We start from the raw sequence: 71,620 nt of genomic DNA on the forward strand, positions 1-71,620 counted from the left end.
ATTAAGCTCCCATTGAGTCCAGCCAAAGGAGATGTTCATATCTGGTATAGTTCTTGAGCTACGACGATAAATGTACATTTTAGCGAGTCGGTAACGAAAACATTGAGTAATAAACTCATAAGAAGTACTAAATCGAAGCGACCAGCGATTTAAAAAAATTAATGCAAAAGGTTTGAGGGTTGATTCTAGGTGAAAACGTGGCGCTGTGTTCGAAAAAATAGTCTTAAAGGTTAAAATGCCCGCTATGACGGATATACTTGAAAACTATGTATGCAACATATTTATAGGTGGATTGTAGGTAAAAAGGGGCGCTGAGTTCGACAAAAATAGTCTTTCGAGTGTCAGGGTTGGGGTGGTCCGCCATAGGGCTTGTCGTTAATAAGTCCAGTTTATGACGTTTAGGGGAATATAATAACAGATCTTGTGATTGTAGTTTACATCTGCCCCAATACTAGTTTGGGTGACGTAGGGTTCGCGACGATTGTATTAATAGTTGTAGACTAGAATATTGATGCTCATATTGATTAAATACGGAACAGCTACAAAAGAGTGAGAAATGGCTCGTCTCAAGGTATGTTAGGTTAAGGTTAGGTTAGGGTTAGGTTAGGTTAGGTTAGGTTAGGTTAGCAATTTCTGGTTCTTTTGTAGCTGGTTCGTAATTAATTACCTTGTTTTCCATTGAAACCAGCCATCTTTGGCTCTTTGTAGCTTCTCCGAATGCACATTCACTGTTTTTCATTGAAATAAAAAAATTCTGTTTCTTTTGTAGTTATTTCGTATTTAATTACCCTGTTTTCTATTTAAACAAGCCATTTCTCGCTCTTTTGTAGCTGCTCCTTTTTTAAATACCCTGTTTTCTATTGAAACAAGCCTTAGTTTAGTCTACAACTATTAATACAATCGTCGCGTACCCTACGTCACCCAAAACTAGTATTGGGGCAGATGTAAACTACTTCCTATCTTGTCCTAGGGAAATAGATTAAACATTCGAATGCTACTGATTTATAGGTTGTTTCTAAGTGAAAGAGGTGCAGTGAGTTCGAAGTGTCTCGCCAGTGTCAGGGTGGGCAGTGTGCCACCAGAGGGCGATAAACGATGCCAATGAGTAATAAACACAGTTCAAAACGTGTAAAGTTTAATAACAATCGTACAAGCTTATTTATTAACATTTAAAAATGAATTAAAGAGCATAATGATGTCACGTTTTCAAGTAAACAATATCTAAACGTACACAATGTTGGCGAAAGAGCTAGGCAGTTCTCAATATTCCAAATAGGTGAAAGTTCACTTTCCAATTTTGTTTATAAATATTATTTCCGCTTTGTTACTTCACTTCTATTGTTATAAACAAAAAGGTGTAAAATCCACCCAAAAACCATTTGGTTAAAAATTGCAAGGTCCTTTAAACAAAAACGTCACGTCCTATATTACTCTAGGCCATAAAAGTAGTGAAATCAAATAACGGGCAAGATCTGTAATTATATTCCCATAAACGTCATAAACGGGACTTATTTATCGACAAGTGATGTGCTCTGAAGTAATATGCTAGACCTTGCGCGTCCTAAGTGTTTTACTGAGTTAAAATCCTTTGTACAACCATAAAACATTTCAAAGAGAATGGCACACTCTAACCCATTTAGGGCCCAGTTCTAGGGGCCACTAGAAAATTTCGATTTATTTTATATTTTTATATTTTGTTCTTTATAGAATTTCTAAATTATTATTCCCGATTTCATCCCCCGCCACGAGTCAGTGACCATCACGAAAATAGACACAAGGCCACCCGTGGGGGCCAAAGGACCTCCGCCAAAGTTATTTTTATTTCCAAATCTGATCATTAGTTTATTTGGTTTTATAATTGCTCCATATTATACTTAACAAATCGGCCAAGGCCGTAATATTAGTTCCACATCGATGAGGTGAAATTATTTTTCTCTAAGCCTTGGCGCGTGTCAAAAGGGTTAAGCATAGCGTCAGACGTAAGCTTCTTTATCTGTATTCTAAGTTTGTGTCCCGTATCTCAAATCCAATAGGAACTACGAAGAAAATTCGCATACGCTCACTAACCCTTGGCGCGGGTTAAAAGAGTTAAACATAGGGCCAGACTTCAGCTTCTTAACTATAAAAAGTTTGAGCCCCATATCTCAAATCCAATCCAAACAACGAAGAAAATTCGTGTTGGATCTATAAGCCTTGGCACCTGTTAATATGGTTAAGCATAGTGCCAAACGTCACCACCTCTACCTATAGTCAAAGTTTAAGTCCCGTATCACAAATTCAGTAGAAACTACGAAGAAAATTCACGTACGCTTAATAAGCGGTTAAGCATAGCGTTAGACTTCAGCTTCTTTATCTGTATTCTGAGTTTGGGTCCCCTATCTCAAATCCAATAGAAACTAATCTATTAATAACGCTTTACACGGGAGATTTTTGGGAACTTTCGTACTCTGCGTAAATCAACGCTCAAAATCGGAAAAGAGGGGCTGTTGCACCCCCTTTTTACTTCATAAAGCTGAAACGTGCACACAGTGTAGAGGTATAGCAGTAATATAGATTAAAAATTAAATGGAATTTAAAAGTCAATCGGATCCAAAATGATAAGACTGCGTAAACATGCTAGTCTGGTAAAATATCCGCAATACCCATCCTTATAACTACATCAAGTTTCAAAGTTATACCTCAAATCGCACGCGAATAGCGTTAAAATTAGGCCAAAACATACTAAGCCTTGGATAAATTAAAATTAAGGCTGATAAAATATCCGCAATACCCATCCTAATAACTACAAACTAAACATTCACACCCTGCACATAAACATTAAAATAACGTAATATCCAATCAAACTGCATCCACACTGTCGCGACGGTGAGCGTAAAACCATCAAAACCAAACCCAACCGCATTGTAATCCGTTAACGCTCACCGTCAAACGGTAGTTTTGCCATCCGTTAGACTTCGCTCCCTAATTCCTAGCAACTGCGAACGCAAAGAGCCCTAGCAACTGCGAACGCGGTGATTTCAACACAAAGCGTACGCACTTATTACACTTTGCCCCGAAAATGCGTACGCGTTCGCAGGACACACACCCACATACACGGTGATTGTATAACCCCTCCAAGGTACAAAGTACCCTCGGAGAGGTAAAAACGGCGTGGTTATGTCACCCCGTTAAAAAGATATGGAAGGTGTTGCAAATGTGGACGCCAGCAACAACAACGACGACGACACTTCACAACATTCTAACAAAAACATAAGTCCCAATAAAATGTCAAACAACATATAGAAACAATGGACTTTAGACTTTCAAAAGCAACAACAATTGTTGGCAGAAGAAGCCCCCACAGATTTGTGCCAATTTCGACTTACGAGATAATGATGTACCGGATATCTGAGGATGAATTTGGTTCTCGAGTTAAAGAATCTAATGTTGAAAATTTAATCTCATTTCAAAATTTATCTATTGGACAAAATGTTACTATGTACAATGTATGATAAAACATTGTACATTGCTTTAATACTTGAAACATTTAGAAAAGAAAATGACTTTGTAGTAAAATTTATGAAATGAAATGAAAATACAAACAATCTCTCATGGCCTCTCATTGATGATATATGCCACGTTCCTTTAAACTCTATTTTATGTTTAGTTTCTGATCCTATTGCCTCTGGTTCTAGAGCGAGAAAATTCAAACTTAAAGAAATTGATTGGGAATTAATTAAAACATTACTCTCAAAACTTGAATAAGTAACAGTTACATCTAGTGTTGTAATGGTTTTGTAAACCATTATTTTACGGTTTCATATTTAGTTTTAATACTAATTTTAATTTTCTAAAATTTCAACTTACTAAACAGTAATTTCTATATTGTTCGCAATAAATATTTAAAATAACTATTTCATTCAATACTTTTCAATTGGTAAGAAAATAATAACTTACTGTGTTTAAATAAATTACAAATTTACAAAATATAAAAAATCGGTATTTGTTTTAGAAAATCCAATAAGCGTATGTTTTTTGGTATCACTGGAAAGCTTCACTCGTAAGCTCTCTAAGTATTTCTTAAAATGACAACTTGTCACATTTCCACATCATCTTATAGTGTTTAGTACATTACCCCTGAAAACACAAATATTTTCTACTTTTTCGTCTCTAACTCATAAACTTTGCTATCTACAAAATATTTAACACAACTACTGCGTTTTGCGCCCCAATTTACCCAAGAAAATAACTTTTCATTAATTTATAATTATAACTTTTATTCAAGGGGCGAATTACGTAAACACGCCACACGAAAAACCGGGGCCTAGTGGTTGTAAGGGCGTATTTCAATAACTACTAGGACATTTTATCTAAAAACCTAGAATTAGTCGTTCCTAATACTGACGAAACTGTGTGCAAAATTAAAAACAAATCACTTGACCCATGGTAACATCATTGGGTGAATTCACGTGGAATGGCTCTTTTTGGTTAACAGTCTACTACCCCCTGGAAGTAGGCTGCCGTTAGCACGCACCCACGAAGCCGGAAAAAAACTATTTCAAGGGCGTGATATTTTAACTATATAAGCCCTGAAATAGTTTTTTCCTGCTTCGTGGGTGCGTGCTTACAGCAGCTTACTTCCAGGGGGTAGTAGGTCAAACTTTGAAGTCTTCTAGCGCTCTTAAAACTCGTCGCGGAGAAACGCGACAAAAACCTGCATACTTCGCAGCTCATCCCCTACAACCACCAGAAATTTATATACTGACTATTGAATCACCCTGTATATAAGTTGACAAAGTAACTTTGTTAGTTATAGTAGTAGTATAGTTTCAGATGGTTATTCATACCAGCGAAAACACAGGTTTCAAATTCGAAAATAACTAGCTAATGTTTAATGTTTATAATAGTTATTTTTATCTCCTGAAATAATAATGCTTAAATATTTTCACACAAAGTAAGCGATATTTACATTTTTTAAAGCATTTCAATTTTTAATGGGCCTTGGCTGTATCACTCGGCGATTTCCAAAGACTAAGAGGAACTCGCCGAGAGTTATTAGTCTTTAGTCACATAATAATTTATGTTGTCAATGGCGAAACAGACCATTATTAAAAAAATGCATTAAGTAAATAGGTAGTGTCATACTTATGTTTATTATTTTACTTATGGTTTAAGTAAATATATTAAAAATGGGTGGGGAAGAGGGGGCCCCAAATTGTAGTAACTTGGCAGCGCCACTGAGGAAGCTGCCAGATTCCAAATACTGGACGCCCAGAAAGCCACTGACTCAAACGTGGTCGCTTTGTCTGAAGAATTTTACGATCTTAGAAATCGCGTAGAGGTAAGAGCGACGCTTCTCTAAAAGCAGAATGTCTTGTGCGAATACGACATTTGTCAACTCCTCCTTCTTAAGGTAGATTTGCAGTGCTGTTTTAATCTGAGACTGGCGGAAAATGTCAATTCTATGGGACTGGAACTTTTGAAAGGGCTCATTTTTTTAGAACTATGAACACCCAATTTTGTCGAGTGAAATTGCTCAAATGTACTTTAGAATTGGAAAAGTAAAACGAGCGCTCGAATCAATGTTGAAATCATACTATATTTTGAAAGTGTTTTTTGACGAAGACCACCTTGCTGTTATTTTTGTTAAACGCCTTCAAACCAATTTCGCTCAATATCGAATACTGCTTTAAATTTATCAGATCTGAACCATTACACAGCAGCTATTTTACTTTTTTTACTGTTACAAAAGAACGTTTTCGTTTATTCATTTTCTTAACCTAATTGTACGGTCCACAGCGATTTTACCAAAAGGGTTAGGTTTCCTTAGCTGAACGGAAAATAGAGGCATAATAATATAGAAGATATGCCGAATAATGAACTTTATCCATGTAGAATTCCCAAGGATTGCCGTCTCGAATTGCTGATAAGTGGAGATACGAATCTCTTTCCATATCACCTCGAAGTAATCGTAGAAAACCGTCAACCGTATCCAAGTAAATCATCCAAATTGTTGAGAGGGCAACTCCATCGTTCCGCCAAATATCAAGGTAGTCGTTAAATTTTCGAATAATTATTTTGAAAGACTCATCAGAAGCTGCAGCCAAATACGTTTCGTGACAGGTGCTTTGATGAGCGTCTGCTAGAACGGTTAAACGTTTTAAAGCGTTTCAGTTGTTTGGTCGTGTTGATTTTGAATAAGAGTACAAAAGCCTTTCCAAGCTATTCTCATATGTGCTTCAAACATTAGTTTGTGCAAGCGAACTGCACGATTGTATTGTTTTCCTTCAAGTACTTTATTAATAGAGCCTACTGCTATAAATCCAGACTCAACTCCAAAATCATGAAGCCCGGCATCACTGAACATCTTCCAAATATAGAAAGTGACCCATCATTAAGTAAATGTCGCTACATGTTTCTTGATTATCCTATAGAATTTCGGTGACTTTGGCGTATAAAGCCTGGTCGAAGACCACAGCGATGCTTTTCAAATTAAGCGAAATTTTAATGTCCCGGCAATTGCGCAAAATTTCCTGGACAGTCGCCATCTCAGTGGCCGGAACGTTTATCTGCGGTTAGAATCCAATTGAATTGGGGGCAACAATTATACTATTATTCAACACGATATTGAATACGGCCCATGAGCTAATTCTTTATCCAGTGAATCAAAATTTCTGATTATAATCAATTTTAAGTCTTTAACACGAGCTTGAAAAATGAACACTCTTATGTGAGTTGTGATATCCTTGGTTTGGATTGGTAATGGGCCTATCCTTTTTCCAACAACGTACGAGTCAAGCGGTTTGTCAGTCAAATGAATAGTCCCCTTTTTATCTTTTCATATAAGCTGAGACAGAGACCTTGGTGGGAGGCAAGAATCAGACGCGCGTTGAATCCGTTTACACGATGCGAAGTGCAAGAACCGCTTGGGACCTCTTCTTGTCTATCGATATTATCAAACGCGAGAACTGTTGGGATGTTAGGGTTAATCCCGTTAGGAAGTGGTACACTGTCCGAATTTTCAAGCTTTTCTATACAAAGCGCAGTGTCAATTTGATTTGGAAATTTCGGAATTTATGAGCGAGTTGTACTTTTCTTCAGCTTCACGAAATTATCCAAAAGGTTTTCAAAAGAAAGACTATCTTGCCTAACAAATACCTTTCGATTAACGTTAAAAACATGTAAGGAATTTCCAAAATCCGTTTCAATGTTTCTTCGAAAATAGAATTTAGTCGAACCCATAACTTGTTAATTGTACTCCATTATTTTCCATTAATGATATCATTCTGGCCGTAAAATATTAATAATAATTGAGTGAGAGATATATTTACCGCTTTCTGGTAACCATCACCCTTGTTTAATTCCTCGGACTTCTCTGCGAATTTACTTTTCCTCGTGTATTGTTTATAGCAGGATTTATGATAATGCGCTTCCACAGCTACAATACCTCTGGATGTAATGGCTATAATTCATTCATCACATCTTTCTATGGCAATTTCGCGTACAGTTTTATCTGATCTCAGCTCTACAGATTGCACTAGTGGTTCCCGAGTGTTTTGCCTTTAAAATATTTGTTGGGTTTTTGACAAAATATAATTTTTTTCCCCAAAACTGTAGCCTTGATGAACGTCTTAGATTTGAATCCTCCGAAAATATTTTATCTAGAGAACACGAAGCTTTTGGTTTTTCTATTATTGTCAGATTGGTAGAATATGTTAGCGATTTGAGTAGTTGAGTCCTTTGACAAAGTAATAATTGGCTCAAACTCTCTAATTTGTGTAGCGCCGCAAAGGCTTTACCACGATATTTCATCTATTGGTGTAATTCAATTATCACTTAATTTGAGTTGCACTTTGTTAAAAAATTATGCACATCGGATGCACCGTATCACGTTTTTCGCAATGTATTGGCAAGCTTAAAATATTGTCTCGTAGAATAGAATAATTTGATTTTTACATTGTCGTCGAAAAGATTGGAAAACTGCTATTAAACCCCTTTGAATGAAAAATGAACTAATCCATAAACTAACAAACCCGTGATATTTAACAAAGGGGGAAAGTGGTGAAAAATGGCTTCAGTTAAGGTCTAGTAAATAACTCCAGATTCAAAACGCTAGATTATCGAAAAGAGATTTGATTTGGATTTACTAGATTAAGAAGGATCGAATGGCGGAAAACAACTGGATAAATTAATATTTCGGCTGAAAATCAGTCAATTACCCTCAAAGGTTAATTAAAAAATAAAACAGTTTGTTAAATCTTATGTCGTACAATTCGAAACCCACGACGTCACCAATGTAACTTGCCTATTAATAATGAACGGTAACTGTCATTGTGGCCACTGTTAACACTACAGTTGTGACGTTACAAGTTTTCAAAATCGTATCAGATGAAAGCAATCTATACTTTAGCTTACCTTAATTATAATCAGCTAGGCTAATACCCAAGGGACCACCTTAGGCTTAAGTCATCAAGCCACTCAACCCAGCAGAAGGTACAGCAATGGGAGGACCAATTCCCACTTCGCACACAGCAGTGGGATTAAATATGGATGTTGTAGCAACTCCAGCCGACACCCTAATACGGAGGTAAGGAGTCAAACCCTTTGGAGAAAGCTTCTAAAGGGGAACGACGGGCACACAGCAGCCCAAGTAACCCGGCACAGCTGTCACCGGCGATCCCGGTGTTACCCCAAAAGGCCGGGAAACAGGACCGCCGTGCCCTCATACGGAGGCTCGCCGCCCCACAGCAGGCTACCCAATCCGCCGAGGCGGCCAGTTGGCCTGGACCCTCTCCATTAGCCTGAGCTAAAGCTCAGTTTCCAGCCCCTACCTGACCGAAGTCGGAGGTGGAGATAGGACCATTTGATCGGAGCTAACATCTCCCAGTGCGCCACCACCCTTATGGGTTACAAGAGCCGGAACCCGACTCCCCGGTAAAGCCACCACCGACCCGTTAAGAGCCTAGCGGCGTAGCAAGGAATTTGGTTCGGGACGGGGTGCAGAATAGAAAAAAACAATTGTATATACAAACATACGTTTAGGGGAGGGGCCTTTGGTAACGCCACTGCTTACAAGTAGAAAAAAACCTTATCTTTAGATTGATAGCATAATGAAGGAATCTCAATTGACTAAGCAAGTTTTCCAAGCTATACACTCCTGGTAAGGGTGGCTCGGAGAAACCTGTATTCGCGACTAGTATGGTGAAAGAGAACGCCTTTGAAGGAAGACAGAAATCCGGTGCCGTGTCGCCCCCTAAGACTGACATTAAGTTTTAAAGACATTTAATAGTTTAAGGTTTGTGGTGTTATAAGAATAGTAGGGTGTTTGAGGATTTGTTATTTTGGGGTCTTCCTATTGTTACTCTTCGTTACGAAGGAGAGGTTTTATGTCGACAAGTTGAGATTTGCGTAACATAATTTGCGAACAGCACATATCTTTAGCTTTAAGAAACTATGTGAATAAAACGAATACATCTATGAATCTTTCCAACATGTAGTGCGTTGAATTCTATATCGTGAATACAGACTAGATAAAAAGCGAAGGTTTTCTTTCAGGAATTCCTTCTTGGCGCTGTTAAGCCATTAAGAGGTGCATATATACTACTCGATGACGCGCAAACGAAACTGTTTTTTAATTTTGTAAGAAGTCCTGTAAAGTTGTGTTATCTTCATCTTGCAACTCATCATTTGCTATCAAATTTAAAAAATGTGCAGAACAATAAAGTTTCTTTCCTTCACCCAAGAATTTCCGAACAGCAGCCATAATGTTGCTAGCGCCCTCGGTACAAGGGTGGGTTGGCATTTTTACCCACCTTTTAATATAGCCGTATTGGTACCTATAATCAATGGAAGATTATATGTTGAAATCTCTACACACTACGTGGTCCCTTTTCGCTTGTTCTCGGACTAAAAGTGTACTCATTTAACTCTAAAAAGTTGTATTCGCCTGTTCCGGGGATGAGATTTACTCCGCCCCATAAACTTATCGATTGTTGTTCCAGCGTATTAGGGCTACTCTTTATACTTCTTCTTAAAAGGAGGTGTAATAAAGTAAATTGGATTTGGTCGTCTGCTAGCCGGAATGTATCTGCTAAAAAGGCCACAGGCAGCCATTTTGGAATAACGTATTTTACTCCGACCGAAACTGCTCGCCGCCACAGAATCGGAGAAAAATTACGTAATAGTCTTATTACCCTACTCCGAAATCCTGGAACAAGCGAAAAGAAACCACCTTACAGCGCTTAAGTTAGGATAATAAAATTTTTAAGTAATCCTAGTTTCTTTAAAGGGCACGTTTGAGGCAATACTTTGCAACGATGCTATTAATATTAAAAAAATAAAAATGAAATACGAAAATCTAGCGTCAATGCAGTTGGGGTAGTTCAAAGAGTTGAACTGTTTTTATTGGAGGCTGTGGGCAGTAGATTATATAGATTGGCTCTTAAAGTTGAACGGTTTTTTATAGAAGACGTTGGGCAGTAGAGCATTAGGGTTTGTTCCCAAAATAATTATTTAATAATTGAGATAATTTTCAAGCAACACTAACTCTGAAACTGAAGCATTTATGTAAAGTTATAGGATTAGTAAGGGGCCGTTCATAAATTACGTAAGGAAATAAGGGAACGAGGGGTTTGTAAAATCGTAACTAAATATTTATTTATCATTTAAATATTTGGCACCTGATCCTGAATTATCATTTTATTTCACTACCACTAATTTTGAAAGATATTTAATAGTTTAAGGTATGTGGTGTTATAATAATAGAAGGGTGTTTGAGGATTTGTTATTTCGGGGTCTTCCTATTGTTACTCTTCGTTAAGAAGGAGAGGTTTTATGTCGACAAGTTGAGATTTGCGTAACATAATTTGCGAACAGCACATATCTTTAGCTTTAAGAAACTATGTGAATAAAACGAATACATCTATGAATCTTTCCAACATGTAGTGCGTTGAATTCTAAATCGTGAATACAGACTGGATAAAAAGCGAAGGTTTTCTTTCAGGAATTCCTTCTTGGCGCTGTTAAGCCATTAAGAGGTGCATATATACTACTCGATGACGCACAAATGAAACTGTCTTTTAATTTTGTAAGAAGTGATTTAAAGTTGTGTTATCTTCATCTTACAGCTCATCATTTGCTACCAAATTTAAAAAATGTGCAGAACAATAAAGGTTCTTTCCTTCACCCAAGAATTTCCGAACAGCAGCCAAAATGTTGCTAGCGCCCTCGGTACAAAACCAATCCTCAAAAATAGAAAAAGCTTCGATTATGGCTTGAATTGCTGATGAAATATTATCTACAGTGTGATTTGAAGTCATTTGTCACGCTCCTTATATAACTAACACGGCACACGATTCATCTAGATCTAAAACCACCAAAAACAAATTAGTGTTCTTCAACGGTTTTTTTAGATAATTCTTTAAACTAATAAAGTGAGCGGTCACTACTAAAAACCCTCGGTTCGTATTTGTTAGCAGTGAAAATTTAATTGTACTTCACAGTCACCATGTTAGTGAGGGGCTGATCACTGTCCGTAATCGGTGTACAAGCCTGTAGCTATGACTCTATTAAAATGATTACGTAATCGATTTAAGATTTAGCACTACCAAAGGCTGTAATCGGTGTACAGAATATTCGAGTCCTAGTCTCTCCAATTTAACACGTGCTCCGTTTTAATAAATTAATAATGGGCAAGGATCTTTTCAGCGTAATGCGAAAAAGGACACAATGGGTTTTTTTTCGCGAAATGCTTTATAATAAGGGTATGCTCCGTAGTTAAATATTTTAATTGGTACATTCAGAATACGTTTAATGGAGTTAATCACTCTCTATCGCCCTCAATTTCTCGAAATCTTTATTACACCGTTAACAAAAATGATATTGAATACGGAATATTTAATTAAAAATTAATTTTATTCGAAATCACGAAAGAGACGTCGTACGTAATTATTACAGGCTTTAAAAATTAACACCATTGACATCGGACATCAACTGTGACGGCGCTGACTGGCAACCAGTAAATCGCCTGAAACACGACTGAAAGGACCTCCCTCGTCCAAATGAGAAGGTTGTCACTAAAAACTTCAGCTTGTTGGGCACTACATCGCCGACAACCCTATTTGAACAAAATAAATGCTGCGAGAACGACGAGAAAGCTTCGAAAAGCAAGTTGGCGTACGAGTAATGGTTGGCACCGCTGTTATGCGAGTTCAACCAAGGAGTGTTCATGCTGCTTCCTTAAGATGAATCGCCGCTAACAGAGTTCAGTACTCCTCCCGGGACGAACTTGGCACCACCGAAACCAGGTTGGTAGGTCATCAGCTGCAACTGGTAAGCCCCTTATAATTGAAGAAAGATTATCTAAGCTTGACTCGAGGAAGGGAATCCTTGACAAGGATACTGGGGTTTTTTGAACCCCATTATTCCAGTTTTGTTGTCCAGCGCTGTTGTACCATCTAAAACTCGGTACTTCATCTCGATGTTGACTAAGAGTGACTTGAATAACACCCAAAAGGGTGACTGAAAAAAACTGAAAGAGCCCTCACCATATTATCAGATTTCCTAGAACTGTGCATTAAGGCATCTTTCCAGAGAAACTTTGCAGTTGTAATGGACCTTTTTACCTCTCCGAGGGGACTTTGTACCCTAGGAGGGGCTATACAACCACCGTGTCTGTCTGTGGGTGGGTCTGTCTGTCAGGCCTGCGAACACATTTTCGGGGCAAAGGGTAATCACTGCGAACCCAGTTTCTTAGAATCAGGGAAAAGGTTTTTCCAAAAGCGCCCTCTTTTTGTCATTGGGTGTAGTATAATTTTTTACTCGGCCGGGATTCGAACCCGAGCCCTTTGGCACGACAGGTGAGCGTTCTACCGCCGAACCACGGATAAAGTTACGCTTCACTGAAAATTAAAAACTATTCCGAGGAGAGGTATATTTTGGCTTGCCAACTTGTTATTTAGTTTCTCCTTTTAAAGTATAAATGTTTTTACGTCCTCTGTCATGACCTATACGTCTAAAAAATTCCAAGGTTTTTAATTTACATAAAATTCTAGATTAGCGGAAGTATGAAATGCAAGATAAATGTTTAAAAATATTGAACTTTAACCTTTTAACTTTAAATATAAAAGAACGATGTTAACAAATTCTGTCACCGTAACAATCGTAGGAGTTCAAGAGTCAACAACGGACTCTTTGCACCTATATTACGCAATGATTTGGACGTGTTTTATTGTGTTTGCGGTTGGAGAAGTGTGGGCTGCTGAGCGTTTTCCAGGTGAGATTTTCAGTGATTATGGAATTTAAACCATTTTTATCGATAATGTTAAAAAATAAATAATTTTAATTAAGAAATAATTGTAATTGTAAGTTTCAGTTGAGGTAAGTGAGTTTATGTACAACTTGCATCATGAGTCAAAAGCAAATCGGCCGAGTAACAACGAGAAGATCATTAAAGTAATTGAAACTTAATTATGCATCTGGGCTGTACTCAAATAATAAACCACGAATTTAAAAAATAATACACAGGTAGATCCTGCTCCTTGGTTGTCATCGAGAGTGTGCTGCTGGGATAGCACTTCTTGGCCAATGTTACCTTCTCCCAAGTTGCCAACATTTCCGCCATTCAAACCGATGCCCGCTTTCGCTAAACCTTTCGTTCCATCGGTCACTGTTCCCACCTGGGCTCCCTTGAAGACAGGATCGGACCAGTCTCCCACCTTAAATTTGCCGCAACTGACCTTGAGGTTCCCAACGTACCCGCCGTTCAAACCAATGCCTCCGATCAAATACCCAACCTGGACCCAAGGATTTCCGACACTGGCTCCTTGGAATACTGCGTCATTGAACTATTCTTGGCCGATTCCGACCTATCCCCCGTTTAAGCTCCTACCTCTGAGCCCCGTCTTTCAATTGCCTAAGCTCCAATATGCTGCAATACCAAATGACTTTCCAGTCAAGTGTCCTTGTAGAAACTCGCTTTCGTTAACGTACCTTCCTCGAAAACCAGAAGTTGGGACATTTCACGTAAATAACATCGTGCCTCAAAGTGACGCTGAGGAATACATTAATTGGGTACTTAATTATTTTAATAAACTCTGTTAACCAAAGATAACCATTTACTATATAATCTTTTTTTAGAGTCAAATGAAAGGAGTCAACGAAGATTTTCCGTATGTTAAAATTAACGTAACTTCCATTGATGTAAATGGCAGCGATCACAAATCCGTGAAAATGGAGGTCCCAAGTCAATCAATTTCGGGCACCCAACTCTTCGACGTCGGGAATACGGAAACGGTCAATAGCGTCACGATCGTGGTCCTCAATAACTGCGAGAAAGCCAAGTCTGATGTGAAATGCGCCGAAAAGAGCGCTTTTAATTACATTCCTTCTAAGAAGCAGGACAAACAAGAAAATAGTGTGGACGACGGCGAAATAACAGAGCTTCTGTCTGCGTTACTCCAGCAAGTTTCTTTACTTGACAACGAAAAGCTGTATATGTTAAGTAGGTTCAAACTGTTTGTTTTATGCTTAGGAAAGGTTTTGAAATTATATTTGTGATTTTAAAGGCAATGACCAACATAGCGTCTCAACTTTAAATAAAGACAGCCTGGCCACTGTCATAAATACCTTGAAGCCTGATGGCATATCCGGGGCTGCTAATAACTTTCCTGTTGATATCTTCCAAATGTTTGGAATGCCTGCGGTGAAGGAATCCCAATTGACTAAGCAAGCGCTTCAACCTACTCCTGGTAAGGGTGATTCGGAGAAACCTGTATTCGCGACTAATATGGTGAATGATATAGCCTTTGAAGCAAGACAGCAATCCGGTGCAGTGTCACCCCCTAAGACTGAAGATTCCGAAGATGGTTCTTCAACCCAGGCGCCCGACCCCGCCAGTAGTGGCAGTGATTCTGCCGCGAGTCAAGTCACTATTCCCGGAAGTGTCGGAGTTGAAGACTCCAGACCCAGTGCGTCGTCGACTGTGGAGCCTTCTTTGCCGGAGACGACCGCTAATTCAACTACGACAGTATAGTAACTTTATTTGGACTAAATTATTGAAATAGTTTTAATTTAAATATGACCATCCTGATTGGGTATTTTATTGTAAATATCATACAGAATTGTTTTGAAATAAACACGATTTATGTATAAGAATATTTCGCCGTCAAATTGCATTTTTATAAATATGTCAAATAATCCGAACTTGGGGAACTGACACCTTATCGTATTTCGGGTGACTACATTTTATGTGGTTTTAACAAGAGAAAATAGGGGAGAGTGTAGCCTTGTTTGAGGGGCAAAAATAATTGTCAAGAATAGCTGTCGCCCCCCCCCCCTCCAGCAGAAGCCTCTTCACATTTTCATGAGCATCTCGTCATTTTGATACCGTTCGCTCAAAAAAATAGTTAGTTTAATTTTAGTTAATAACCGAGTAAATGATGTTTTATATAATATATTTAATTTATATATTATATAATCAAAAGGCGTATTAAAAGTAAATTATTTTTAAATACGAAATTTAGATCAAAGGGATATTTCGTCACGTGTTAGCTAAGCTTTGTACAAGTCTGCCTGCCTGGAGTTTTACCGTTTTACGGCTTATGGCAACGCGCGGAATCTTAATAAACTTAGTCATTTTGATCAATAATTTTGAAGATGATATTTTTGAGTTGAACGAAAGTGAAATTTACAGGAGCATAATAGAAATACTACAAAACAGTGTTGCGTTAAACAAACCGTGTAACACTTAGCGAATTATTTAGAGACTTGGCCTGAGCAAAGGCCAGAGCGTCTTTGGAGAAAACGAGAGATTAACTTATCCCAGTCTACCTCGGTCAGCACTATAATCTTGCTTTTGGCCCATCCGTCATTGTGAGCGCGTGCAGGAAAACTCGTTGAGGCCAGCAATCATTAAGCGGCAACAATTTCTTGTTACAGGCTCTTCTTTTCTCGTTTGTGACGTCAATTCTCGTTCACTAGAATTATCTTGCTTGTTGGAACTAATGAAACATTCCTTGTTCTTAAGAATGACCAAAAGCGCAATATTTTAGACTCTGGCGTTCCTTAAGTTTTCGTACGTGTTGCGTATATGGTTAGTACGTTTTTGAGTTTTAAAAGTAGTCGAGGGTGGTGTTGGTTTGATACAGTTTCCAATATTTCAAAAAGCACGATTTAAACAATAAATTGCGTGTTGTGTGGGTTTGGTCTTCACAAAAAATGCAGTATTCAGCCCTTGATGGCGACGGTTTTACGGTCGTATAGAGCGCGGAGGTGGACGCGACGGATTGATTGGAGAAGCGCGGCCTGTCAGTGTTGACGTTTGATTTTGGCACGTGATTTTGATATTTTTCCCGGGAAAGGAGGGAGCAAGTTTTGCGTCTCTCTACCACTTAACGTAAGAATTCGACTAAAGCGGTCAAGTTCCAGTCTCCGTCCGCAAGCATTCTATCAACACTGGACAAATAAAATTACCACTTAGGGTGGCATCTACCTTTAACGTTTTTAAACAACGGTTACTGATTTAAATAGTGTCATACAATTTACACAAGCTCTTATATAACATCATAAGAATCAGATACTTGTTTAACTCTCATTAATTTTAACCTCTCCGAGGGGACAAAGTCCCCTAGGAGGGGTTATGCAACAACCGTGTCTGTCTCTGCCTGTGGGTGGGTGGGTCTGTCTATCTGTCAGGACCGCGAACGCGTTCGCATTTTCGGGGCAAAGGTTAATCATTGCGTACACAGGTTCTCGAAATTCCTGCGTTCGCAGTTTCTCGAAGGGTTGGCAAAACCACCGTGTGACGGTAAGCGTTAACGGATTGATTTGCGGTTGGGTTTGGTTGGTCTTTTTTTCGTCAACGCTCACCGTCGCGACACTTTTAATTCAGTTTGATTGGATATTTCGTTATTGAAATTATTGTGAATGTTGGATTCGTGTTGTGACGGTTGTTGGTGATGAGTTTGTGTTAGGACGGTTGTGGGTGTTGAGTTTGTTGTATTTGTGTTATGATGGTTGTGGATGTTGAGTCTGCTGTGTTTTCTCTCCTACTTCTTAATGACTTTGGGACGGACCGAGTGCTGAGTGTTATGCAACCTCTCAACGTTCAATGTCGGGGTTTCCACCAATTGTACACGATATTCGTCTTGGCATCCATTTGCGATTTTTTGGCGCCGGCCGGGAATCGAACCCGGATCTGCCTCGTGCAAGAGATTTACTCTAACCACTCAGCTACCAACGCTTTTCAAGTTGCGGTGTTTTTCTAAAAAACAGCTGTGGCGAATGTCCTTTACAAAGTTATAACGTTAGGTACTATAATTAATTCTACATCATTTTAAATATTTGTAAATTATATTAATCTTATATTTAATGAAATATTTATATATTATATTAATCTTATATTTAATTAAATATTTATAAATTATGTTAATATTATATTTAAATAAATATTTTAGTATTTTAATGTAAAATTTGATCGCGATCAGAATTGAACTCGGGTCGCATTGTAACAATGCGGATAGTTCACCGCCGAGCCATGGACTTCCTTAGGAAAAATATTAAAGTATAGGAACCATTATGATAAGGCGGGTTCTTTTACTAAACGGATTAATACAATATCTGTATATATTGTTTATTGAACTTTGTTTGTTTATTCTTTAGTACGGTTTTTTGTTTTGTTTTAAATTTTTGTTAAATTCCTAACAAAATTTCGTTGAAATACAAAAAGTAGTTCATTGTTACCTTTTAATAACGCTTAGAAAAAGGATAATTATTCAAAACTCCCACGGAAACTATATCAAAGTAATAATATAGCGCTACCGTGTGGAGAACTATCAATCCAACCGGGTAAAAAATATAATCTCTTCAATTTTTCGAACTTTAGTCAAATCTCGACGGGTCAAACAAAACACATAAGGCCGTTGCCGTCAATATAGAAGATATAGTATTTCTTAGTTCTTGGCTGTCAGACGAACTACTACAGGACGGGGTCCTGGTGTCGGTCAAAAGTTATTAGGTAACTTTGCGGTTTTAATTAGTATGTTCGGTGTTCGGTCAAGAAAAGAGTTAAATTGTGTTTCGCGTTTGGAACGTGAGTGAATGGACTTAAGTGTATGAACAGTGCGTGTTTAAGACTGAAAGTGTTAAAGTAATTGTGAACTAACTCAAGTCAGCTATCAAGAAAAACTGTAAGATAAAATTGATTGTTATTATTTTTTGAATTGGAATAACCTAATTATACCCTTGAATTAGTAATTAGTAGCGAACAGCTCTCAGCTGTTAATTAAGACAGAGTTTATAGTTAGGTAGTTTGAATTTAGTTAAAATTACTCAGTATAATTTATGATATTTACTGAAATGTAAGTGTGTTTTGGTTTATTTTTCAATCACGATGAACTAAGACAAATCTAGTCTTAGGCACTTGAGTACCAGTTCTGTACAATTACGTAGAAGGGATATATATTGTTGGGTTATTGATGAAAGTTAAATCTAGAACGTTCCATAGACTGTTCTGAATAAAAATAAACATTTATAATTTTGCATAATTCTGGTTGCCATTTTATTTTCTAATCACTCGCCCACAACATTACAGTTCTGGCAATCCCGAATCAATAAATTTTCGATATAACGGCGACGGGAAATTATTCTCATAAATTTATCGCGCGGCCTTAGGGAATATTCTTTTAACAAAATTTCGATAAACTATCGTTTAAGTAAAATCGGCCCGATTCCGTTAAAATTATAAACCAAAAAGCGAACGGTCGTTATAATACCCTCTGTAGATATTTCTTTCATTAAAATTTGATTCGTATTATATTCAACTGATAAACTTGTACTGTAAAAAGGGTTTAATTCAATTGTGCATTGTTATAGTACGTCTAACTCACTGTTGTAACTATTTAACTTGTGATATTCTGAATAAATTAAAATTGGTCGTTTCGTCTCAATTATTTTAAATATAATTGAAATTTTATACCGGGCTGGTTAGAACTGGGATAACATTTTTAACAAATAACTCTAAATTGCGGAGATATATCTTTAAGGGGTTATCTCGAGAAATTAATACCACTAGGGACAATTCTTCCGAGGAGAGATATATTTTGGCTTGCCAACTTGTTTACTATGAGCGTGAATAACCAAATCAGTTCTATCGTATTTATCCTTTAAAATATTTACCGCTTCATCGTAATTTTCGAGAGAAGCCTTTATGCCAGCTATTGATAGTCGCGCGCATAACAACGACGGAGACTGGAACTTTTTTTTTGAGAGTCCCACGATATGGTGTCGGCTAGAGCCTTAGACACCATACAACAAATAAACATCACAGACAACAGCGGCACCAACGTTAGAAGCGCTGAAAGGATCGCAAAAATGCCGAAAGCAGGCCGAAGTATCCCGGGCGGGAGCTACCTTCCTCGAGAGCGGAGAACGATAATAGAGAGGTTAGGGTGTTTCCAAAGGAAGGGGGTAAGCCAACCCCCCGAAAAGCGTTCTGAAACTCCAACTGAACCGGGTTAGAATAAAGCAAAATAAGTCAAATCTCCCTCTACCTGGCAGAGCGGACAAAGGGAGGAGGAGCGTACACCGAAACGACACAATACCGCGGGAACCGGAAAACGATCAACACGAGCCAACGACAGTAGGCGTTCCTGGGACCTGCCCAGATGACAGCCTCAGACCAACGAACGGGCCGGGAAATCCTGCAAGGAGAAGAGGAAACGGCTCGTTGGAGCATCAGCCCAAGCACTCCGCCACATCCGGAGAAGGGCAGACGAGCACCGGCGACGAATAGTAAGAGTATCCGGAGGCGGGACATAAGTAGGAGCCACAGCATCAGCGGAGGTGGCTTTAGCAAGGGCATCCACCTGCTCATTGGGACCGATACCCACATGGGAAGGCGTCCACAAGTGACGATAGCGGACAGAAGTGTGGGAGAGGAATTTCCCAAACAGAGTTTGGACCAACGGGTCCGCAGTCGATTTGTCCACTAAAGTATATATAGGGCGGAGAGAGAATCGGAACATAAGATCGCAGTGTAAATTGCATGGTCAAGAAGCCAAGACAGCGCCTCATAAAGGGCACACAACTCGATCCTAGAAATAGCCAATGAGACGGTCACCAAAAACTCCGGCTTACACCCAGACTAGGAATGACAAAGGCGAACCCTCCGGAAGCAGAGGACGGGACAAGGGAGCCATCGGTAAAAACAAGACACCACTCCGAGGGAAGGGAATCGAGATGACAGTAGAACGCCGATGCCAGGGAGTGAGCAGTTTAGTCCGATTTGGGCCCAGGCAACCACCGAACGTCCAGAACAAAAGGAGGCGGTGTGTCCACCGGCCACGAGGGGCAAAGCGGCTGTGAAACTACGCTATCAAACAGGTCGTTCAGATCCCACCTCTGCGCCAGATGAGTGACAGTACCCCGGAGCAAGATAAAAGGTAGATCTGGCCCACGAAGCCAGCCCTGAGCCAAGTGAGAAGGCGGGGCTCGAAGACAATACAAAGCGTAATGCAAACACTGAGAGGGATAATGGGAGAACATACGCATCGATTTCCATAGATGAGACTGCTGTCGAACGAGGGACTGCCAAGATCAGCCGCAACGCCACATTTTGAATCACATCTAAGCGCCGGAGGACGGAAGGCGCCGCAGTGCAGTAAACAACCGCTGCATAGTCAAGGAGGCTGCGAATCATAGCGGAATATAGTAGGCGCTTGGTGGCCTGGTCCGGGCCCCAGCGGGCCCCCACAATAGCACGACAGCGGGCGCGCAAGTCTTCAATATAGGGACGCCACGTGAAACGACTATCGAAAATGACGCCCAAGTAGCGGCACTGGGACCTGTAAGGGAGGACAGTACCAGAAATACTCAAGGGACCCGCCTCGGAGGTATCACGCTTCTTCGAGAAGCACATACAGACACATTTGTCAGCCGACAGAGAAAATCCTAAGGCGTATAAATATGAGGCAGCGCTCTGCAGAGCTTCCTGCGTGTGCCTACGCAACAGCGTCAGAGAAAAGCCAGACAGGAATAAAACTATATCGTCAGCATAAATGGCAATACCTGTACCATCCGGGAGTGCAGTTTGGAGGTCATCAAGAAGCAAACTAAAATGGAGAGGGCTAAGAACCGCCCCCTGAGGCACCCCTCGGGTGACGTCATAGGCGGGGGACAGGGAACCTCCGACACGGATGCGAGACGACCGATCAGTAAAATATGAAATGAAAAAACGAAGGTAATGCTCTGAGAGACCTAACATTGATAGTTTAAGCAAGAGATGAGAATGCCGAACATAACCAAACGCGTCCTGGATGTCTAAAAAGACTGCCAGGCAAGCACCCTTAAGGGAGACGGAGTGGCGAGCGGTGTGAAAAGGTACATCAAATTATCCGTTCCACGGCGACCACGTCTGAAGCCAGACTGAAACTGCGTACGCTTATCTATAGCCTCTAAGTACCAGTCCAGCCGAGCCTTAATGAGGTGTTCCAAAAATTTGCCAAGCACGGAGAGCAAGGTAATCGGACGATAGGATGACGGCAGACCAGGGTCCTTTCCAGGTTTAAGGAACGCCAGCACCACCCCCGATTTCCAACGAGAGGGCATATAGGCCGTACTCCAGCATAAGTTATAAAGAGAGAGCAGGGCGTCTTGCGCTTGCGAAGGGATATTCTGCAACAGCAACGTCATAATCATATCCTCACCTGGGGCAGTATTCTTCAGACGTCGAAGGGCAGCAGAAAACTCAGAGGGGCTAATCGACCGTTCAGGAGTGGCCCCGTCCGCGACCACCGGAGGCGGGCGAGGAAAATCCACCGAAGCGGTCTGAGCATAATGATTAGCTAAAGTGGCCGTAGCCGAAGCCGCTGAACTAACCCGGACACCATCCTGGCAAGGGGTGGGATAGAGGGCTGAGGACCAGACGCACCCTTAAACCAGCGAACCTTACGCCAAAGGACTGGAAAAGGGGAGGTACTGGACATGGTAGAACAAAACGAACGCCAGGAGCGGCGCCGAGCCTCACGGACGAGACACTTTACTTTGGCTGTTAGACGGCGAGCTAAAATGAGGTCAGCCTCTCTACGAGAACGGATGGCCCGACGACGAGCATCAGCAGCCGAGCGAAGAGCGCGCTTACACGCCGTCGACCACCAGGGAGGAGGGCGAGGACAGACAGACGGAGAAGTACCCCCGCAGCGAGGAACAGCTTGTTCCGCTACCCCAATCAAAGTACAAGTGAACCAATGTACCGCCTGTTCCGGCTCCAAAGTCAACAGCTGGGACCAATCAACGTCGTGGAGAAGCGAACGATACTTGACCGAGTCGGCCCAGAAAAATCCCAACGCAAAAGCGTGGAGATAGGAGGGGCGAGATCACTGCTGACAAACGTGAGATCAATAGCAGAGTCTCTTTGGCCATGGTGACCAAGACCATGGTAGGCAATTCCTCGAGGAGAAGATTAGCCAGTGCCCCGAAATGCGAACCAATACCCGCCACGTTCCATTGCAACAAATAAAGGGAAGACCGTGCCATAGATAAGAATAAAGACCGGCCACCGACCCACTCGGGGAGGAACCGATCGGAAACAGAACCGCATTGAGTTCATTCCATAGAAGCGTACCCCATGGAGAGGGGCGCAAATGCTTATCAGCAAAGGCAGCAATGTGCGAGGGATGCCACGAGTGATCACCCGTCGGCGCATTCACCTTGAGGACATAACCCAGAAATGAAATGAGAGTCGACTGAAAAGCCGGAGGAATAGAGGCTGCACCCGGAGGAGCCTCTGGAGACACGTGAAGAGACCGAAGAGACTGAAGGAGGCACGTGAGGTCCAGAGGCGGGCGGAAGAACAGGAAAATTAGCGTCATTAACCTGCGGAGCCGGCGGCCGCGACGAAACCACCGCGGCATACGACGCAAGGGCCCTAGCCTCAGGGAACGAAACCCGACGCTCAGATTGTATACGTTTAATGTCCATTTCCTTCATGAAAACGGGACATGAGCGGGAAGTGCCAGAGTGATTACCATCACAGTGGACGCAATAGAAAGTAGCCGTGCAACCAGCAGACTCATGTGAGCCCCCACATAGGGAGCAACGGCGTGATGATCGACAATTACGCACTGAATGACCATAGCGGAGACATTGACGGCATTGCAAAGGCCGTTCCTCGAAAGGGAGGACCGCAAAATGCTGGCTGAACCGATAGACAAAATCGGGAATGGCCGTAGCCGAGTAAAAGCCCAGAAGGACAAGCTTACTAGTAGCGCCAAGCCGGTGGATTTCAGAAGGGGAGCCGTGCTCTTCGATTTGCAATTCAGAGGGCAAATCGTCCTGAGAGTAGGACAATGGAACGCCAATAGTTTTACGCCGAAATAACCGAGGGGAAGCCTCGTAAGCCACGGCGAAAACCAGGTCCCCAATCGTAGAAGGAAGCGCGAGGATGGATTTTCGCTGGTCTTCATCAAAAGGAAGAACAGAAACACGGCCACCAGCAAGAACACGAATATCAGAAACCTTACCCACTTTGGCAGTGACAAATGCAGCACAAATCTCTTTCGGTGTAATTTCGGCAGAACTGGATAGGAGGAATCTCGTCAACCTCTATAGCCTCGTCAGAAAGCACTGTTGATAGAAGCCGGGAGTGATGCGGGAAAATAGTACATTTCTTCTTCGGCGGGGGCGATTGAGACGGCGATTTGCCCTTCCCCATGGCGCGATAAACCCACCCCCTTCGGGGCAAAGGAAAAAGAGAAGCCAAAAAACAAATAAAAATAGACAGGAACACAGATAGAACAAAAAAGAAATTAATAGAACGTACGAACTGTTATCTTCTCGCACCGGCCGTGACTCGGTGCAAAGGTCTAGTGAATAAGAACGGCCTAAGCCTAAAGAAAACACAAGCTGAGCTATAAGGGAACAAGGGAGAAAACACGCAACGAACTGACCACTAGCGCAGTCAAAAAGCGAATCCTCCACTTGACCGCTTTAGTCGAATTCTTACGTTAAGAGGTAGAGGGGCGCGGAACTTGGTCCCTCCTTGCCCGGGAAAAATATCAAAATCACGTGCCAAAATCAAAGGTCAAAACTGACAGGCCGCGCTTCTAAAATCAATCCATCGCGTCCACCTCCGCGCTCTCTACGACCGTAAAACCGTCGCCATCAAGGGCTGAGTATTGCATTTTTTGTGAAGACCAAACATACACTGGCTTTAACTGCTAAGAAAAGAAAAAACAATTTCTAATCGACTCAAACAGGTGTCGTAACTGTTTACGTCAAAACCACTCGGCTAAGGACTGTCTGTCGAAATTTAAATCGTGCAAAAGGTGCCACAAAAATCATAACTACGTAGTGTGCGAAGAAAATCCAGTAAACCGCACGCAATCGAGATCAAGAGAATCGAATCAAGATTTGTCAGCCACCGAAGTCAAGGTCATGGCAACACCAGTTGAATGCGGTAAAACCATACTCCTGAAAACGGCCAATATCCACGTGAACAACCCCGAAAAACCCAATAACAATCAGATGTCTAATGGACAGCGGGAGCCAGGCGCCCCGTCCCGAACCAAATTCCTTGCATAAGTGACCAAGGAATTTGGTTTGGGACGGGGCGCAGAATTGAAAAAATAATTGTACATACAACCATACGTTTAGGGGAGGGGGCACTGGTAACGCCACTGCTTAAAAGTAGAAAATACCTTATCACTTGATCGATAGCATAGTGCTGATTGGAACTAGGCACAGGTGTTTCAATTGAGCTGAAACTATGTTTTGATTCGAGATCTTATTCCGCATTGGTTCATTTCAGGAAAAAAATTAACCTAACGCTCAGTGACCTCTGGTGGCGTAACTGGCGACACACCACTTATGTTGGTAAAATTTTACTGAAATTTAAATTATCTTCATGGCCGAAATTTTGAAAAAAATCAATGTACGCTTAATTAAAACATCCCCAAAGAAATCACCAAGAAGTAATATTTCCGAGAGCCAGAACACGTAATTTATTGTTTAAATCGTGCTTTTTGAAATATTGGAAACTGTATCAAACCAACACCACCCTCGACTACTTTTAAAACTCAAAAACGTACTAACCATATACGCAACACGTACGAAAACTTAAGGAACGCCAGAGTCTAAAATATTGCGCTTTTGGTCATTCTTAAGAACAAGGAATGTTTCATTAGTTCCAACAAGCAAGATAATTCTAGTGAACGAGAATTGACGTCACAAACGAGAAAAGAAGAGCCTGTAACAAGAAATTGTTGCCGCTTAATGATTGCTGGCCTCAACGAGTTTTCCTGCACGCGCTCACAATGACGGATGGGCCAAAAGCAAGATTATAGTGCTGACCGAGGTAGACTGGGATACGTTAATCTCTCGTTTTCTCCAAAGACGCTCTGGCCTTTGCTCAGGCCAAGTCTCTAAATAATTCGCTAAGTGTTACACGGTTTGTTTAACGCAACACTGTTTTGTAGTATTTCTATTATGCTCCTGTAAATTTCACTTTCGTTCAACTCAAAAATATCATCTTCAAAATTATTGATCAAAATGACTAAGTTTATTAAGATTCCGCGCGTTGCCATAAGCCGTAAAACGGTAAAACTCCAGGCAGGCAGACTTGTACAAAGCTTAGCTAACACGTGACGAAATATCCCTTTGATCTAAATTTCGTATTTAAAAATAATTTACTTTTAATACGCCTTTTGATTATATAATATATAAATTAAATATATTATATAAAACATCATTTACTCGGTTATTAACTAAAATTAAACTAACTATTTTTTTGAGCGAACGGTATCAAAATGACGAGATGCTCATGAAAATGTGAAGAGGCTTCTGCTGGAGGGGGGGGGGGGCGACAGCTATTCTTGACAATTATTTTTGCTCCTCAAACAAGGCTACACTCTCCCCTATTTTCTCTTGTTAAAACCACATAAAATGTAGTCACCCGAAATACGATAAGGTGTCAGTTCCCCAAGTTCGGATTATTTGACATATTTATAAAAATGCAATTTGACGGCGAAATATTCTTATACATAAATCGTGTTTATTTCAAAACAATTCTGTATGATATTTACAATAAAATACCCAATCAGGATGGTCATATTTAAATTAAAACTATTTCAATAATTTAGTCCAAATAAAGTTACTATACTGTCGTAGTTGAATTAGCGGTCGTTTCCGGCAAAGAAGGCTCCACAGTCGACGACGCACTGGGTCTGGAGTCTTCAACTCCGACACTTCCGGGAATAGTGACTTGACTCGCGGCAGAATCACTGCCACTACTGACGGGGTCGGGCGCCTGGGTTGAAGAACCATCTTCGGAATCTTCAGTCTTAGGGGGTGACACTGCACCGGATTGCTGTCTTGCTTCAAAGGCTATATCATTCACCATATTAGTCGCGAATACAGGTTTCTCCGAATCACCCTTACCAGGAGTAGGTTGAAGCGCTTGCTTAGTCAATTGGGATTCCTTCACCGCAGGCATTCCAAACATTTGGAAGATATCAACAGGAAAGTTATTAGCAGCCCCGGATATGCCATCAGGCTTCAAGGTATTTATGACAGTGGCCAGGCTGTCTTTATTTAAAGTTGAGACGCTATGTTGGTCATTGCCTTTAAAATCACAAATATAATTTCAAAACCTTTCCTAAGCATAAAACAAACAGTTTGAACCTACTTAACATATACAGCTTTTCGTTGTCAAGTAAAGAAACTTGCTGGAGTAACGCAGACAGAAGCTCTGTTATTTCGCCGTCGTCCACACTATTTTCTTGTTTGTCCTGCTTCTTAGAAGGAATGTAATTAAAAGCGCTCTTTTCGGCGCATTTCACATCAGACTTGGCTTTCTCGCAGTTATTGAGGACCACGATCGTGACGCTATTGACCGTTTCCGTATTCCCGACGTCGAAGAGTTGGGTGCCCGAAATTGATTGACTTGGGACCTCCATTTTCACGGATTTGTGATCGCTGCCATTTACATCAATGGAAGTTACGTTAATTTTAACATACGGAAAATCTTCGTTGACTCCTTTCATTTGACTCTAAAAAAAGATTATATAGTAAATGGTTATCTTTGGTTAACAGAGTTTATTAAAATAATTAAGTACCCAATTAATGTATTCCTCAGCGTCACTTTGAGGCACGATGTTATTTACGTGAAATGTCCCAACTTCTGGTTTTCGAGGAAGGTACGTTAACGAAAGCGAGTTTCTACAAGGACACTTGACTGGAAAGTCATTTGGTATTGCAGCATATTGGAGCTTAGGCAATTGAAAGACGGGGCTCAGAGGTAGGAGCTTAAACGGGGGATAGGTCGGAATCGGCCAAGAATAGTTCAATGACGCAGTATTCCAAGGAGCCAGTGTCGGAAATCCTTGGGTCCAGGTTGGGTATTTGATCGGAGGCATTGGTTTGAACGGCGGGTACGTTGGGAACCTCAAGGTCAGTTGCGGCAAATTTAAGGTGGGAGACTGGTCCGATCCTGTCTTCAAGGGAGCCCAGGTGGGAACAGTGACCGATGGAACGAAAGGTTTAGCGAAAGCGGGCATCGGTTTGAATGGCGGAAATGTTGGCAACTTGGGAGAAGGTAACATTGGCCAAGAAGTGCTATCCCAGCAGCACACTCTCGATGACAACCAAGGAGCAGGATCTACCTGTGTATTATTTTTTAAATTCGTGGTTTATTATTTGAGTACAGCCCAGATGCATAATTAAGTTTCAATTACTTTAATGATCTTCTCGTTGTTACTCGGCCGATTTGCTTTTGACTCATGATGCAAGTTGTACATAAACTCACTTACCTCAACTGAAACTTACAATTACAATTATTTCTTAATTAAAATTATTTATTTTTTAACATTATCGATAAAAATGGTTTAAATTCCATAATCACTGAAAATCTCACCTGGAAAACGCTCAGCAGCCCACACTTCTCCAACCGCAAACACAATAAAACACGTCCAAATCATTGCGTAATATAGGTGCAAAGAGTCCGTTGTTGACTCTTGAACTCCTACGATTGTTACGGTGACAGAATTTGTTAACATCGTTCTTTTATATTTAAAGTTAAAAGGTTAAAGTTCAATATTTTTAAACATTTATCTTGCATTTCATACTTCCGCTAATCTAGAATTTTATGTAAATTAAAAACCTTGGAATTTTTTAGACGTATAGGTCATGACAGAGGACGTAAAAACATTTATACTTTAAAAGGAGAAACTAAATAACAAGTTGGCAAGCCAAAATATACCTCTCCTCGGTTCGGCGGTAGAACGCTCACCTGTCGTGCCAAAGGGCTCGGGTTCGAATCCCGCCCGAGAAATAAATTATACTACACCCAATGAAAAAAGAGGGCGCTTTTGGAAAAAAACCTTTTCCCTGATTCTAAGAAACTGGGTACGCAGTGATTACCCTTTGGTTGAACTCGCATAACCGCGGTGCCAACCATTACTCGTCCGATTGGCGATCATACAGGTATTGCCATCTCATCAATAATTAAAGACCCTAGGCTTTTGCGCTCTTTTTGTAATGGTTTGAATTCCTCCCTTAAACGGAATTTCACTAGTGAAGTGACTCCAGTTTCACCTGTGGTGCTACCTAGGTATTTTTTGGTTGTTCTAGGGTGAGGAAAGTGCAGCACTTCGAGTTCCCTTACTTGTCTATTGGCAGCGGGAGACTTCTGGCTCCACAACACGCTTACTTTTAGAGTCGATTCATTAAATTTGGACTTTTTTGCCAAAAAAAACAGTTGCTCAACTAAATAATTTGCCTTCAAACTTCCACTATTTATTACATTATTAATTTTAGAAAGATGTGGCATTATATTTCTACCTAGAACAATAGTTAGATTTTTCACATCTTTCAATTTTGTCTTAAGTTTATTAGAATGAACGCGGGCTTTCACCAACTTCTTCCTGAGATTAGCAATGATTCCTCTTTGTTTGCGTGAAGATGTTGATTTTTTTTAATTTTCTTTCGTTTTTCAGTTGAAACTTGTATACCCACATCATATGTTTCATTTCTTTGGTATGTTTCATTGGGAAAGACGAGGCAGTGGTTGAAATCATGGCTGAGCAATTCATTAAAAGGTTCTTTATCAAAATTAGTGGTTGTTTTAGCATCACGAATATCTTTCTTAACATTTTACGGCTTTCCTATTTTGATTTTGTGGAGATACAAAATCTACCATGACCTTGGATTTTTTTATTGAAGTTGGACTGATATTTAGTTCAGCCGTCTCAATTAAATTTTCAAGAAATAGTCTCTTTCTTGATATATTTCCATTGTTGAACTGCTGGCTTTTCACGCTTGAAGCTAGCATTTGAACTTAAGGTAACCTATTCTGAGGACTCGGAGTTTGGGCCCGATAATTTTTTTCAACAGACAGAATTGATTCGTTACTCTTTTGGGTTTTCACCGAGGGGCTAACCACTCTTAGAAAGTCTGTACACCGGATTACGCTTAGATTAGCACTGCCAAAGGCAGGGACTTAAAAGATTACGCGTAATCCCATTAGTACAGTCAAAGGTACGGCTCTGTACACCGATTACGCGGAGTGATCAGCCCCTCGGTTTTCACTGACTGTATAAAAACTATACTTGTTTAGGAACTGGAGTTGACTGGGTATCCAGACGTATAGGAACTTGAACTGACTGGGTATCCAGATATATAGGAAGTGGAGTTGACTCGGTAGCGAGAGGTATAGGAACTGTAGGTGTATTTTCTAAATCGAGCTTTAATTTCCTAACTAATGGTTCTCCATCAAATACTGAAGGAATAGCATTCGTTAGTAATCCCCTTTTTGTACTCGTGGAAATATTAATGTCTGTGTCTTTAAAGTGCTTGCTGCAAATTCTTGCATTTTCAGTAGCTCTGCATGTATTTGAACTTTCATCATTTAATTTAGAGTTTTTAGTTGAACCATAGATATAAGAAATGTATATAAAGGTCTAGATAAATTTCGGGGCGTCTAAGCCTAACATAAAATATGGAATTGACACCTAGCAGACACCGAGGAAGGCACGTGACCAAGAGCGCGAGCTCTCTTAGCATTTTAGTACTACGTGCTTGACCTTTCCGCAGGCTGTAGTCTTTAGACACCATCTGTTGGTGACTTTTAGTATAATTTTTAAGCAGGAGACAATGGCTCTCGCCACGATAGCACGAGCTTTCTTACCGATAGATAGCGCCTTATAAGGATAGCCTGCAGAAATTACGCGTTTCTGCTAGCTGTCACCTCCGTATTCACTCCCTTTGAAATATTTTATCTAGACCTTTATATACGTTTCCTATATCTATGAGTTGAACAATCTAATATTATGCAAGAATTCACCATTATTAATCTATAATTTCGTTATGACTTGAAAATCCTTTGAAAAAAAAACGAGTTTGTTATGGCCAAGGCTTATGTTTATAAATTTCTTTAAGTGATTATTCGTGATTATTAATTCGGAGGAAAATTATATTGACGTGTCATAAGCTTGAAATGAGTTTCAATATATCACTAACCAAAATCATACGTATTAAGTTTAAAATATTAATAGGATACATACCTGACTTATTTAGGCTTGTAAGGTTTTGAAACTGAATGCCAACATCAGCCACCAGTGACAGGAGACTGCTGATTGGCAGCAGCCGTTTAACCTTTTTTAACCCAAAAATCCGAAGAAAGCGACATCTAGCGCGAAAATCACGTCCGTTTGAAAATGTCACTTATAAAACCGACATAGCCATACATTTCTAGGCCTAGTATTATAGGAGGCAGTTTGTGGGATATTCAGTGGTGTAGTCGGGCCAGGGCGGGCCAGGGCGTCGCCCCGGTGCTTTTTTCAAAGGCAGGGCGCCGCCCCGCCTTGGTTTTTCCATTTTGCCAGGGCGCGCCCTGCCTCTTTTTTTCAACTTGCCAGGACGCGCCTTGCTTCTATTTCATTAAATGAAAAGAGACTTAAAACGGTTTTAAAATTAACAACTTATGTATTTAAAAAATTCAACGTTTCGGAGGAACTGTTCCTCCTTCTTCAGGGATTTTTTACAAGTCTGACAGTATAATGGTAAAACTTTGGGACGAAAAACTATTTATGCGCTTTATACATATAGCGGCTACTGTTCTATAGCCGCGAGCGTTTTTTCTCGAAGGCGAGCCGACCGTCGAAGGGTTATATGAGCAACGGGCTCGATATCCTCATTCGCGCGCGAGGCTACTATTGTCAATCTCTTCACCAAACCCCCACAAATGCTACCATAGATTGTCTAAAGTCCAAATTAATTACTTCCAAATTATATTCCGATTGTGAAATTTCGGATTATATTAGTTTAATACGTTTATGTGTAAATAACACTTGTTTCTCATTTCAAAATGAATATTATAAACAAATCGATGGCATGGCCATGGGTTCACCTTTAAGTTTAAGCCCATTATTATGTAATTCCTTTATGGAAAATTTTTAATTACTTGCCCTCAGTTCTGTCCCCAAAAAACCTAAATGTTTTTTCCGATTTTATGACGATACCTTTTTCGTTTGGCCCCATAGCTTAGCTTGTCTTTCTGAATTCCACAATCATTTAAACTTAATCAATCCAGCCATTCAATTTACCATAGAAACTGAACAAGACAGCGAACTGCCCTTCCTTGACATTCTTATACATAACAACCAGGCCACCCTCCAATTTGAAACATCAGTTTATCGTAAGCCTTGCAATGCCTTATCTTATTTACACGCAAAATCATGCCACCATCCTTCCCAAAAAATAAGTGCTCTATCAACATTAATTCACCGCGCTTTCCCCATTTCCTCAAATTCTTCCTTCCTCTCCTCCGAATTAAAATTAGTTAAATCCACAGCTTTATATCATTCTTTTTCGGAATCCCAAATAGATCACATAATAATGAAAATATCAAAAAAATTATCTAATACCGTCTGTTTCCAAACAACTCTAGCTCCTGTAGTTTCAGAACGTAAAAAATCTTTCATCCCAGCATGTAACCCCTTTTATCCTGGCTTCTCTCAAAAACTAGCCAAAAATCTTAAATCAGTAGGTCTCGATCGTATTTGTCTCCCACCACCCAAATTGTCAGCTTTATTATGTAATAACAAAGAACCAACTGCCCCCTCGACAAGGCCATTATTTATAAAATCTCCTGTGAATGTGGTGATTATTACATTGGGCAATGCCGTCGCCCATTTCATCAAAGGCTTAAAGAACACAAAAATATACACAACCCGTACAATAATTATCCCCTTAGCGAACACCTTCGTGTTTTTGGCCATAATGCTAGGTGGGACTCAATAGACATACTAGCTCAACCAAAATTTCATAAAACCCATTTTAATGTACGCGAATCCAGCGAAATTTTAAAAAATAAATCTGCGCAATGTTTAAACCGTGACGATGGTCCCTTTAACTTATCCACGTTATCTCCACGTTTTAAATGTTTTTAAGGTCCTCACCCTCTCCCACACAACAAACCAATTCCTCCTCTCGCAGAATCCCCCATTCCGACAATAGTAGCCTCGCGCGCGAACGAAGATATCGAGCCCGTTGCTCCTATAACCCTTCGACGGTCGACTCGCCTTCGAGAAAAAACGTTCGCGGCTATAGAACAGTAGCCACTATATGTATAAAGCGCATAAATATTTTTTCGTCCCAAAGTTTTACCATTATACTGTCAGACTTGTAAAAATCCCTGAATAAGGAGAAACAGTTCCTCCGAAACGTTGGATTTTTTAAATAAATAAATTGTGAATTTTAAAACCGTTTTAAGTCTCTTTTCATTTAGTTTTTCACAATGTGCTTCTCTTCACTTCTATCTATTTCATTAATCATTTTTCTCGAATAAAAGGGTGTGTGTATTTATTATATATTTTGCCCGCAGGAAAATACCATAACAATTTCAAATAGTTACCTACGTACGGTCAGCTTCGATCACGCTAAAAATCGAAGTTGGACGTACATTTATAGCGGCCGGTACAGCCAACTTCGATTACGCGCGAAATCGAAATTGGCCGTACCCAGGTTCTTTTTGTTTTAGGACTACACCACTGGGGATATTATAATTTTCCATTTATATCCCCAATGAAACAAGGTATCGTTGAATTGTTTCTATGGAAATGCTGTAGAGAGGCATACCTATGAGTGATTATGCTACAAATGGTTTAAGTTTGCTCTTAAAAACTTTATACGCCCTTAAGCGCCACAGAATCATTCAGGCCGAATTTCAGGTACTAAACAAGCGTGGTAAACTAGTGAAATATTCAGGTTTCTGTGACCTTTACTTACAAGGAGACTACCCGAGGTGTAACTCATCGATGTGGTTTAAATTCAGGGATTTAGTAGACCTTCTTGTAACTTAAAAAACCCCAAAGGGGAAACATGCGATGGGCTTTAGTTTTACCATGGCAACCGAAAACGTTTTTGACAACTAAAATATTATATTTCTCTATGTAAATTAACATGGCAAAATCGAAGATTCTTATGAAATTATTAAACTGTTTAAAGATTTTTTTTAAACAAAGGTGGTTAAATTTGGGTAAATATCTCATTTTGGGTAAATATCTAATTTCGGGTAAATATCTAATTTCGGGTAAATATCTCATTTTGGGTAAATATCTAATTTCGGGTAAATGTCTAATTTTGGGTAAATATCTCATTTTGGGTAAATATCTCATTTTGGGTAAATATCTCATTTTGGGTAAATATCTCATTTTGGGTAAATATCTCATTTTGGGTAAATATCTCATTTTGGGTAAATATCTAATTTTGGGTAATGTCTAATTTTGGGTAAATGTCTAATTTTGGGTAAATGTCTAATTTTAGGTAAATGTCTAATTTTGGTTAAATGTCTAATTTTGGGTAAATGCCTAATTTTGGGTAAATGTCTAATTTTGGGTAAATGTCTAATTTTGGGTAAATAACTAATTTTGGGTAAATATCTAATTTTGGGTAAATATCTAAATTTGCGTATTTAAATTTGGATAAGTATTAAATTTGGGTATTTAAATTTGGATAATTATTTGAATTTGGATAATTATTTGAATTTGGATAATTATATGAATTTTGATAATTATTTGAATTTGGATAATTATTTAAATTTGAGTAATAATTAGGGTAAGTACTTAAATTTGTGTAAATATTTTAATTCAGGTGAGTATGTAAATTTGTATAAATATTTTAATTCAGGTGAGTATGTAAATTTGTATAAATATTTTAATTCAGGTAAGTATGTAAATTTGAGTAAGTATTTAAATTTGGGTAAATATCTAAATTTGCGTATTTAAATTTGGATAAGTATTAAATTTGGGTATTTAAATTTGGATAATTATTTGAATTTGGATAATTATTTGAATTTGGATAATTATTTGAATTTGGATAATTATTTGAATTTGGATAATTATTTGAATTTGGATAATTATTTGAATTTGGATAATTATTTAAATTTGAGTAATAATTAGGGTAAGTACTTAAATTTGTATAAATATTTTAATTCAGGTAAGTATGTAAATTTGAGTAAGTATTTAAATTTGGGTAAATATCTGAATTCGGGTAAACATCTAAATTGTGTAAATATCTAAATTTTGGTAAACTTCTAAATTTGCGGTCATTCCACGACAAATCGACCAAATGGTTTTGGAATTTTCCACCCTACCTTTTTATAATGGGATAAAAATTGGTCTTAGGGTTATTCTGGTCGATAAAGCTGAATAAATTTGGGTAAAAATCTAAATTAAAATGGGTAAATTTACTAAAAATATCTAAATTCAGGTAAATTGGGTAAATTCATATTAGATGTCTTAATTTGGGTAGATTGATCAGGTACTGTAAATTCATTTTACCCAAATTTAGATATTTGATATGAATTTACCCAATTTACCCGAATTCAGATATTTACCCGAATTCAGATATTTACCCGAATTCATATATTTACCCAAATTCAGATATTTACCCAAATTCAGATATTTACCCAAATTCAGATATTTACCCAAATTTAGACATTTACCAAAATTAGATATTTACCCAAAATTAGACATTTACCCAAAATTAGACATTTACCTAAAATTAGACATTTACCCAAATTTAGAAATTTACCCAAAATTAGATATTTACCCAAAATTAGACAGTTACCCAAAATGAGATATTTACCCAAATTTAACCACCTTTGTTGAAAAAAACCTTTAAACATTTTAATAATTTCATGAGGGGCGACCCTTAGAATCTTCGATTTTGCCATGTTAATTTACATAGAGAAATATAATATTTTAGTTGTCAAAAACGTTTTCGGTTGCCATGGTAAAACTAAAGCTCATCGCATTTTTTCCCTTTGGGGTTTTTTAAGTTACGTGAAGGTTTACTTGATCCCTGAATTTAAACAAAATCGATGAGTTACACCTCGGGTAGTCTCCTTGTTAGCGCATTAGATAAAATTAGATAACATTTATTTAATTTTATTGCACATTTATGGACCTTTTACAATGTTTTAAATATGATAAGTAACAATATATCACAATTTGTAAAGTGGCTACAATAGTCAAGTTACGCTCGCGCTAGAAACGCGTAGGTGAAACGTCAAGAGTAAACAGTTTGTGCACAATAACGCTACGATCACACTCCCAGAGGTGCCACTAGCAATATTTTACACGTAGGCACTGAGATTTGAGGCCCCTCTTTTTAAGTATAGAATTAAGTAAAATATTATATTTGAAATTTAAAATTTCAAAATTTTTATAATTATTTATTAATTTGATATTTAAATCAAATTCATTAATTTATTATTTATTACATCAAAATTATCCCGTAAGGTATCGCCCCCTGTCGATACCTCAGCGCGAAATATTTCAATTTTATAACCCGTTTTATCAAAGATAAAGTGTTACTAAATCTACTACAATAATTCCAACTTGATCTTCATTTTAATTTTGATCTTCATTGATCAATCTATTCCTGTCATGAGTATACAGTAGTCAAACATTTGAAAACAATTTTTTAAATTAAAATAATACATTACATTCATGTATGACTAGTATATGATAGCTAACAAATAATTTGCTACATTAAAATACTTCTTATATGTAAAGATAGTAAATAACGAATTCACGTTTGGTTACAAAATTATTCGATAAATGTTCTCGAATAATATTTTTCATTCGAAATAAACATATGTTTTATCGATAATTCTTTCAGGGATTACGTTTTAAACGGTACGACATTGAGGTGAAAAATAATTTTCAATCGTGGATAGCAAACACGAAATTTGGGCGATAGACTCTTTCTAAAATTAAAATTAATTTACATCTAGGCGTGCTGGCTATTATTTTAATCACAACTCCAATTTTGTATTGGCAAAGGAATTGAGATATTTTTTAAACTAGGAGACATAATTATTTGTGAGATTGTGGATTTAAGATTATCGTGACATATTTCAGATACGTAAAGTGGCGCGGTCCAACCAAATAGCGCCTATAAAACGTATTTGTTGAAAGCTACTGAAATTAAGTCGATTCCGCCCTTGAGCCACCAAGGGCATAGTCTTATTTAGCCTACTCTCTGAAGCCTTGTTTTAAAGGTTAGAAATGGAACCTTTCATTTAGGATTATCATTAAACCGAAAAAAAAACTCTCAAATGGGCTCCTAGACTCTGAACCAAGTTAAGGATCTATTTATACCGGTTTTCATGGACTAAACGACATCTCTTGTGCCATCGAGGTACTACACAAAGTCGCCACTGGCTTTACAACATAATTTCCAGGTACAATTTATTAAATCATTTGGAATACATTAGCCTCGTGTCAAAACATTTCGTTCTGCCTTTGAAATAGGGGCCTCATACAAATTTAGGAGTCCAACTCTAGATTTGTACTTCTGGTGTTACCCTTCGCTGGTTCACATGATTGGTAACATTTGATTAATTAATCCTACGCTATTTAGAGAAATAGGGTATTGGTGCTTCCATAAAATCCCTACCAAAGTCCAATATTGAGTTTGTGTTACCACGACTGGACTAACTATTTTCCGTTATACTGCCAAAGCTGTTAACAAAGTTCTAGCAGCGGTTTTTATATAAATACTTGAGATAAATACATTTCAAAAATACGTTTGAATACAATTTCACGCTTCAATCTTAAGTATTTCGCCAATCCCTGTGGCTCGGTGTGAGCCTCCTTACACGTTTGTCGTTCCGCGTTGGTTCTTTAGCCGAAGAAGCAATACACGTTGTTGTCGGTTGAAGAGCTTCCGTACATTCGACAGTTGCGCGAGTCCGAAGAATCTCTGCTGCAATTGGAGTCGTTCTGTAACGAAAGTTAAGCAGGGTGATCACAGAAAAGCCACAAAATGTTTTCGTTAAATAAGAAATTTGTTATGGATTTATAGGGTTTTATAGAGTTTTCATGAGGTAAATAAATTAAATAAAAATATAGGTTTTAAATATTTATTTTAAGAAATTTGGCAACCATTTCTAATTTAAAGAGTTTGATTGCCGTCTATAGCAAAACATGAAATTTCAAGGTTAAAATTGGAAAATAGTTGTGGTCACCCTGAATTTCACAAATGTCCACAATCGCCCATGGTACATAGAACATATCTTTAGTTGTACGATTACTATTTTCGGCTCGTAAAACCAATAAACTTATAGGCTTGTTTGATTTGGGGCCTTTTGGTCGAATTCCATCGACGTGCAAAATATCAAAGTTTAAAAGATCGACAAAAAAAATAAAGCATTGCATTGATAACTAAATCTCGTTGACTGTTCAAAGTACCTATATAATTGGGGGCTGACAGAGCCACACTTTCGCTTCGATCTCGTGCTAGGGGCGCGCGGTGCAGCCCGGCCCCGTTCTCTATAATCACAGTCCGTGTATAAAAAATCCCCCTTTTTGACATCGTAGCTAGTTAAATCCCACCTACTGACATCCTAACTACTGAAATCGTAAATAGTGAAATCCCACCTACTGACATCGTAACTACTGAAATCGTAAATAGTGAAATCCCACCTACTGACATCGTAACTACTGAAATCGTAAATAGTGAAATCCCACCTACTGACATCGTAACTACTGAAATCGTAAATAGTGAAATCCCACCTACTGACATCGTAACTACTGAAATCGTAAATAGTGAAATCCCACCTACTGACATCGTAACTACTGAAATCGTAAATATTGAAATCCTACCTACTGATATCGTAACCATTAAACTTAAAAAATAAAGAAATTATTATTTATTTTTACCTAACCTTACCTGCAACCTTGGAACTTTTCTCAAATATTTCAGTAACAAAATGATATTGATAAGAAAGGTCTACTAAGGATGCTGTCGCTTTTGTCGATCAAATGATCACGCTTAATAACCATTTCGATCAAATTAACTTCACTTTCGATCAAATGAACTTCACTTTCGATCTAATGAACTTCACTTTCGATCTAATGAACTTCACTTTCGATCTAATGAACTTCAATTTCGATCTAATGAACTTCACTTTTGATCTAATGAACTTCACTTTCGATCTAATGAACTTCACTTTCAATCTAATGAACTTCACTTTCGATCAAATGAACTTCCCTTTCGATCAAATGAACTTCACTTTCAATCTAATGAACTGCACTTTCAATCTAATGAACTTCACTTTCGATCAAATGAACTTCCCTTTCGATCAAATGAACTTCCCTTTCGATCAAATGAACTTCACTTTCAATCTAATGAACTTCACTTTCAATCTAATGAACTTCACTTTCAATCTAATGAACTTCTTTTTCGATCAAATGAACTTCACTTTCGATTAAATGAACTTCTCTTTCGATCAAAACGACCATCTCACAATCGTTTTGAATTTGATCAAATGTGTCTAAAATGCTTGTTTCCTATCCAAGGCAGAGTTAAAACTAAAGAAAAGGGGTATCTAAGTGACTAGGGCACATATAGGTTGAAGCACACCATTTAGGAATATCCGTACGTCGGAGCGAAATAAGCAATTGCTGTACAACACCGAACGCGTGGAATTCCTCGGCAACTCCGGGGGTAAACTGGCAGACTTTGAAGTACAGATCCTGGAGAAATGTTGCTTGAAGAGACGAGTGGTCAGAGTGTACAAGATAGGGTTGAGAGCCGCGTTGACCGGCAGCAAGAACACAGCCACCCATCCGTAGAGAGAGTCATCGACTGGATAACCTGTAAGAAGTTAATAATGGTTTCCGCATCTGATAATTCTTTAGAGCGAGCAGAATAATCACCCGCTAAAGAATAGAATTTGATGGTAATGATGGGGCACCAGCAGAAGAAGTCCGTGCCGACGATGAAGGCGAATCTCTTGGCGATGGTTCGCTCTTGTTGCAGCTGCGACGAGCGAAGACCCAAACGAGAACGGACGATAGTGAAAAACATCTTGACATATGCTACGGCGATGACCAAAAAAACGCAGGAATTTATGCCGCAGAATATGATAAATGAATACTGCCACATTGGCGCGAATGGATGATGTATGTGCAAGGGAAAACATAGAGCATTCTGGCCGTAAAAGCTCTCTGAGAAATAAGGCAAACGAGTCCAAGGCAAAAAGGCTATTAGAAACGCTACGAGCCAAGATAAACCAATCATCAATAAGGATATCTAGAGACCAGGAAAAAAGCTGGTTTAGATAAAAGATTTGTGTATTTGGAGAAAAATATCTTTAATAGTTTTTCAATTAATGCGTGCTTTTGCCATTCAAAACCGCTGGTGATCGTGGTCTCAAGTTTTCAGATTGGCAGACCACCGTCGCCTAGCGGATTTTGGATGGCATAAAATTCCGCCCTCATGAGTAGACACGTATCCTGTTCAACCGAATATTTTTGGCTCATTTCCCAAAATATAGCACAGTGGCGGGTTTCGTTTGATTGGGAAATTTGTAGTTTATAATACTTTGCTATGTAAGTGTCAATTTTATAATAATAAACAAGGTTAAGTTATTTTAAGATTAAGTGTTGATTGCAATTGAAAACAAATGTTAATTATCATGCAAAAATTATTATTATTATTTAAATACACGTTACGAATATTTGCTATTGAGTATGCATGGGCATCCGGAGGGAGGGAGGCAAACGGAGAATCTGTCCCCCCTTAGATGGTGGTTGCTCCGTTGCCCCCCTTAGATCAGACTTTGCTCACCGTAAAATGATTGTATTTCATACGTAGTTAAGTTTTTAACTTTGAAGATATTTTTATAAAGTTATGTAGTCCCGCCGCATCTTTTGAGTAGAACACGCAAAGATATTTCCCACTAGGTACTGATGAAGAATTATAGCTTAAAGTGGTAAACCAGGGTACACTAAACACTCGACGGTACATTAATTTTAGGACGATACTAACACAAAAGTAAGGTATATAAACAAATGAGCAAACTAGACTCTGTACCCCATATGGTGTGAGTGAGCTCGGAGCTGCGAGTTTGCGATTCGACGAAAAAGGCCTCTTGTTCAAATTATTCCTACTATAAATGAAATTTAATAAAGAGACACGATATTAAATAACTAAATTTTTTTGGATGCTTAATTAAAACTATTTTAAAACATTTAAAACTCAACGAGCTTTCGAACCCTGGTTCTCCCTAAGCCTAATTATCCCACTGTTATACGTTACAGTGTTACCAAATATTTTATCTACGCATAGAAGTTTCCTATTTATAAAGTAAGATTAGCTTTAGATTTTAGAATTTTTTTTATCGTCAGATTTTGAGGTACCCGATATTGACAGTTTGGCGAGTTTGCCCTTTGGCAGTTAGGAAGTGGTTTGACGAATAATTTCGAAACGTAGGAAATGTAATTTAATATATCGTTTGATATAACGTTTTGAGAAGTTAGAAATTGATTGGGATTTTAAGCATGGAGATACGAAATTATTTTTCAAATAAAAACTTAAAACCTCCAATGACAATAATGACAATCTAAGTAAGACCTTCATTTTAAAGCAGCATTGGGAGTCGTAAATTACTCGCTTAATATGTCCAAGCAGAAAAACCGAGACTCCGGGGGGCTGAAAAGGGGGGTAAAATCTAGGAGGACCCAATACGGGACAAGTACGATTTAAACGCCATCAATTCTCGCCATAATCTTCATCCTCAAATCAAAAAGGCCCAGGGACCCATAAAATGAAAAGACAGCCCTGGTAGGCTGGTACTGATGAATTCTACTTTTATGTCGATAAATGCAGAAATGCTACGAAAATGAAGACAAAAAATACCAAATAAAACATGACGTCATTTAGGGTTATGGATAATATTTATAAAGTTATAAATGTATTTTAAAATTTTAGTGATTGACCCCCCTCCCCTTTGGAAAAACGTCTGTCGGCGCCCATGGTCCGGAAAATAATACAATCTACCCGTATTTTTAGATGGTTGAATACATCTTGAATTATCTTCTATTGAGAAGGTTATTTAGCCTTTGATGGTGGTAGCGGGTAAGGTTGTTTAGAGCGTGGCATCTAGTGCTGCTATCGCAATTAGAAATAAGAGACTAAAAGTACTTACTTTGTTAATGCCCCTACGTATGGGCAAAGGGTACGTAACGCACACGTATCTGTCTACTGTAATTACGACCAGAATAAAAATTGAAGCTTCGCTGCCCATTGTACTGACGCTCCCCCATAGATGGCAATACCAACTTTTCCGCCAGGTCTGGTCATGTTCAATGTATTTTCCTCGGAATCTACTTGAAAATGGGGCAGCTTTATTTACCAAGTAAGTTCCAAAGTAATTTCACGAGACAAAATGCTAACCAAGAATTCACAGACAATTTTATTAAGTGTGTCTTTCAAAAGGCTCCGAATTAGACAAAAAACAATCATACAATCATTTATGGATTCTTGTTCAGAATAACTATACAGTTTCATTATTTTTATATGAGAAAAAAACCCGTACCTTGTATCTTGGATGGCGATAGCGAATAGGTAAATGCCTATTAGAAAGTCAGCCACGCTCAGGTTTTTGATGTAGAAATTGTGCAATTGGTTGGGCTCTTTCACGGTGAGCCGACCCACGAGAACGACGAAGTTGCCAAAGCACGCCACAGCGGCCACCAACCAAACGCTGACCCTCAGAAAGGGATTGTCCAGCATATTGTCCACGCTGCTGATGCCGTCGGGTTTGGGTTCGCAAACTCGGGTTCGCGGAGTGAAGGAACACATGGCGAATTCGGGCAGGTAGCTAAATCATGGAGATAAAAACAGACTATTTAATTTTCCGGTAGTTCTGTCCATCGATGAAGTGTCCCGCAGGTGGCTTTAAAATTGGGAGGTTAAGCAACCGACCAGGCCCGACAAGAGAGGGGGGAAGCCGGTACAAATAAGCGTGGCCCGTCCCGCCTAGGGCCAGCGTTTGAACCAACGAGGTATACTTATCCCAGGTTTTTCTCCGAAAAAGTATATCTATCTCCAGTAGATAGGGCTTTCTTGGGGCCAAAATTTATGCTTTACCGGGGCCCGGGCCCGCTCTCGGTGGCCCTGCAACCGACGTGATGCATGTTTCCGTGGAGGTTGCTAGACGATTCTTCAGCCCATCTTAGCAATGCACAGAATTCATTTTATACATTAAAGCCCCTCTTGGCGTCTTTTTATTTGGTAACGGAGCCCAGGGCAATGCTGTGAAAGCAATCTGAAGTTTAATAATAATAATCAGCTAGGTTAATACCCAAGGCCCTAAATTAAACCCAAGTCATCAAGCGACTTCAAATGCCTTTTAATCAGGTAGTCGGGTTTCAATGGGTAGGAGACCTTCATGACACGCGATACAACAGCTCCCTACACTCACTATTACCATAAGTAGATAATAAACAAAGGTATGGCACAGTACGAATTCGGTCCATGGTAGTTTGTCTTGGAGTGATTGAGAAATAGGAAGTTTCCGAAGAGAAAACTCGTCCCTGAAGTATCAGTTGTGTTATTTTAATTTTATTATCAATTTTTAACCATGGATACAAAATTCAATTGATATGACTTCGTCCCTTCCTACTCTTTCCGTTGAAAAATTAGTTGGTTAGTTTGATGGCGAGAAATACGAGTGTACACTTGTTTAGGTTTGAAATTCGAAAAAAACTAACTTCTGAAATGGAGCCAGTTTTAAAATTAGTTATTTTTATCTTCCAATTCCATAATTCATCATTATTTTCCAAAAGTAAGCGTTATTTACACTTTTGAAAGCATTTCAATTTTCAATAGGCCTTGGCTTACCCGTCGAAAAGGCTTCCGGCGGACCGTCGCCGATTTTCCGGGCTTCCTCCAGATACTAAGAGCAGTTCGCGGAGAGTTGTCAGTCGGTCGGTACGTAATGGTTTATGTGGTCATTGGAGAAACCGACTATCATTAAAAAAATTGCTTTGGATATAAAGGAAGTGTAATACTTAGTTTATTATCCACTTATGCCATTACCGTTAACATCCACAAGTTACAAAGCAAAACTAGGACGGTGCTTTTCTTAACCTCTAGTACATTATCTGTGTACTTTATTAAAGAATGGGGAAACTTCGTGGCTGAACCTGCTCCTACTGCACCTTGACACTGAACTTACATTTGGCGTTGTATACCTAGGACGTCAGATCATCCCATATCACCTGTAGTCTAGAGGTGTGCAAATACCATTTTTTGGGGATCGAATCGAATATCAAATATTTTTTTCGAGGCACGTCAAATACCAAATCGAACATTTAAAACGTCAAATAATTTGGTCGAATATCTTAGTGCAAAAATCCAAGGCAGTTAACTGATCAAATACCAAATAGTATTTCGAATATCAAATTATTCAACTTATTTGGTTTTCAAATAACCAAATAGTTTGCATATTTGTCAAAAAAAATAAAAAATAATTGAAATCACGGGACGTACGTTTTAGTTGCAAATAGCAAAATAAGATAATAATTTAATTTTTGCCTTTGGCTAAAATATGGCCTTCTTAATACTAAAATGTTAAGAATTTAATTCAATAATTTAATAAATTCTTGACTTGGCATTCAAATAAATAGACAAAATGCACTTTTTTACCCACAAAGTTACTAAAATCTTTCTCCCGGTTTTGTTTATACTTGGTTTTAGTTTTAGAAAATTTCAAAACAGAAAACAGTTCACGCCAGTAGGCGCTAGAATAAACAATTAAACAGCTTCTGCCTTTCGCTAAGAAGTTTTAATACACAGATTATGGACGCGAAAGGTAGCTCTTTATTCGCTAGCGAAACGGGAATAGGTGGCACAGCAGTCGCTACCCCTGCAGCTTGGGTTCTCCGCGTGGAGTGGTGATCAAAATCAAAACAAACCAAAACAAATATGGCGGCATGCAGTAATGGTCGAGGTGGGAGAAATTGTGCCGTCCCTTTTTGTAATAATACTGCGCTTAAAAGCTTTAAAAATCAAGATAATAATAAAGAAGAAGATTTTAAGTTATCATTTCATAAATTTCCAAATTGTAAGAAACTTACTAATGTGTGGTTAACAAAGATAAAGTCAGCGAAAAGACCTAGCAAACGGTCTTAGATATGTAGCGCTCATTTTAAAGATGATGACTTCTTGGCTAGAAATGGTGAGTTGAAAGTATTAATATTAATTACTTGATTTGAAATTAAATAATCAGAAAGGTCTTCTAGACGGAAGAAGACGTCTGAAATTCAATGCCATTCCTTCTCAAAATTTGCCACGTATGCCTGTTAAAGAATCAACCGAAGATAGTAGAAAAGAGAGAGCCCAACGTTACGTAAACCGTTCTAAAGGTAATTGTTATTTGATGATAAATAATTAATGGAAATATTAACGTAAAAGTTATCTTGAAATTATACAGTAGTACCTTCAGCATCACCATTGAAAGATAACGTTGTTGAATCGATTGTTGAAAGCGAAAGTGAACCAGCTCCGGATGAAAATGTCTCAACGTTAACTAACTTAGCTATGCTAGCTGAAGTCGCAGCTGAAGCTCAAGGAATTAATGAACCTCATGTGGCAGCTAGTGTAATGAAAGCTTCCATTGGTGTTCAAGTTTATTTGGACCAAGGAACGAACTTAAGCGCATCAAGAGTTGGAATTACTAGCAATGGAATGACAAATGTGGATTTTGTGAATCTTACAGGCATTGGGAAAGAACTATTTGAAAGCCTTTCATTTGAAGTTTTAGGACTTGAAAACAACAGTGAGCTTTCAAATTTTCTTATGCCGGTAAATGATCGGGTACTCTTGACTCTCATGAAGCTCAAATCAAATTTGACGTTCGCTGCTTTAGCTTCATTATTTGTCATTTCCAATCGATTGGTTTCCACCTACTTCAAAAGAACCCTCTGTGCCCTTGCTGAAGTTTTAAAAAAATTCATATTTTGGCCGAATTTAGATAATATCAGGAGTAATTTTCCTAAATGCTTCAAAGAGTTTCAAAACACTCGTGTGGTCTTGGACTGTTCAGAAGTTCCCATGATGATACCTAACACGTTTCATGACGGAGTGGAAACCTACAGCCATTATAAAGGCACCCACACAATTAAACTTCTCATTGGAATTTCGCCTTCTGGAATGATTACGCTCGTGAGTGACCCTTGGGGCGGAAAAGTTAGTGACAAGGAAATCACTGTTGAGAGTCGGGTCATATCTAACTGCGAACAATTTATTGATGGAGTTATGGTTGATAAAGGCTTTCTAATTGAAGACGAATGTGCTGCCAATGGAATAGTTCTACACATCCCACCATTTTTAAGAAAGAAAAAACAGTTTAGTAAAGACGAAAGCGTAAAAAATAAAAAAATAGCATCTGCTCGTGTGCATGTGGAGAGAACCATTCAACGAATTAAATTATTTAAAATTGTTAATGATAAATTTGACCTTGATTTAGTTCCCTATTGCAATGAAATCGTTACGGTCATATGTGGATTAGTAAATTTTCTAAAACCAATTCTAGCAGATGACAAATTTGATGATTAAATGTTATGTGGCACGGGAAATAAATATTTTTCAAGATTATAGAAAAATTTTATTATAAACTTATCATTTGTTACTCTTAATATCTCACTTCATTTAAAAATTGTAGATAATACTAAATGGCGCAGTTTGAAATAGGAACTTTTAAATGATAAATGGTAAATATACCTTGAAATAAAAATTGTACAATTTCACTATGTTCTGCTTTAAATATTCTTCATCTCTCTCAATATCAATTAAAAAATAACCCTTAGGAGAATATAGAAAAAATGAGCATGTTTTTAAGTTTAATACATAAAGTCCAAGTTGAATTTGCGCGTAATACCCTCTGCAATCATTACTTGGTAGGAAAATTCCTTTTTCTCCAACTTTCAAGAAGTTGAGTTTATTTTGCGCAACAGCTTCTTCGATTGAAATTTTTTTGGCTACGAAAGGACTCTTGATCTCGAGCAATTTGGTCTCGCCATTTTCCACATATATTCCATCTGGACTAAAAGCCAGAAATGGATTCCGGAGGCTAATTAGGAGACCATATTCCACTACTTGAACTTTCTTGAGCCATGAAAATTTGGCTCGGGCTACTTTCTCCATTTTGTTACCATAGACTACAGAAGCCACTTTTAGTTCTTTGCCAGACAAATGATTTTCTAAAAGCTTGGAAGCTGTGTTTGCTTTGTTTTTGGATGACAGAACTTTTTTGAAAGTGGTTCCTGTTAATCTCACTTTTCCTTCCAGTTTCCACTCATCTGTTTTTTGGTCTAATTGAGCGAGCGTTTTTGCTTTTTCAAAATCAACTTGAACAAAATCATCGTAGAACTGCTTTTCTTCAGTTGACATGTTACGAGTAAAATTGTTCTCGTAGTGCGTTGAAACATTAAGGGTTTCTCTCAAAATATTATCGTTAAAAATGATTTGGTCCGAATCAGCAGGGTCAATTTGTCGGCGTTTACTAGGATTGTAAATAATTTCTTCATTTGCAGCTGGAATACTAGATACGGCACTTGTAACATCTAAGGCTTTTTTTGGTTTGACATTCCATTTAACAAACTCTTTAAGACTTGGGGGTAAATGCCTGGCACACATTGGTTCGTAGGGTAGGCTCGATAAAATCCGTTCCTCACAATTTTTTAAACTGCTCGTGTCAAAAATGGGTTTGACAACTTTTCTCACGCAATCTAGATCTTGGATTTTTTTGCGTTTTAGTGGGCTTGGACATTTGCCTTCATTTTATCCCATTTTGAGGCTTTGATGTACATGATACATCATTAGAGAGCTGACCTAACTTTCCATAGCGATTTACGTAAAATAAACCTGCTACGGAATGTTTAGAAAATCCAGAGTTCCTTGGAAAAATAATTAAACGTTATTATTCAGATATAATTTAAATATACAAATGAAATCATTTACCCGCTCTTACACGAACAGTTGACACTTTTAATGAAGTGTTTTTCACTTTCATCCAGTTTAAATTGTAGTTTTAAAGAATGTGGTTCCCCACTTGGTGAGCTGGACTGAATCACAAAGCCTTCAATTAAAATTACGCCCTCTTCTTCCTTAGATAAATAAAATTTTCCCCTTCTTCTAACGCTCTTGGCTTGTCTCCAATGTATTTTAAAATTTCAAAATGGTAAGATTTACTTTTATAATGAAAATAGAATTAATATAGGATAAAATAATAATATTTAATTAATAGCATACCTATTGGAGATTCCAATGGTTCCACTTCCATCTTTGCTATATGCCAAGGCACACTCTTATATATTCAACTTTACACAGTCCAAGATGAGTTCAAAACCTTATGACAGTTTATCGACGTTACGAAAAGGTTTAGTTAAAGTTATAAACTTTACATTTAATACTACTTATCAACAAAAAATCAATTATCTTACCATTTAAACTATGATATTCTTCTTCACCTAATGCATTAACACGCCGTATTGTTTTTTTTCTGATCACCACTATATAGTACCGCGGAGTGTGGATAGGTGGCGACACTATAGTTTTCGCTAGCGACTATGGTCCTGGCCGCTGTGGCCTAAAGAGTTGTCAGAAATAAGGACTAGTTCGAAATTTTAATTGATGGCCTTGAAACTCAACAAATTAGAAAAAGATCCGCGGTTATTCGACCAGTTGGAAACTATTTGAAAATACCAAATACTTTTTCCCTCCCTTTTTGAATATTCGACTATTTGATCAGAAAAAACTAGTATTCGCGAACTTTTCCAAGCGCTATTCGATCGAATTATTTGGTCTCATCAAATACTTTGCACACCCCTACTGTAGTCGTATCATAATGTCCTACACCAGCCTCCACAGATGGATTCTGCCATGCAGTCTTCCTCACACCACTTTGGTTGTCCTGTAAATGTGGAATTCCTCATATACTTACACGTAGTTAAGATGGCTCAGATTAAGGAAAAGGCCGTCCGCTAATGTTCGGAAAGAGTTCCTTCGAAGGTCGCTATACGCAAAAGAAAGTACAATTCATCAAAGAGTGATGTTTGCGTAGGACTTCTCCATCGCGCCACGCCTTTGAGCTATAGTTACACTTCAAGAAAAATTAATCCCAACTTCCCAAGTCGAACAACAACGGCTTGCCAAATTGAAACTTTTCGGGCCAAAACTGCACGTTTCATAAAATGGCTTTTGCCAAGTTGAAACGTTTCTAGGGTTGGCTGATTTAAATCAAGTTATTTTTTTAATAAAAATCATTGCTTTAAATAACACAATGTATTTCAATGGAGGAATAAAAAATGGCTAAAAAGGTTCTTAAAAAATTTAAATACCTAGAAAATCTGAGCAAAATATAATAATAAATAGTAATTAAATTTAATTAAGATTTCATTTATTTTAAGATTAGCTAACTGATAAAAATAAGATATCCGAAAATTATACAGTAAAAGAGTCATTAATTGTATAAAAATCAATAAAATCTTAATAACCGATTGTTTTGATTTTTATTTAAAAAATTTCAAAAATACCAACCCAAGACACAATCCCCCGCCAAAAATCCCCCCAATATTTTTAATGGACGAATTCCCCCCGGAACATGAGGCATAATCCCCCCAAGTATGGGACAAAATACCCCCAAGTATGGGACAAAATCCCCCCAAAGATTTTTTTAAAATCAAGCATTGTCTGCTGTAGGTTAGGTTAGGTTAGGTTAAGTGATTTAGGTATATCCTCCTTATTTTAGTATTTCTTTTAAAGAAATATTCACCTTAAACGATCAATAACGATGGAAATAAATTACTTTACGAACGTGATATGGCGGATTCTGTACCATATTCGGCGGGATATGGTCCCGAACGTGGGGGGATTATGTCTCGTTTCCGGGGGGATTTCGTCCAAAAAAGATATTGGAGGGATTATTTGCGTATTTTAGCGGGGGGATTATGTCCGACAGCCAGTTTTATATCGGGACCTTTATTAAACGGTGACCAACACCTCCTATATTTAATAATTTTTCCTACATATTCCATGTGTTCCTATAACTTACTATAATTACACTATTTTATGATATTTCCTATATTTGTGGAATTTTTCGGGCTTCTCCGGTTGCAGTTATATCTTTTGATATGAATAGAAATAAATTTAGGTAAATTAGAAATCTTTGTTCGGTTAACCTATTATTAAACCGAATTCCCTTTAAGGAATTTATGCAATATTTTTGCGTAATTTTAATGAAATTAATACTATATTTTCCCGTTATTTTAAAGAAATTTATAGTATATTTTCCCTTAATTTTAAAGGAATTAATTCTATATTTAGCTGTAATTTTAATAGAATTTATCTTATATTTCGCTGTAATTTTAATATAATTTATCTTATATATCACTGTAATTTTAATGAAATTTATTCTATATTATATTTTATTTTGCCAAAAATCTCCTATTAATCCTATAAATCGACTTAAAACTTCCTCCTTTTCCTACAAGGGTTTTTTGATTTTTCTGTAGTCATCCTGATATTATTATATAATCTTAAGTCACAATTAGTACTCGTTTTTCTCGTACACTAGTACGATTAGTTTTCGAGATGTAAAATAATAAACCATACACTCAATTTTGAATGTGATTTCATAATTTCAATGTTAATGTTGCTATTATATTTGCGGGACGTTTGAGAATGCGGTTTGTCATTTATGAAATGGGGCCTTTCCTTATTGTTTAAAAAGTAAAAATTTCAGCCAGAAATTCCAACAGTAGACCGTTTTCACCCTTTTGTAAAAAATTGCAATGGACTTCTCACATACGAATATTAGTTTTTCTAATTGTTACTTTGTGTTGGTAAAGGTCGTCTTATCAGAGCCATACTCTGATTTTTCACAACTTTCATTAGCAGCTAACCCCTTCTCTGATTATGTGGAAACCACAGCTAAATCTATCAAAAATCGAGTAGTGGCATTAACATCTACAAAACAATTAGGTGATCTGAATTTTCGTTGTGGTGTCGATGCAGGACCAAATTGGTTCACCCCGTGATATATCTGTTTTTATTGTATTTAGTGTTTTTAAGTAGTGTATCTTTATTATTTTACCCGATTTTACCTCACCTTGTATTTTTCTCTAATTATCTCAGGAACCTTTTTGGTACTTATTTCTTAGCATTTTTAAAAACTAATTAAATTGTTATTTTCCATAACGAGAAAGGATCAAAAGAGAGGTCTTGAAAAAGGAAATTTTTTGTCTGAGGTAATTTTGTGATCAGCTGCTACGGTTCTCATTCCGTTTTCCTCCTAATCATTTTATAGTAACGCTTAAAAAAGGGTCACAAACTCATTTGAAAAATTAAATTCCTCCACTACCAATATCTAGTGATAGTATATAACATCAATAAAATTTTGCAGCCCTTTAAGTTAATTTGATTTTCGGTTCATAGATATATTTGGTTTAATAATAATCAAACTTTTAAAACACATCTATACGTAATCAGAAATCTATACCTCTACTTGGAATGCTTATCCTGCCGTATCGCGTATGGTAAGATAACTCTGACGGCTTTGGCCCCGCCTACGAGATAAAAAGTCCCCTCTGTGCGCGTTCCCCTCTCGTTGTAGTTTGTTAATTTAACATTGTGACGTCAAAAAAACCGTCAGCCACATCGAGACGAAAATCTGGCGGGATAAGCATTCCAAGTAGAGCTATGGATTCCTGACGTAATATAATAGAAACTTACAGAGAAGTGAGTGACGGCAAATCCTCGAATACTTTCAAATGCAACTTGGAGATGCTGTTGTTATTCAAGTCTCTGTACAGGAGGGTTGGTGGAGACAAAATGAAATGGTTTTAGCAGGCGGGAAAATAAGTCACCTTTGTGTTATATTTGCAGAGAGATTTAACGCGGTCATGAGCGGCCAGTCTCAGACTGGGGTAAAGCGTCGTCTTTAAAGCGATCCCAAGGTGTCCTGATGAAAGTAACCGTGCCCTTCTCTTTTTAATAGGAAAATTGTTTTTTCATTGGGAAATTATACTTTAACGTGATTCCCTACTATTTTATTTTATTACTAATTTTTATAAACCTACAGTTAGCGTCTCTACGCATACCGTCTACGTAGTTTTAAAATTAAGCTTTTTTCGATTTGAAAGTAATAAACTACTTATTTACTTTACACACACACACACACACACACACGTATGTACATATGTATACAAACAACACCTATAATATTTATCTTTGATGTGTCATGAGGTAGAAAGATTGCGCTACAAGTAAGCCTCGTGAGGTAGAAAGATTGCGCTAGAAGTAAGCCTCGTGAGGTAGAAAGATTGCGCAAGAAATAAGCCTCTCAAGATTGAAAAATTGTGCTCCAAGTAAGCCTCTTGTGGTTGAACAATTGCGCTACAAGACAAGTAAGCCTCGTGAGGTAGAAAGATTGCGCTACAAGTAAGCCTCGTGAGGTAGTAAGATTGCGCTAGAAGTAAGCCTCGTGAGGTAGTAAGATTGCGTTAGAAGTAAGCCTCGTGAGGTAGAAAGATTGTGCTAGAAATAAGCCTCTCGTGGTAGAATAATTGCGCTCCAAGTAAGCATCTCGAGATTGAAAAATTGCGCTACAAGTAAGCTTCTTGTGGTTGAAAAATTGCGCTCCAAGTAAAATTCTTGTGGAAGAAAAATTGCGCGCCAAGTAAGCTTCCTGTGGTAGAAAATATTGCGCTCCAAGTAAGCTTCTTGTGGAAGAAAAATTGCGCTCCAAGTAAGCTTCTTGTGGTAGAAAAATTGCGCTTAAAGTAAGCTTCTTGTGGTTGAAAAATTGCGCTCCAAGTAAGCTTCTTGTGGAAGAAAATATTGCGCTCCAAGTAAGCTTCTTGTTTAAGAAAAATTGCGCTCCAAGTAAGCTTCTTGTGGAAGAAAAATTGCGCTCCAAGTAAGCTCTTGGGTAGAAAAATAACGCTAGAAGTAATTTAACTTACAAGTTCTTTAAAGAGGTTAGATTGAAGAAATCTCCTTCGTCCAACGTGGTGATATTGTTCCCCGCCAACGATCTGCGAGTGGTGTAAGAAATCCATTAAAATGTATCTTTTTACAATTTAAAGGGGCTAGAAACCTCGTGGACATTATGGCAAATTTATCAACCGGACAGTTGACACATACGCCGCGGAGTGTGTATCTGCCAGGTTACAGCGGCGAGGTTGTTAGCTAAGTTTCGCTCGAACTCAAAGCCAATTGAAAATTAAATATCTCTTAAAAGTAAAAATAAGGATTATTTCGGAGAAATAATTAGCAATTATTAAATCGCAAATTAAATTTGACTCCAGTAAATACTCGCTTCCTTTCTGAAGGAAGTTATTTTCGAATTTGAGATCAAAAACTCGTTCTGTTATATTTATAGCTGAAGGGTATGTTGTTTAAAGCCCTTTTAATTAAAATAAGAAATGAGAGGATTCGGAGGAAACAATGAGACTCGCAGATAATTTAATCCGGGCAGGTCAGACAACGCCGTTCTGGGCACTTCGACGAATTGGTTCCTGGATAAGGAGCTGCGCCAATTAACGATGTCGAAAAGAAAAATACGGGTTATTAGTTTGGAATTGAAAGCGTAAAAGCGAAGGTATTGTGGACTAAGGACGCTTACAGGGCGGTCAAAATTCGCAGCGGTTTGAAGAGCGACGCTGACAGTTCGTGAATGCGATTCTCTTGAAGCCAGCTGAAAGAGAGAGCGGAACAGACGCGTTTTTCAACCATTTCATTGAAAAGTCCAAGATTGCGCCAAATTATCACGCGTCTAAAAACAGTACCTGGGTTCGTTAGAAATACTAAAAATGAAAAGATGTCTCTCAGGTCCATATATAGACCAGGTATAAACAAAATTTCCAATTAAAAGGCCAAAATTTTGTAAGTTTACATCGCGTTGCTTATAGCAATTATTTTTATTCTCAAATTTTAGTATATAAACATTTTTAAGGTTGAGCTAGCCATTTTGAAGGTCGAGATCGCCATTTTCATTTGGGCACTCCTAATATAGATGCTATAATAAAACCGATTTTGAAATTATCTACGAAGACATTATTAAAGAGAATAGAACCTCCCAGTGTATTTGGTGTGGAACAGCAACACTTCCAATATTAGCCGCTCCGTTATGTTTAGATGTTTTTGGCGCTAGTTAGTGAATTCTCACTCAAATTGTGACGGGGTCTTCCATAATACTATCTTTATTAACTCAGAGTTTAAATAGTAGAGACTATGTGTTATGCTTATATCATCGGTCCATTTTTACCCTTTTGTATGCACCAATATGGCCGATATATCGACTATTCGTGGCCGATAATATCGCCAGATAAATCGGCGGTAATATCGGACGAAATATCGGCCGAAATTAACAAAGTTATCTATCAAAACAGTAGTGTATATGATAAAATCATTGTAAAAGACGGTTCAGTGCACAGTCATACCATTTTATTAAAATTTTTCATTAAAAAAAGTTTGCAAGAGCATATACGAATATGTTTCTTTTCATTTTACGTGATACATATTTTCACGAGCAGCTAAATCTCCGAACGTTATCCATGATGGCTGACCAATAATAGCGAGAAAAACTTATCGTCGTCTGCTGTTTTGTCTGCAGCTGTGATTTTTATCTGTCTGGAATTTTGTCTGATACCAGCAATTTGACAGAGTAAGTTATTCAAATTATATTGTAGTGATTTCTTAAATTTGGTAGTTCTATATAAAAAAAATAAAATCGTAAACATTTTAATTTTGAAAGTAAAACCATCGAATTGTAAAGATTATATTATTAATTAAATAATTATATATATTGTAAACTCACAAAAATTATATGCTCTTCACAGTGATTAATAGCGTTTTCCATTTGATTGCTCGAGATTCACTCCGTATGTCTCTGACGTCATAGATCTCGCCCCAATCGACTAGAGTAAAACCGCAAATGGAACATGTTATTAACATATTCCCGCACTTTGTTGTTTTTCATCTGCTAGTAATTTGAATTTCCGCGTCTTGGTCTGCCATCTTGCCAAAAAATCTAAATGGAACACGCAAAATTTTTCTTTGATCTCGACCTCGATCCGTTGATCTGTCGAAATCGGCAGATCGGTTTTGGGCGATCTCGGAGCACCCGTGAAATGGAACACGCGAAACTTGATCGGAGCAGATCCGAGCACGCAAATGGAACATAATTTTTTTATCAGAGTGATCTAGAGCGCTAAAGAGCAGTCAAATGGAAAATGCTATAAGTTTGATAATGGATTGATCAAAAATGAGTATTTCATAATTAGAAGTGCCCTTATAAGTTTATTAAAAGGAAATTTGTAACCAAACAGTTTGGTTGTAGCTTAATGCTAAAGATTTTCAAATTTCTTAAGTTCTAGTTTTGTATTTAAAAATTACTAGTACCAGGTAAAGGTTCCATAATTCTATCAAATATGATCAAATCATACATGCAGTCTTATAACTAAAATTTGAACTTATATTTTAAGGCAAGAAAGTTTAACTTTGACAATTTCACTAGTCACTTGGACAATTTTAAGTAACTTTTATATTTAAATATGCATTAGAAGTATAAATTAAGATTTTATTCTTTCAAAATTATTTTTTTAGTTTAGTTTTAAATATGCTAAAATTCATAACACAATTTCCTAGAGGTTAGCTAGAAAAAAGTTTAGTTTTTATTTAGCACATTATTTTTATTTTATCAAATTAAATTCCATATAATAATTAATTAGCATTGGAAACTTATTAACGGTTAATGTTAAAACAAATCCAAATGTAAAGTTAAACTACTTATTTTAATAAATTAGTTGTATATGGGGTATTTTTAATTATGGAACTAGTCATTTTTAAATACAAAACTAGAAGCTACAACGCAACTGTTTGGTTACAATTTTTCTTTTAATAATCTTAGAAGGGAATTTTTAACTACCAAATGTTTCATATTTGATGAATGAATTATCATTTGATCACTCTGAAGAGCATATAAACTTTGTGAGTGAACAAATGGACTCCCAGGGATTTATTCAGTGAATTGGGAATCTTCCCAATTCAATGGTTTTGCTCTGGAAATTAAAACGTTTACGATTTTATTTCACAAGCAATAATATATTTTTATATATAACTACTTACTCTGTCAAATTACTGGTATCGGTTCAAATTACTTATATTAGGAGATTAAAATAATTAAAAACCACAGTTGTACAATTAAAAGGTTTTATTACAAAAACACAGCTACGGCCGTTTCGACGCCAACACCAGCGTCTGTGGTTTTTAATTATTTTAATCTCTTAATTATGTATAAGAACTGTCCTTTTATCAGTTTAGTTTACTGGTATTAGCAAAAATTCAGACAAAAAAAAACATAGCTGCAGACGACAATAAGTTTGTCTCATTATTTAGATTTGTCAGCCTTTACTTGCCTTAAAACGGCAATATTATTGGTCAGCCATCATGGATAACGTTAAGCGATTTAGCTGCTCGTATATTTTCTATCACAAATCCAATATCGTTGTTTTTTATTAGTTTACACTCGTAACCCCCTGTCTAAAAAAAGGTATGATCTAGCTTCTGAAGTCTGGTGTACGTGGCGCCGCAAATCAAATAAAATATTATCATTAGTTAGTTAGTCGAGAATTTTAACTAACCAGGCTATTAAGGTGAGAGATGGTACGGTATTATTGCCTCGTATGTAGTATAGCGTTATTTGAAGTATGACTTACAGTTTTTCCAACTTGAGCAACGGTTGGAATAGTCCCGGATCCATTATCGAAATTTCGCACCTCCGCAGATCTCTGCAATTAAAAGGGTTGAAAGTTATTTTGTAATATAACGTAATTACAATTATTACGAAGCCGATAACTTTTTGCTGCTTCGAGGTATTCTATTGAACGTCAAAGCGAACTAAGAAAATTTTATCTTTAAGAAAAATTCGGAAATGTTTAATAATATTGTTAGATGAGAGGGTAAAAGACCTATTTAATATTATTTAAGCCCTTCAAGGAAGACCTATTTATTTAAGCCCTTAAAGGTTCGCAGAATCGATTTGAAACTTCGAGCTTTAACTAAATGAACTTTTTCCCTTTCCGCGGCCGAAAATACGTGAATCTGTAGCCCCACCCGCAAAAACAGGGGTGGCCTAGGGGCTAGCACTTTCGCAAGAGGGGCCGGGTTCGATCCCAGTTTGTAGTACTGGGTGAAACTCGTTGAGTTTGCAAGTTAGCTCATACAGATTAAAAGGGTTGTCCATCGAGTTCTTCGGTTTCCTCTTCCCATAAAAACTTGTAGAGGTTAACTGTAATAGTAAATGTAAGGAGCTTTTGGCTCGCGTGGCATGAAGAGCTTGCCACACATTGTAACTCGGCCACCTGTTTAACGGCATTAGGTGGTGCCTTATTATTAATTCAAACAATCCTATGTTAAAACGAATGTATCTATAGCGTGTGTAGCGTTACCCCTTGGACTGGCCCGTGCTTCCCACACCACCACCAACGGCCCTTGAAGCTATCCGGAGCTACAACACTACCAACCTTATTCATACAGCCTCAACAGAAATGTAGTTAAAAATGGGTCGTCAATTGCTCAGGGCCAAGACAAACGTATTCGGGATTATTTCGTAATTGAAAACTTAAAAAAACACTTACAATTCTTGTAACTCTCGTAATCCAACGAAAGCCTCTTTGGAAATTACAGACAAAGTGTTGTGCGACAGAACTCTATATTTCAATAAAAAGCCAATTATAAAATCTTTCCCGGCTAATTTAACGATACTACCGTATCGAATTTAGACATTAAACCACGTGGATTATTTGAAGGCGAATATTGATTCTAGTTTTAACTTATGAAAGATTACCAATCTGACATTTCTTTGAAACGATAGTGTGCACATATCTTAAATTCATTATAATCGCGTTTTTAATTTAATTTAATTATGTTTAAATAATAACTCGTTAGCGTTTCATTAAAAAAAATCTTTAATAATTGAAGTAAGCTTAAAGGACCATTTTAATAGGTTGCCATTGTTATTTTGTCAATGGAGCAGAAATATAATTATATAATATTTGTAACTCACAGCAATTTTAATTTCTCCAAAGATCGGAATGATTCCTCCTCCAAATTCTTCAGATGGTTAGATGATAAATACCTGTATAATTGAACCGTTATTTTATCAACTAGTTGAGTTCAAGTATGGTCTAGGCCCACATTTCGGCCTTTTCTACAGAGTTCAGTACAATCGTGAATATATTCAGCTTAACTAAGATTTCGCGTGTTTCCGGAAGAAAAACCACGCCCCTTTGATTTTTCCCCTTTCTCCCGGTAAGGGAAAATCACATTCCAGCATATAATTACGTCCACACTGTCTCTGTTCACTGATTACACTCTTGGTACCAATATAGCCGTATAAACTTCGTCAACTTTGTCATTGTAACCTGATTCTGTAGACACTAATGACGCGTTATGCTTTCCAAAGTCCATTTTAGAAGGGGGGATTCGATAGAGTTTACCGGAGCATACGACTTAGGCCCTTCCATAAAATAAGCTGCACTTGCTTAACTTGTTTTTATGTAGCTCATTCGACAAGAAATGGGGTGCGTCGTCGAATTTACAGTTAAAAACTGGGTGCGTCGTCGAATTTACACTTAGAAACTGGGTGCGTCGTCGAATTTACCCTTAGAAACTGGGTGCGTCGTCGAATTTACCCTTAGAAACTGGGTGCGTCGTCGAATTTACCCTTAGAAACTGGGTGCGTCGTCGAATTTACCCTTAGAAACTGGGTGCGTCGTCGAATTTACCCTTAGAAACTGGGTGCGTCGTCGAATTTACCCTTAGAAACTGGGTGCGTCGTCGAATTTACCCTTAGAAACTGGGTGCGTCGTCGAATTTACCCTTAGAAACTGGGTGCGTCGTCGAATTTACCCTTAGAAACTAGGTGCGTCGTCGAATTTACACTTAGAAACTGGGTGCGTCGTCGAATTTACCCTTAGAAACTGGGTGCGTCGTCGAATTTACCCTTAGAAACTGGGTGCGTCGTCGAATTTACACTTAGAAACTGGGTGCGTCGTCGAATTTACCCTTAGAAACTGGGTGCGTCGTCGAATTTACCCTTAGAAACTGGGTGCGTTGTCGAATTTACCCTTAGAAACTGGGTGCGTCGTCGAATTTACCCTTAGAAACTGGGTGCGTCGTCGAATTTACCCTTAGAAACTGGGTGCGTCGTCGAATTTACCCTTAGAAACTGGGTGCGTCGTTGAATTTACCCTTAGAAACTGGGTGCGTCGTCGAATTTACCCTTAGAAACTGGGTGCGTCGTCGAATTTACCCTTAGAAACTGGGTGCGTCGTCGAATTTACCCTTAGAAACTGGGTGCGTCGTCAAATTTACCCTTAGAAACTGGGTGCGTCGTCGAATTTACCCTTAGAAACTGGGTGCGTCGTCGAATTTACCCTTAGAAACTGGGTGCGTCGTCGAATTTACCCTTAGAAACTGGGTGCGTCGTCGAATTTACCCTTAGAAACTGGGTGCGTCGTCGAATTTACACTTAGAAACTGGGTGCGTCGTCGAATTTACCCTTAGAAACTGGGTGCGTCGTCGAATTTACCCTTAGAAACTGGGTGCGTCGTCGAATTTACCCTTAGAAACTGGGTGCGTCGTCGAATTTACTCTTAGAAACTGGGTGCGTCGTCGAATTTACCCTTAGAAACTGGGTGCGTCGTTGAATTTACACTTAGAAACTGGGTGCGTCGTCGAATTTACACTTAGAAACTGGGTGCGTCATCGAATTTACCCTTAGAAACTGGGTGCGTCGTCGAATTTACCCTTAGAAACTGGGTGCGTCGTCGAATTTACCCTTAGAAACTGGGTGTGTCGTCGAATTTACCCTTAGAAACTGGGTGCGTCGTCGAATTTACCCTTAGAAACTGGGTGCGTCGTCGAATTTACACTTAGAAACTGGGTGCGTCGTCGAATTTACCCTTAGAAACTGGGTGCGTCGTCGAATTTACCCTTAGAAACTGGGTGCGTCGTCGAATTTACACTTAGAAACTGGGTGCGTCGTCGAATTTACCCTTAGAAACTGGGTGCGTCGTCGAATTTACCCTTAGAAACTGGGTGCGTCGTCGAATTTACACTTAGAAACTGGGTGCGTCGTCGAATTTACCATTAGAAACTGGGTGCGTCGTCGAATTTACCTTAGAAACTGGGTGCGTCGTCGAATTTACCCTTAGAAACTGGGTGCGTCGTCGAATTTACCCTTAGAAACTGGGTGCGTCGTTGAATTTACCCTTAGAAACTGGGTGCGTCGTCGAATTTACCCTTAGAAACTGGGTGCGTCGTTGAATTTACACTTAGAAACTGGGTGCGTCGTCGAATTTACTCTTAGAAACTGGGTGCGTCGTCGAATTTACCCTTAGAAACTGGGTGCGTCGTTGAATTTACAATTAGAAACTGGGTGCGTCGTCGAATTTACCATTAGAAACTGGGTGCGTCGTTGAATTTACACTTAGAAACTGGGTGCGTCGTCGAATTTACACTTAGAAACTGGGTGCGTCGTCGAATTTACCCTTAGAAACTGGGTGCGTCGTCGAATTTACACTTAGAAACTGGGTGCGTCGTCGAATTTACCCTTAGAAACTGGGTGCGTCGTCGAATTTACACTTAGAAACTGGGTGCGTCGTCGAATTAACCCTTAGAAACTGGGTGCGTCGTCGAATTTACCCTTAGAAACTGGGTGCGTCGTCGAATTTACACTTAGAAACTGGGTGCGTCGTCGAATTTACCCTTAGAAACTGGGTGCGTCGTCGAATTTACCCTTAGAAACTGGGTGCGTCGTCGAATTTACACTTAGAAACTGGGTGCGTCGTCGAATTTACCCTTAGAAACTGGGTGCGTCGTCGAATTTACCTTAGAAACTGGGTGCCATGTAAAATTTACCCTTATGCACAAGGCTTTTCGTAGTGGAATGTCATCAATACGTCACCCGTGACGCAGCAGCAACATCAAAAAAGAAAGCCAATGTTACTCTATAGAAAGGCCTGATACTTTTTGGACGAAAAAAAATGTAAGGGACGGATAGAGTGTGTTAAGATAGATTTTATGGGTCGAATATAAAATATCTAAAAAGTTTATGGGCTTATTTTAATAACTACGGAAACTATGTTGGTGGTCTGTTGACTCTAAAGATATTATTGTTCAAGTAAGGCACCCCCACCAACCAACGTCCCTATCGCACAAGTCGGTTATTATAGGGCCTCTTCTTGGGAAACGTTATGCCCAACAAGAACCCTTTCACTGTAGCAGCGGTACCCATAAATTTTGATCCATTCGATATGGTAGTTTTCGACTTATAAGCCGTTAAATGTCGTGTCTTGATTAGAATACCACACACAACCTTATGGTTTTTGGTCTAACATTTCTCGGCTTCCCATTGGTCAAATTAGATCGGGTCAAAGCTGTTTAGACTTAAACTTAAACGTACAACACATTTCTAATTAGAACCATTCTTCTAATCCTAATGATTCTCGAGATAAAATTTGAATGACCTTGAAGACCTGGTTTAAGGTTTATACATCTATAAACGTAACGAAAAAAAGGCCGCTAAGAGACGTTTTCTAAGAATTGTATGTTTTGTAAGGCCAAAAAATGTCATAAAGTGTTGAAGTGTTATCTTCTTTGAGAACTTGGGGGCCTATTCTGTAAATATTCGAAATCCAATTTTCGATCGAAAACTAGATTTCGAACTTCGAGATCTCGACGAATGGTATTCGGTAAACATTTCGAATAAGCATAAATCAATGTAAATTGTCGAAGTCGATCTCGACATGGTATAGGGTATCGAGATCGATTTTTTACAGAAGCGACCCCCCCCCCCAGGTCCTTCAACGGTCCACGGCAGTGGTGTAAAGAAAGGTCCCGCAGAGCCCGCTGACCAGCAACCCGAAAGGGGACCTTTTGAAATTTGTATTTACTTAGCCTAGTTCTAAGCAAGTTGAAGCTCCGCTGGACTGGGTTCCTTTTCCCAGCGAAGCGTGTTTAGTCGGAGCCGATTTCTTTCTTTGGTTTTGATTTTCTATCACCCAACGTTTTATTTCGGACACAGCCTATTTTGCAGGGTTACCCCCAACTTCCAAAAACCTTCAGAGGCCTGGAAGTCGTTGGCTTTATTTTACTGTCTATTTATTTCGACGGAGATTTTATGGAAGGTCTCATAAGCAAAATTAGGAAATTAGATCACATAGTACACGTGTTCTATAAATAATCATGGAGGATAGAAGAGACAGAACTGTCAGAATCTACTGTTACCTCAAAATTTAATTCAAAAAGTGGAGCGGAAAACCGAAAAATCCGCAAACTGAAAAAAATTCCAAAACTGACGACGTTTTTCTCTAAACATTGTCTCTAAAGACCCAACGGTTAGTGAAACAATTATGAGTAGTGTCGCTCTGTAGCTTTGGGCTATGGCCGCCATTTTTAGGGCAGTTTTATATCTATGGAAAAAGCATGGGTGACATCGATATACGTCACGCCGATATTACTCTTTAGAAGTTGATTCGATCCATTCAGGTGTATCTATACCATCCGAGGAAACCGAACCAGTAATCGTTGAGGCTGACGAAACGGGAAACCAAACAAGGCCTAACAGTGGATTGTGATTTGTGAACATTCTATTTATTAAGTCCTACTTTTAGGGGTACCTGTCGCCTTCGGTTGCAGGTATTCCCAATATCTGACGCTACGCCACTGGGCACTGGTCCACGGTGACTGTTAACAGTTTGGAATGTGTCCGTTGTGATGGCAAATGGTTGATTTATTGAGGGCGCATGCTTACAAAAACACCCGGATTGTTAGGAATTGGTATACAGCTCTAAAAATTGGTATACACGTGCCTTGAACTATACTCTCGACGAGCCAATTTCTATTTTTCTAAATAAGCTACTGGAAAAACGTTTATAAGTAAAAAACCCGCTTGTTGCCGAAAACAAGCGCATCTTCGTTTGTTTATGTTTTTAAAATATTTTATTCTACGTTGCACCGCATCTCCCCAACTATTTGAATAAAAAATGGTATATCACGTGTAGCTCGGGTGGTAAAGGTAGTAAAGTTATGATTTTTTTATGGTGATCCGTGTTATAGTACTACTTAAAACGTGATATGGAACCACATCGAGATATTTTTGTTGCTTTACGTTTTTTACGATTTTACTTTTTTATCTACATAACAGGGAAAAATGGTAAATCGCATGTAGTTCGGGTGGTAAAGGTGGTAAGGTTATGCATTTGTTTATCGTGATACGTGTCCTAGTTTTTACTTAAAACCTGATATGGAACCATATCGAGATATTTAATTACTTCACTTTTTCTTAAATTTCTATTTTTTTTAAATATATTACTATTATATACGTCTACCCAATAAATAACAAAAACTTCAAATGCAACTGATATTGTCTACGTTTATTACATACTAAATGCAATATGATTTTTTTAATAAAACAATTACAATTTTTATAAATTTATAATTATATTACTCAAGTATGAAAATATTGAAATAATTCCTTTGAATTGAGGGAAACTGCATTACTTGAACATATTCTACGGGTAAGACATAAAATATCTCGATGTGGTTCCAAATCAGGTTTTAAGTTTATAATAATAATAATAAAGAATTAATGACTTTACCACCCGAGTTACACGTGATTTACCATTTTTTATTCATAAAGTTGCGGAGATGCAGTGCAACGTAAAATATGTGATTTTTAAAACACGCGTATACGAAGGTGCGTGTGGTCTCGGCAACAAGCGGGTTTTATGCTCATACACTTTTTTCCCGTACGTTGTTTTGAAAAATAAAAATTTGGTAGTCGAGAGTATAGTTCAAGGCACGTGTATATCAATTTCCAGAACTGTATACCAATTCCAAACAATTTATCACCATGCGCTCTCACTAATTGGTTATGTAAACCGTAAGGACGAAATAAGTTCAAAAGAGATCATGGACATTGTATTACCATGTTAATAACTTTATCCTCATTTGTCCCAAAATCTGGCAGTGCTGTAAAATTTGATCGCGCTGAACAGGGGAGTCGATGTAAACAAACAAAATGGTGGATCTGAGGGGTAATTAGGAGTGCTAGCATTATTTGTTAGTAGAATACATTTTTAAGCTTAAATCAACTGAGTTTTACTTTGATTTCCCCGAAATAGAGAGCAGTGACAACGCGTCATAAGACCCAAAATTGCGTCAACTCCACCTTTGCGCCATTATAATATTTACTAAGAGCTAGTCTCCCAATAGACTACATATCGTACTAGTTGGAATAGTACTAGCAACTATATATTTAAGCCCAGTTCACACTATACATTTAATTGGACCACATAATGGTATCCAACTAATTGTAAGCAAGAAAATTGTATAGTGTGAACAGAAAAAGTTAAAAATTTTCTGTTCACACTGTACAATTTTCATGCTTACAATTAGTGGGTTACAATTAGGTGTCCCATTTAATTGTATAGTGTGAACTGGGCTTTAGTCTATGGTCTATCGAATTACTCGCTCATAGACATACGTTCTAAAACGCGTCACTCGACGGCGCTGAAGTGGAGAATGCGCGGAAAATTATACAAACGTGACCGCTGCTTCTGTGGGTGATTATGTCGTGTTTCACGGAATGCCGAAGTCCAGAGTCCTCATCATAAAGATCGCATTTTTGAGCGAGCTGGTGACCAGATTTTCGTACATATTTATGTGTTAGAAAACCTTAACCAACATGGTGCCGAATATAGTCACCAATTGTTTGTTACAAACGTCTTTGGTAACTTACTTGTTATAAACTTCCTATAGCATTACTTAATGTAGAGTGTTTATGAAATAATGTTTGGGGGGTTGCGAGGCGGGGTTGTAACTGTATTTGTGATTGTATTTGTATATGTTGCGGATAATAATGTATTTGTTATTCTGGCAAGGGTTATTTGATTTAATACATTTAGTATTTTAATATTGTTTTGGATGTGAACTTTTTAGCGTCGTACGACATTGTTTGTCTTCTGTGGCCTCATTTCATTTGTTCTCGCATTAATAGCTCATTTTGTTACTCGAATAAACATGGCCATTAGCATGGTTAACCAGAGTTGCTGTCACAGTAACTTTTACCTTTTTATTAGCGCTTGATAAAGCGAACTCAACATCAACAACTACTCGTTATTAATTAATTTAGTATAGACTAGTCTTAAATTATCCCTCGCCAGTAATTATAGTTAGGAAGAGTAATTAGAGGAGCTGAAGAGAAATATAATAATCCGTCATGTTGAATACAATACCTTTTGGGGTATTGAAAAGGAACGAGCCCTAAGAGTAAACCTTTTCCAGTCCTGGTGGTAAAGGTATAAAAAAGTTATGTTCTAACATTTAGTCCTTTCGAATACCCAATTAATTTCCTTAAACGAAGAAAAAAATGATATGGACCAATTCCGAGACTAGTATTTGAATACTACATTATTTCTTTTTTTAATATTTTCTTTAAAATAACATAATGCGAAGAAATTCCAATCACCAGGAATATTTAACTAAGCTTAAGTCTTTAAAAGTTTGATAACAGATTTAAATATAGGGGATATTGATTATGGCGTCAAACTATTATAACCCAAATATGGGCACCAAAAATTCTTGCTATGTGTATATCAAAAACTGAAAGTATAAAATGATACTTTACGTGATCAACTCCCTTCGTTCAACGACTATTTCCCCCTAGCGAAAACCAGCCTAGCCTGCCCATGTTAATGGTTAATCAATTGAGTCGTATTGAATAATAATAAAAAAAATAAGGCCTATTAAGGACTGAAAATAAAGTTAAAAAGGATTAACTTCTTACTGTTTAAGAAGTAAAATGAATAAAATAGTGTAAAATAAGTACTTAAACACTCCACAAAAGGACTGAATTTGGGGAGCAGAAGGTGTAAGTATGTTCTAGGATAAAACCCTGAATGATCTTAAATATTGGAAAATGTCTTAAGCACTTTAGACGGTCTAAAATAAAACCTTTATTTTTAACAGTGTATTTAAATCCCAGCCTGGAATTTCATTTGTTCATTAAAATGCCATTGAAGACACCGGAAACCCCTGCCAGTGTGTCTCCTAATGAATCCCAAACAACGGACGGGCGAAAGGGATCCGATTAAGCTGAGTGAATATAATTTAAGGAGGCGCTCGTGGAGAGTGTTTACATTTTCTTGACGATTTGACTTGATGATTACGAAAATTACAGATAAATCTGCGATTTACAAGATTCCTCGTATCGGCGTATCAGACTATATCGAATTTCACGCAAATTTAGTCTAGAAATCAATGTCACTCGATATTCCAAGGTATAAACTCAATTTCTAATTGTAATGGCGCAAAATTAAAATTAATTGGAGATTGTTAATTACGGGAAAGATCATCTCTTTCTGTCGGAAAAGGGCAAACATCTTTCTTCGCTTCCCACTCGTAAGCATTCAATGGAAATTTCGCGATTTTCGAAGGCCTTGTCACTTCTGTCAATTTTAAAGGGCCACACCGGCATTTGAATTTGACCTGTTTCAGGCGCTATAGTTTCCAGAATAGGATTGATCGAATTTGCTACCAAGTGCTAAATTCGGGTCGAATTTTTTAAATGCCGGTGTGGCCATTTTACAGCGGAATTGATTCTCGACATGGCGGTAGCGTGAGTTGACCATTCAACGTGCTTGTAGGACGATGATGCTTTGGTAAAAAAAGCTTTTACTTACAAACTGACTAGATTTGGCACGTTTCGGAAGGTATCCCATCCCAAAGAGTGCACAATTCCTGTCGTCACTATGCTGTAATTAGATATATATTATAATTAGCCACCGTTGCGTTTTGATCGTTTAAATTTGGAAGCGTAGGTGGAGAAATCGGTACTTACAGCGTGTCGAGAGCGGGCAAAAAGGTGAAATTTGCGGCTTCCAACTTCTCGAAGTTGTTTCCAGAAATATCTCTAAAAACAGTTTATTGTCAACCTTCTTCAAAGAATTGTTTCAAATAGTTTATAGATTTTAACTAATCGTATTTCAGTAGTGGCTTCTATTAAATAAAATGAATAAAAAGTTGATCTTACGTCACAAGACGTAGCTTCATAAGTATTCTTTGCAAGCGCGCTATAAAAACCTATTCATCTGGCGACTGCAGCGCCTGCTCGTAGACTTGTAAAAGTAAGAGACTGTGACGTGACGTAAGAGCAACATTTAAACCAGAAGGCCACGATACTTTATAAAAAGAACTATTCGGATAGGGTGGAAATTAAAAAAACCACTCGCAATTCAGTGGCGTTTTGGGAAATCTTCGTGGGTATCTGAAAGGCGTCGCTACTTTGGCAGAAGACGCTTCTCCGGCTGCAGCCGCACTCGTCGGGCACTAAAGGCAGTTCTGAAGTAATGAAAGCGTAGATTACAGTTTATGGTAAAACAACACTCGCCGAGAATGATAGAAAGCGCAATCCGCGATAATTAGAGATAATGTGGGATATGTTTATTCCAACTTTGCTGAAGATAGCGCTCCACAAAACTAGAGGATTTTCCCGCTTCAGGGGTAAAATCTTACTAATTATCTTACACTGCAAACTGAAATATCTTCACGAAAAATTCACCAAAAAATAACCGGTTAAGATCATAAACGTTTAAAGAACACATTTAGAACGTGTGCTCGAAATGGGTGGACAACGTTCTTATAATGTCCCTGGATGTTTCTTCCTCGGATCTTCATTTTCTATATTTCATCCTAACTAACTTAAATAATTATATATCAAGATATTTTAGTTACAATAAATCAATTGAGATTAGTTTTTTCTCCCTTTTAACGAATAGACTTTTATAACGAAGTCTTTTAAAAAGTGGCCAAATTACTCATAAAATCCTGCTATTGAAAGTCAAACATTCTGTCGGATAATAATTGGTTAAGAAGCGAAAAAATCCTGCTTTCTAACAGTACGAGTAAACCGTGTTTATTAAATAATGATCCCTAAGACCCTAAGCGTCGCAAGATCACTGACTTGCGTTCCAGATATTAACCAATTTAAAAATATACTGTCTCACTAAAAGCTCACTTTGATAATAAATAGATCACCTCAGATTCGGAACAAGATTGATTACCATCACACGTAGCGCGCATTGAGATTATTTTCAGTTTACATAGCGTGGTCTAAATGTGTTCTCAAATGTTCCTAATGTGTTTTTTCCATTAGCAGAGTATAACTCTAAAGGGTATCTCTAATATGGCGTTTTTCTAGCCAAAAATGGTTTTTACGACCACCCGCAACGCGTAGCGAGAAATTCTTGGCACGTGCTTTTAATACTAGGCCTAAAAACGCGTTTTGATACAAAAACGATTTGCACACTACACAGAAAAACAATGTTTAAATTCTAGACGTTTTTCTAAACGGGAAAATGCAACGCTCTCACAGACATATACTATACCAACACGCGTTGAGTAGAAGAAACGTTTAGTCTTTTTGCGCGTCGAATTACAAAACGTTTTCGGTTAAAGCATGTTAAGTTCTAGAAATGATTGTTTTATGCGTGTTGAGGTCTTGTAGTGCTTAAAATGTAAACTCGTCTATTTGACAAAACCTTTAATTTTCAAACGCGTCGAATTCTTGACAGGTGTAATATTCAAACGCGTGGAGTTCTCCAATCGTTTAAGTTTCAAACGCGTCGAAATCTGGAAGCGTTTAAGTTTCAAACGCGTTAAGTTGTCGCAACGTTTAAGTTTCAAACGCGCCGAGTTGTCGAATCGTTTAAGATTCAAACGCGTTGAGTTCTTGAAACGTGTAAGATTCAAACGCATCGAGTTCTTGAAACGTTTAAGATTCAAACGCGTCGAGTTCTTGAAACGTTTAAGATTCAAACGCGTAGAGTTGTTGAAACGTTTAAGATTCAAACGCGTTGAGTTCTTGAAACGTGTAAGATTCAAACGCATCGAGTTCTTGAAACGTTTAAGATTCAAACGCGTCGAGTTCTTGAAACGTTTAAGTTTCAAACGCGTTGAGTTCTCCAATCATTTAAGTTTCAAACGCGTCGAAATCTGGAAGCGTTTAAGTTTCAAACGCGTCGAGTTGTCGCAACGTTTAAGTTTCAAACGCGTCGAGTTGTCGAATCGTTTAAGATTCAAACGCGTTGAGTTCTTGAAACGTGTAAGATTCAAACGCATCGAGTTCTTGAAACGTTTAAGATTCAAACGCGTCGAGTTCTTGAAACGTTTAAGATTCAAACGCGTCGAGTTCTTGAAACGTTTAAGATTCAAACGCGTCGAGTTCTTGAAACGTTTAAGATTCAAACGCGTCGAGTTCTTGAAACGTTTAAGATTCAAACGCGTCGAGTTCTTGAAACGTTTAAGATTCAAACGCGTCGAGTTCTTGAAACGTTTAAGATTCAAACGCGTCGAGTTCTTGAAACGTTTAAGATTCAAACGCGTCGAGTTCTTGAAACGTTTAAGATTCAAACGCGTCGAGTTCTTGAAACGTTTAAGATTCAAACGCGGCGAGTTGTCGAATCGTTTAAGTTTCAAACGCGTCGAGTTCTTGAAACGTTTAAGATTCAAACGCGTCGAGTTCTTGAAACGTTTAAGATTCAAACGCGTCGAGTTCTTGAAACGTTTAAGATTCAAACGCGTCGAGTTCTTGAAACGTTTATGATTCAAACGCGTCGAGTTCTTGAAACGTTTAAGATTCAAACGCGTCGAGTTCTTGAAACGTTTAAGATTCAAACGCGGCAAGTTCCCGCAACATTAGAATTCCAAACGTATCGAGTTCTTGAGACATTTCGGATTATTCAAAGAAAAAATTGATTCTAAAGAAAATTTTTATTTGCAAAAAATATTTTATTGATTATCAACACTTTAGATTCGTAGCGCCAAGTATACGATTTCGTTCTGTGACGTAAATAGAGGTTTTGGCGCCCTGGGCTAACATTTAATTTGGCCGGCAGTTATAATACCAACATACAGGGCCGTTCTTAAGGGGGGGAGGGGCGAGCAGGACGGTCGCCCAGGGCCTCTAAAATTTTACCATAGGGATGTATATACCGGAGGGCCTCTACACTCAGTTTCGCCCATGCATTTCGCCCGGGGCCACGAGCGCTCTAAGAACGGTCCTGTACCAACGCAAAATACGTTGAAAATGACATTGCCTCACGTTAAAAATGCAGCCCAGATCGAACCGCCCCCTCCGCAATGGTACTGACTTTATTTATTACCACCATCGGTTTTTCGACAATAGGAGTCAGGTGGTCAAGTTAGTAAGAATTTTGTCTAAACCACATTGCATGCATTCATGAGTTCTACTTCACTTCAATAATATCAATTTACCAATAATTATATTCTAAGCTTAATTTCTAGACTAACCCCTTCCTACTTTTAACCTCTTCGCTAGTTTAACTTTACCTCCAGCATTTATAATTATTGTCTTCCCTAAATTGTAATAACATTGTTGAATTTCATATTAATTTTTATATCGAATTAATAATTAGCTTAGAACTAAAATGTTTAAGTTTTTATTTACTAATCGTTTAGCTATAGATTTCATTAGGCAGACTAGCACTGGTATTCATGATAATAGTACAATACTACATCCAAGCTTAACTTAGGCCTACATTTTCGTTACGCAGATATTTGGAATTACATTAATATACAAGAAGAAGCAACTCTTCTATTTTGCACGTAATTGTTAATCAGAAATAAAATCATCTCTCACGTAGACTTACTTTCAAAGAAAAACGTGATCAGCTCGGAATCGTCTTGAAATGGAAGTCAAGCATAAATAACGCGACTATGCGAATATTTCTAAGGAACAGCGTTGCCAGATGTTCAAAACATATTAAACGTAACTAAAGCCCAGTTCACACTATACAGTTAATTGGCCACTTAATTGTATCCAACTAATTGTAAGCAAGAAAATTGTATAGTGTGAGCCGAATAATTGTAAGAATTGTCCCCACTTTTTCTGTTTATACTATATGTCACCACTTTTTCTGTTTATACTATATGTCACCACTTTTTCTGTTTATACTATATGTCACCACTTTTTCTGTTTATACTATATGTCACCACTTTTTCTGTTTATACTATATGTCACCACTTTTTCTGTTTATACTATATGTCACCACTTTTTCTGTTCACACTGTACAATGTTCTTGCTTACAATTAGTTGGATACAATTAAGTGGCCCAATTAATTGTATAGTGTGAACTGGGCTTAAGTAGTAAAATTTGTAACACATCAGACTATCAGTAACGCTAGATTTCGCTCTCATCCAGTGGCGTCACCAGGATTTCCAAACTGGTGGAGCTTAAGCCGTAAGCGCTGGTCAGGGCCATCCCATTTTTAAGTTCGAAGAAACATTTCGCCAAGTAAATTGTAAAAATTCTGAATTTTAGGAGGCGCTTTTCAGAAATTTTAGGTGGCGCTTCAGAAATTTTACAGGTGGCTCAAGCGCCGCCTAAAACACCCTAGCGACGCCACTGCTCTCATCTAGGGTAGGAAGACAGCGTTTAAGAAACAGCTTAAAAAATATTTTTTAATTTAATATGAGGGCCCTGGTGGCCCGCTACCCCCGTTCAATTGATTTATTTTAAGGGACCCCTGATTTTTTTAAGGGCCATTGGCCCCAGGACTACCGCGGTTTCCAAGTCTTCTAGCAACTATAATAATCAGGAGCCATGCAGACATCAGAGCCGTACCCATTAATTATATTTTGTAAATGTAGGGAATATTAAAAAAGAGCACCTTGTGATGATGAAGGAATTAGTTTTCATATAGGTTGATTTTTATTCCTTGGCCTAAGACCTTGGCCATTGGAATATTGAAGTTAATTAAACTATTTAAAATACATGACAGCGATGATAATCTAGTGATATTTACTAATTTAAGTCATTGGAATGATATACAGGAAAGTAATGTATAGGTCAAAACTACGGAGTGCCGGCCATTATTCTATTGTCAGAAATTACAAATCATTTATAAAAAAAAAAAAAAAAAAAAACCACATATGTAAACTTAGCAGACGACTTGACTATTTTGGCGGGTAAAATTCCGTATATTTGTTTAAAAACCGAACGATAGATGGCGTTAAGAACTAAGTTGTTTCCGAATTGAAACACCAAATTTCAAGCCGGGGGACGCGGGGGTGGCTTGTAAACGAACGTTTTTCACGAGAGGTATAATAAAATATACGACTGCAAACCGTCCCTATAGCTCAACGGCAAAATTCGCCCCAACTTGCAATTTGGCCTACTTTAAGGATGATGAGTCCGCAGCG

General features: G+C 38.0%; 4 protein-coding genes across 8 annotated transcripts; 2 read left to right on the top strand and 2 right to left on the bottom strand.

The window, feature by feature from the left end:
- Window positions 1–13,127: 13,127 nt before the first annotated feature.
- Window positions 13,128–15,132, top strand: LOC149959172 (uncharacterized). 3 transcript variants are annotated; one of them, XM_090166446.1, is made up of 6 exons: window positions 13,128–13,252; window positions 13,346–13,431; window positions 13,504–14,049; window positions 14,116–14,479; window positions 14,544–14,726; window positions 14,781–15,132. In XM_090166446.1, exons 1-6 carry the CDS (start codon window positions 13,189–13,191, stop codon window positions 15,008–15,010), a joined length of 1,473 nt encoding a protein of 490 aa, XP_090022572.1. In that variant the 5' UTR covers window positions 13,128–13,188; the 3' UTR covers window positions 15,011–15,132. The 3 variants fall into 3 exon arrangements, with proteins under 3 accessions (XP_090022572.1, XP_090022570.1, XP_090022571.1); XM_090166444.1 differs by having other exon boundaries at window positions 14,544–15,132; XM_090166445.1 differs by having other exon boundaries at window positions 13,352–13,431; window positions 14,544–15,132.
- A 10,871-nt stretch (window positions 15,133–26,003) lies between these two features.
- On the bottom strand, window positions 26,004–28,008 carry LOC149959173 (uncharacterized). Of its 3 annotated transcripts, XM_090166449.1 has the most exons (6): window positions 27,884–28,008; window positions 27,705–27,790; window positions 27,087–27,632; window positions 26,657–27,020; window positions 26,410–26,592; window positions 26,004–26,355 (listed from the first exon to the last, which is right to left on the bottom strand). In XM_090166449.1, the coding sequence occupies exons 1-6, from the start codon at window positions 27,945–27,947 to the stop codon at window positions 26,126–26,128; spliced, it is 1,473 nt and encodes a 490-aa protein (XP_090022575.1). In that variant the 5' UTR covers window positions 27,948–28,008; the 3' UTR covers window positions 26,004–26,125. The 3 variants fall into 3 exon arrangements, with proteins under 3 accessions (XP_090022575.1, XP_090022574.1, XP_090022573.1); XM_090166448.1 differs by having other exon boundaries at window positions 26,004–26,592; window positions 27,705–27,784; XM_090166447.1 differs by having other exon boundaries at window positions 26,004–26,592.
- Window positions 28,009–37,061: 9,053 nt separating this feature from the next.
- On the bottom strand, window positions 37,062–42,541 carry LOC149959174 (relaxin receptor 1-like). The gene is made up of 5 exons (XM_090167353.1): window positions 41,861–42,541; window positions 41,471–41,648; window positions 39,198–39,573; window positions 38,921–39,135; window positions 37,062–37,259 (listed from the first exon to the last, which is right to left on the bottom strand). The coding sequence occupies exons 1-5, from the start codon at window positions 42,124–42,126 to the stop codon at window positions 37,161–37,163; spliced, it is 1,134 nt and encodes a 377-aa protein (XP_090023479.1). The 5' UTR covers window positions 42,127–42,541; the 3' UTR covers window positions 37,062–37,160.
- Window positions 42,542–44,485: 1,944 nt separating this feature from the next.
- On the top strand, window positions 44,486–45,885 carry LOC149959175 (uncharacterized). The gene is made up of 3 exons (XM_090167354.1): window positions 44,486–44,506; window positions 44,558–44,693; window positions 44,762–45,885. Exons 1-3 carry the CDS (start codon window positions 44,486–44,488, stop codon window positions 45,883–45,885), a joined length of 1,281 nt encoding a protein of 426 aa, XP_090023480.1.
- Window positions 45,886–71,620: the final 25,735 nt, after the last annotated feature.

Source organism: Leiobunum rupestre, chromosome 2, assembly GCF_980474605.1.
Source record: "Leiobunum rupestre chromosome 2, qqLeiRupe1.1.hap1, whole genome shotgun sequence".
In the NCBI taxonomy this organism is placed as follows: domain Eukaryota; kingdom Metazoa; phylum Arthropoda; class Arachnida; order Opiliones; family Sclerosomatidae; genus Leiobunum; species Leiobunum rupestre.

What these genes read in the sequence shown, in the direction of transcription:
- LOC149959173 (XM_090166447.1), bottom strand. Translation starts at nt 27,947, where the DNA reads ATGATTTGGACGTGTTTTATTGTGTTTGCGGTTGGAGAAGTGTGGGCT. An exon ending in GGCTGCTGAGCGTTTTCCAG is followed by an intron (nt 27,791 to 27,883) that starts GTGAGATTTTCA and finishes TGTAATTGTAAG; the next exon opens with TTTCAGTTGAGGTAAGTGAG. An exon ending in ACAACGAGAAGATCATTAAA is followed by an intron (nt 27,633 to 27,704) that starts GTAATTGAAACT and finishes AATAATACACAG; the next exon opens with GTAGATCCTGCTCCTTGGTT.
- LOC149959175 (XM_090167354.1), top strand. Translation starts at nt 44,486, where the DNA reads ATGACTTCTTGGCTAGAAATG. An exon ending in TGACTTCTTGGCTAGAAATG is followed by an intron (nt 44,507 to 44,557) that starts GTGAGTTGAAAG and finishes TTAAATAATCAG; the next exon opens with AAAGGTCTTCTAGACGGAAG. An exon ending in TTACGTAAACCGTTCTAAAG is followed by an intron (nt 44,694 to 44,761) that starts GTAATTGTTATT and finishes GAAATTATACAG; the next exon opens with TAGTACCTTCAGCATCACCA.
- LOC149959174 (XM_090167353.1), bottom strand. Translation starts at nt 42,126, where the DNA reads ATGTGTTCCTTCACTCCGCGAACCCGAGTTTGCGAACCCAAACCCGAC. An exon ending in ATCGCCATCCAAGATACAAG is followed by an intron (nt 41,649 to 41,860) that starts GTACGGGTTTTT and finishes ATTTTCAAGTAG; the next exon opens with ATTCCGAGGAAAATACATTG. An exon ending in ATTGCTTATTTCGCTCCGAC is followed by an intron (nt 37,260 to 38,920) that starts GTACGGATATTC and finishes CTTTCGTTACAG; the next exon opens with AACGACTCCAATTGCAGCAG.
- LOC149959172 (XM_090166444.1), top strand. Translation starts at nt 13,189, where the DNA reads ATGATTTGGACGTGTTTTATTGTGTTTGCGGTTGGAGAAGTGTGGGCT. An exon ending in CTGAGGAATACATTAATTGG is followed by an intron (nt 14,050 to 14,115) that starts GTACTTAATTAT and finishes ATCTTTTTTTAG; the next exon opens with AGTCAAATGAAAGGAGTCAA. An exon ending in CGAAAAGCTGTATATGTTAA is followed by an intron (nt 14,480 to 14,543) that starts GTAGGTTCAAAC and finishes GTGATTTTAAAG; the next exon opens with GCAATGACCAACATAGCGTC.